Source organism: Sphaeramia orbicularis, chromosome 8 (assembly GCF_902148855.1).
Source record: "Sphaeramia orbicularis chromosome 8, fSphaOr1.1, whole genome shotgun sequence".
In the NCBI taxonomy this organism is placed as follows: Eukaryota; Metazoa; Chordata; class Actinopteri; order Kurtiformes; family Apogonidae; genus Sphaeramia; species Sphaeramia orbicularis.
In genome coordinates, this window is record NC_043964.1 from 2,781,098 (window position 1) to 2,837,260 (window position 56,163).

At 37.0% G+C, this 56,163-nt stretch overlaps 2 protein-coding genes and 1 long non-coding RNA gene across 3 annotated transcripts in view; 1 reads left to right on the plus strand and 2 right to left on the minus strand.

Annotated features, from left to right (window-relative positions):
• The first annotated feature begins 5,056 nt into the window (after nucleotides 1-5,056).
• ntf4 (neurotrophin 4) lies at nucleotides 5,057-22,131 on the plus strand. The gene is made up of 2 exons (XM_030141967.1): nucleotides 5,057-5,536; nucleotides 20,530-22,131. Exon 2 carries the CDS (start codon nucleotides 20,549-20,551, stop codon nucleotides 21,977-21,979), a length of 1,431 nt encoding a protein of 476 aa, XP_029997827.1. The 5' UTR covers nucleotides 5,057-5,536; nucleotides 20,530-20,548; the 3' UTR covers nucleotides 21,980-22,131.
• On the minus strand, nucleotides 11,764-29,100 carry LOC115424606 (uncharacterized). Its single transcript, XR_003936107.1, has 3 exons — nucleotides 28,949-29,100; nucleotides 25,491-25,497; nucleotides 11,764-11,798 (listed from the first exon to the last, which is right to left on the minus strand). It is a non-coding gene; the product is annotated as an uncharacterized LOC115424606 (long non-coding RNA).
• Nucleotides 29,101-31,118: 2,018 nt separating this feature from the next.
• Nucleotides 31,119-56,163, minus strand: part of LOC115424106 (liprin-alpha-3-like) — a 26,287-nt gene continuing 1,242 nt past the window's right edge. Inside the window, exons 2-13 of the mRNA XM_030141209.1 lie at nucleotides 55,976-56,130; nucleotides 55,715-55,814; nucleotides 54,387-54,468; nucleotides 53,601-53,801; nucleotides 45,368-45,433; nucleotides 44,828-44,851; nucleotides 43,058-43,233; nucleotides 41,780-41,877; nucleotides 40,229-40,411; nucleotides 35,682-35,743; nucleotides 35,423-35,585; nucleotides 31,119-31,180 (exon numbers count right to left, since the gene is read on the minus strand). Of these exons, the coding sequence (XP_029997069.1) occupies nucleotides 31,119-31,180; nucleotides 35,423-35,585; nucleotides 35,682-35,743; nucleotides 40,229-40,411; nucleotides 41,780-41,877; nucleotides 43,058-43,233; nucleotides 44,828-44,851; nucleotides 45,368-45,433; nucleotides 53,601-53,801; nucleotides 54,387-54,468; nucleotides 55,715-55,814; nucleotides 55,976-56,130 (1,372 nt within the window). The remainder of the gene's footprint in view (nucleotides 31,181-35,422; nucleotides 35,586-35,681; nucleotides 35,744-40,228; nucleotides 40,412-41,779; nucleotides 41,878-43,057; nucleotides 43,234-44,827; nucleotides 44,852-45,367; nucleotides 45,434-53,600; nucleotides 53,802-54,386; nucleotides 54,469-55,714; nucleotides 55,815-55,975; nucleotides 56,131-56,163) is intronic.

Consider the following 56,163-nt stretch of genomic DNA (forward strand, 5'->3'; position numbering starts at 1 on the left):
TAATATAATTTTTTCGGCCCGTGGGCGGGCTGATCGGGCTAAGGGGGTTTTTAACCCTTTATCAGGCAAATGACTATTTTTGGTCATTTCTGCACACATTAGAAGTAGGGATGGGAATCGATAAGAATTTAATGATTCCAATTCCATTATCGAGTTTGCTTATCGATCTGATTCCTTATCGATTCTCTTATCGACTCTCATTGGGTGAGGGAATAAAAGAGTACAAACAGGTGTGTTTGCATTAACTGTCTTTTATTTTTCCATCTGCACAGAAAATAGAACATATACAGTCTGAACAAATAATAAGAACAGATGACACAGGGCCCAGTTTGAAGCGTGTACAGTGAAAGTGAAATTAAAGACGTTTTACTAATTCCTCTATTGCTGCATTTCTACTACGTGGAACCGGTTCGACTCGGCTCGTCTCCCGTTGTTGTGCTCCTCATTTCCTTTCCCCTCCTTCAGAAACTTGTATTTGAGGGGGTACGACGTTTGTTGCCCGCACCAGAACCAGAACTGGGTCCAGATGACGGCCTGGTGTTCACTCTGCCGCTAGATTCACAAGTGCCTCTAAGAAGAGAATCAAATGAATCACATGTGGACGAATGCTGGAGCAGATTGGAGGGATTCCACCTTTAGAAGAAATGGAAGCATTACATGTGTTCCAGTGGACTTTTTTGTTTTTTTGTTTCTGCCTCCACACCATGTTCTGACCAAAACAATGCAGCATACGCAAGACGTCAAAAGCAAATATGCCGTTAATTCAACATTATGGTCTTTGCAATTTAAACGGCATCACATTGTTTTTCAATTTACAGTTTTATTTTCTAAAAACAATAGAAATTCATCATTTCTACATACATACATGGTTTTGTTCACATACTCTTCCTGTAAAAACTACAGCTATATTTGATTTAATCGTTAACACAAAAATCTTCTCAAATAAACAACTTTGCATCGTATTGTCACTTACAGTTTTTTTATGTTGCGATTTGACAACTTTTTGGTGTTAATTCTACAGTCATTTTTTACAGTGTATGTATTCTTTTCGCAATAGAATACGAACATTTAAGCAGGATCTTAAACTGTAATGTCTGCAAAACTTTATTTATTTATTTATTTATTTGTTTGTTTGTTTGTGTTTTTTCTGTTCTGGTACAGCTACATGTTAAAACTTTATCTATCCAAATGTTGCACTAGAACTTTTTCCAGGAAACAATCTTTAAAAAAAACAAACGAAACAAAAAATATCGCCTTGTTAATAGTAACGTGATATACTGGGAAATATCATATCGTGATCCTAGTATTGCAATTTGTATCGTATCGCCAAATTGTTGCCAATACACAGCCCTATGTAAAATATTATGTTAGAATATGATTACACAGTGATGACTAAAGTCTGTAGTGTGATCGACATCATATCATCAGATTCTTGCCAACATGAGCCCTTTTCTTCTGAGTAATTTCTGAAGAACTACAGACTCAAATAACAGCCTGTCCATCTTTGGAGCATCAAAAACAGATAACATGACAACAAACACCGGATCAACCTAACATCAGGAATTCACCTGTTGTGAAATCTTCTCTCTTCTCACCATCTAAACCTCTGCTAAACAATGTCACGCCTTTCATAACATTGTACCAAAAAAATGAATTTCCCCTCAGAGGTCCCTCTGATAGATTCTGTTCCCACTGCTGACCATTAAGCGGTTATTTTGAGCAGCTGTCTGCCACTGAAGTTTTACAGTAGAGGTATGCTGTGGCCTGTCTGCGATGTGTGAGCCCCTCTTCCAGGAGTGCATAGATATGGGTGATACGTGCATGTTCCCCTGCACAGACCCTGCTTCCAGGCGCCATATCCTAACTGACAATCACCATATACTGCACTAACATTACTGCTATTAATGACCAATTTTCCTCTTGTTTTGTTTTCACTATTCAGTACACTGGGTTACAAAAAAATGTTTTTTTGCAAGTTGTCTAGGTTTTTTCAACTGAATTAGGACCATTTTGCAGCGCTAAATCCAAAAATGACATCTGTTTTTCTCAATCAGGTCAGGTTTTTTTTGCTAATTTGATTTGGAAAAATTTGATCTTTTCACAAAATATAATAATTAATACCAAAATAAGATTGGTAAGCACACTTTATGAAACTTGTGACTTGATTCCTGTTAGGTACAATGGTGTATTCACCGCAGATGTAGCAGAATACGTCAGGCTTATTTTTGCAAGATCTTCTAGTTGAAGCCATTTCATTCACCTGTAATATTAAAAAAACCATTAATCTTAAATTGGCTAAAGTAAAATCTTCAGAACTCGTTTATTGCAAGAAATATGAAAGAATTTTGTATCATATGATGTGAAAATGCCCATAAATGTAAGCAAAAATGTTCAAAAGCCAATATGTAGCATAGTTCAGAAAGTTGACCTGATTGAGCAAAATGAATGTGATTTTTGGATTCAGCACCAAAATGATCCTAAATCAGCTCAAAAAACTTAAACAATACATTTGTTGTTGACCAGTGTTATCGGTTGTGCTGCACTGTAAAAACAAACCTTTAGAATCTACTCAATAAAAGTGAGGTGACAATTTGCACTCCTTGTGGTTGAGTAGATTTGACCCCATATTCGGAGTAAAATGTGACTAAATTTAACAGAAATGAGATCAAATCCACCGAACATGTCCCAACAGATTACACAACAAATTACTCCTAAAAAGTGAGTAATAATAACTGTCAGTTGTTCATAGGAATATGTTCATCTACTTCATTTAGGGCAGGGAGGATCAATCTAAATACTGATAGTATCCATTAGTGATGTGACGTTCACGAACGAATCAAATCTTTTGAACAGCTCTTTGAAATGAACGATGGGAACCGAGTCTTTGTAAAGAGCCGTTCATTTTTTTAATTTTTTTTTTTTAAGGAGGGAGTGTCCGATTGCCTTTCAATTTACCAACATACTGTTCTTGTTCTGAGAATGTCACTACAGTTCAGGTATTTACGTAATTGCAGTGATTAATCACTGTTGTGTTTTGTGCAATTTTTTCTGTATGTTTACACACATTTATTGTTCTTGTTTTCAGGAGAATAAAATTTTATTTCATCAGAAAATGTTTTATTTTCTTCTTCATTCTTCAACCCTTCTTCTTCAAGCCTTTTTCACAGTATGTTTTTGTTATTTCTTTTTTTATACCATATTTAAATGTCATTTTAGTTCATTTTAATGATGAAATACCCAGTTTTTTCAATCCCATTTGCACTGCATCAGGTTTTATTCGTCCAGTATAATCTTCTGCAGCTGTCTGCCAGGGAAGTTTTACAGTAGAGGTATGCTCTGGCCTGTCGTCGATGTGTGAGCCCCTCTTCCAGGAGTGCATAGATATGGGTGATATGTGCGTGTTCCCCTGCACAGACCCTGCTTCCAGGCTCCATATCCTAACTTTGACAATCACCATATACTGCACTAACATTACTGCTATTAATGGCCAATTTTCCTCTTGTTTTGTAATGTATTACCATTCATCACTATTCATTATTTGTTATGCTGTTTTCCTTATTTCTCTTTTTTTAATACCATATTTAACCTCCTCAGACCCAGCTATGGTTTTTGTATCCACATTTGAGGACAAGAGTTTCACAACTTTATACAAAAAAAAAAAAAAAAAAAGAAAGAAAAGAAAACTGTCCACCACAAAGGACATTCCAGGAGAGTCTGGTTTTGACCAACTCTATATGTAAAGTGTCACGAGATAACTTTTGTTATGATTTGGCACTATATAAATAAAATTTGATTGATTGATTCCATAAAAATGTTAAAAACTGCATCTGAAAAAACTGTTGCATCATGTTTCCAATATAGGCACTTATTTAATAAAAAACAAACCAAAAAAAAGGCTTGTACTTTGCTGACATTTCCTGGGTCTTAGGAGGTTAAGTCTCATCTTAGTTCCTTTTAATGATGAAATCTCCAGTTTTTTCCAATCCCATTTGCATTGCATCCGGTTTTATTCATCCAGTCTAATCTTCCTGTTGGATTGGTCCACTTCTGTACATATATGCTATTTTAAGTCTATTTAAAAGCTCAACCTTGTTCATGTATTTTAAGTACTTCCGGCGTATTTATACTTGGAAATGTTAATGGATCTTACATTTGTTGCTGTAGTTAATGTGCAGACACAGACCCAACTATATTCATAAGGTATGAAAGAAGATACCTAGACGAAGCAATGAAGTCATCACATTGAGATGCAAATCAAGTTGTCAAAGTGCCCTTGAGCAAGGCACTTAGCTGCCAAACGGCCGAAAAAAAAAAAAAAAAAAAAAAAAAAAAAACAAGCCAAGGGGAAGCAATCTGAAGGCAGACTCGGATTTCGCATTAAAACGGAAGGTTTGATTGTGCCAAAAAGGATTCTGTTGCACTCGTGCACTTGCAGACGCGCAGGACCCTGACGCATTCCACCACCCAGTCTTACAACAGCTTGTTTGCAATAATTTGCCAAACCATAATAAACTCACATTACTTGGATTCTCACCAACTACACCTCATTGCTGGTAAATTATCAAACATTTTTTTCTCGTGAAGACCGGGGCGGGGATGGAAGGAAGGGGAGGAAAATGTCAAACATCTCTGTCACGCACATCAAACTCAGGACGTGTGAAGTAGTTGGCAAGGAAATGTACATTTATGATCATTCTGCGCATTAAATCTAGAATCAGAGTTTTATATGGGAGTCATGTGTTTGTTTTTCCTCATACTAGTTGCATCCGCTGTGACAGATGGAACACGTTGTGGGCTGTGTGTCTTTTCATACACTAACCTCTGAAGGAAAATAGCTCGTCCTGTCTTTGCGCTTCCCAAGAGAAACCAAGTTGGATGCGTCAAGTTGACATTATATCAGAACAAATGGGGCCGGAAGTGACTGAATGTATTTTTGAAATTAAAGCACCTGAATAGAAATCCGCGATAAGGTATTTTATTTTGAAAATTCCGCTGCCGGGGTTTCGGTCTTTACGTGCGTAAACTTGACACTTTGTGCGACTTTACGCATTTCAGGCGGAGTTGAGGTCTTAAAACGCCTGGCCAATTTCTTCACCTCTCCACTTCTTCGTTCACAGTTTTGAACTGAGATGACTTTTCCCTGACCCCGCGGAAGGAATATTAACAAATGGAATACCTACAGTCGGTGGCAGCTTTGCTTTGAACACAGTTTTCTTTCCATGCGTCTTTTTTTTTTTTTTCCTGAGTGGAGCGCACCCAGGACAGGACAGCAGAGGAGCGGAGACTTTTCTGGTTTTGACTACTTGAGTTTTTTTTTTTTTTTTCCTCGTCGGATTTCGGGGCGCACATGCGATGTCACGGACTATTAAGAGAAGAAAGAAACGTGTGTGAATAGTGTTTTTTTTTCTCTTTTGGTCTGTGAACGAAAGTGTCTTTAGAGTTTGTTTTCTTCCACCAGTTGAGCAACTGGCGACAGGACTCTATAATCAATGTGGTGTCAGCTGGAAGGACGCGGGGTCCGGATCTCACCTAAACGGTATGGCCTTCAATCATACAAGTAGGCCTTCAAGGCTTTGTGTCAAATGGTTTTAGGTACACTTTCTAAAAATAGATATTTATATTTATATATATGTTCATTAAGTGTGTAATTCATTGTTGCTGGAGTTACATAATGGAGCAAATGTCTGTTAGATTAAATTAAGACATTTGCAAACATTATCTTTTATTTAATTCTTTATTCCAGTTTAAATCTACTTTTATTTATGAATTAATTTATAAGCCTATGTCATTTATTTCAACCGTTTTCACCCAGGCGTCTCATACAGTAACTCTATTTACGTCATATAATTTTGGGGATTAATTTGAAGCCCATAAAACATCTGTCATCTGTTATTACAAGGTCGCAAATCACTTTACGCACGCTATTTTACCTAATATTTTCTTTGGCAGCCCTGGAGTTGTTGCCAATTTCATGTGTTATTTGACTTGGCAGTGAGTCAGAGTGAAATGGAAGCGACTAAGACACAAGTGGAACCCGCAGGTAGATCACACAGGTCCAAGTTTACCTGCAGCTCAAGTCTCCATCTGATGTCCAGACTCTGTAGGAGGCTGTGGAAAAAGGGCATTTAGGCCAAACCTTCCACCAGTGCACCGTATCCTGCACATGGCCTGGGAGGCAGAGGTGGAAGGGCACTACTGTCACTCAGTGCTTCAGTTTGACATCATGGTTCTTGTCTGTTTCTATATTGTGCAGCTTCAGGGGAAACTGTTTTATTTGTTTTTTTACTCCATTACATTTGTCTGACAGATTTCATTTCCTTCTCAGATTCCACCTTCTTCCTGTCTGGTGACAATCATATGTCTCCAGAAATGCTGCTTTTCTTGATTTTTTGTCGTAATCAAAGAACAAGTGTTTCTTTTTTGGGGTTGACCTTAAAATTCATGTATTATTACCTTCGCAGAGGAGGTTCTGTTTTGGCCAGGGTTTGTTTGTTGGTTGGTTAGTTAGCAACAGAACTGAAAAAGTTATGGATGGATTTTGATGAAATTTTCAGGAAATGTCCAAAATGGGACGAGTAGGCTAACACAGGATTAGATTTTGGGAATGATCCGGATCACTGTCTGGATCCAGGAATTTTTAAAAGGATTCCTTATCATTGGGAGATAGGGATATTTTCAACATGTATATGTGGAACTGCACAATGAATGGTCAGAGTGCTTGGTAAAAAAAAAACAAAAAAACAAAACATAATAAGTTCCCAACAGGTTCTACAAGATATTGAAGATTGATCTGGATCAAAAAATCAAAAAATTCTGGATACCATGATCTAGAATGGGAAAAAATAGTGGAGTTTTGGAATTTTCAATCTAATAAGGGAACATATTATAGTATTGAAAAGCAACGAACACCAAATCTAACCATGACAGTGAAATCTGAAGTGTGCCAACAGATTTGTTTTCAACAACTATGGAGGTAGATCCAGGAGAAGACCGCCATTTCCGAAAAAGTGATTTTTGCCTCTGCCAAGGAGGTGATGTTTTCATCAGGGTTGGTTTGTTTGTTGGTTTGTTAGCAAGATAACTGAAAAAGTTATGGAAGGATTATGATGAAATTTTCAGGAAATGTTAATACTGGCACAAGGAACAAATGATTGAATTATAGCAAGGATGTAAGTGTGCAAGGAACCTATGTCAATACAATCTGTCAGTTTGGGATTTACTCTTAATTTGGCAAATTTAGACATTATTGATTCATCAGAACATTGTCATTTACAGGTTAACAGAACAGCCATTGTTCGGCCTATGGCTCTCACTCATGGTGCAGCTCTACAAAAATACAAAAGTAAACACAAAAGGCCAATAAACATTGCCATAAACACATTAAGTCAAAACTAATATTAACACCACAACCCCGCTGAACCCCTGCACATAAAAATTACACATTTTCAACTACATGCCCACTACCCACAATGCAATGTGGCAAACATGCGACAGTATTAAAAACCCTGTTAGATTAACTGTAAAATGCATTGTCCCAAATCAGACTTTTTAGTTAAAATTCTTCACATATTAGAAACATTTGACAAACATATCGTCAGCCTCACAGCATAATTACCCAAGTGACATTTTTGGCCAAATTGTGATATCAGTGTGACTTTACTCTAACACTGCTGCTTCATTTTGCATCATTGTCTATGACCTGAAAAAATATGACGTAAGCAATTATGCTATGAGGCTAACGATATAATGATCTCATAGACTCTGATGCATTGTTTTAAGTTTAACTAGCCTCCACTATTTAAAATAGATCAATTAGCGACATACACGTGCATGCAGCAGTATACAGTCACAGAAGAAAATATTAGACCATCAAAAGTCATCAGAAACAATGGTTATGTGATCAAGTCCTAACTCCTGTGTGTATTATGTGACTAAAACAGACAGAAAAGAAAACATGGAATGAATAAAAGCACTGTTTTTGTCAGTACAGTGACAGAGATATTGATGGAAGAACTGAAGTGATTTTGGTTTTTATCAAGAAAACCATGTTAAATGGATAAATATCAACTCTGAAATTCAACTACTATGAGCTATTTTTGTTATCATTATATTTGTCCAAACAAATGTACCTTTAGTTGGACCAGGCATTAAAATGAACAAGAAATTGAAGAAAACAAGGGCTTTTAAACCCAAAATATCATATATGACAGTAAAACACTGACAGGGACCATTTTATTGCACTGAAACTACTTTGACTTTTCACGCTTTATGTCAGGGCTGTCAAAGTCATTTTAGTTCAGTTCCACATTCAGCTAAATTAGATCTGAAGTGGGCCGAACCAGTAAAATAATAACATAATAATATATAAATAATGACAACTCCAAACTTTTCTCTATGTTTAAGAGCGAAAAAAGTAAATTTACATTATGAAAAGGTTTCCATCTACAAACTATCCTTTCAAACAATGTGAATAACATGAACAAACTGATAAAATAAGTGTAGTTTTAACAATATTCTGCCTCAGTTTATCATTTCCACATGTACATTAGAACTTACAGATCACAGTGGATCTACAAACACACAAAACATTTAATAACAGACAGAATCTTGTTAAAATTGTACTTACTTCTCTTAAGACATTTCAGGTTGTTTGTATTTGTTCAGGTTATTCACATTTTTTTTTTGCGAAATTATACTTTGTTTTAGTGTAAATACATGAAAATATTTACATTTACAAAGAGAAAAATTTGGATCTGTCATTATTTATATGTTATGATAGTATTTTACCAATTTGACCCACTTGAGATTGAATTGGTCTGAATGTGGAACCTGAACTAAAAGGATTGTTCATATTTTCAGTGTAATTTTTGCATTTCATAAATTCATCCCAAGGGCCGGACCGGACCCTTTGACGGGCAGGATTTGGCCCCCGGGCCGCATGTTTGACACCTGTGCTTTATGAGTTTTCTGCAGATAAAACATCTATTTTACATGAGTGGTGTAGTATTTATACTTTAAGATGTGAATACTTCTTCCACATCTGAAAGTAGGAAAGAAGGATGTCACTGCTATGGAGCCAAGGTTAGAGAGGAGGGGGCTGAGCGTGGACTGAAACAATCAGAGAGCTGGAATTAATGGGCTGTTTGCACAGTGGGACAGCCAGGCATTGTAAATAAGCACATGTGAGGCCGAGGCTTTTACTGTAGCCATACACTCAGTAAGAGAGAGAGAGAGAAGACAAACATCTACCTGCATGTGTGTCTGTGTCACATGGTCGTCATTGTTTTAAACGTCCACATTTGTACTTGTCGCCAGGGGTGTAAGAAAACATCGGTTCTGCAATATATCGCTATATTTCATTTCACAAACCTCTATCGATATTAAAAAGTACTGTATGGATATTTTTAGGTATTTATTCAAATGCAGATATTGTGGAGGTTCATTTTTGTTTTTTTTCTTTTTTTTTTTTTTTATTATTATGTAACACTCTTTTATTAAATAATGTTAGTTCCTTTGTTGGGATTGAACTCAAATCCTGTTCTGATGTTCATTCTGAACTAATAGAATCTGAACATTTGAACAGGATCTGAAACTATAATGTCTGTAAAACTGAATTTCAGTTTGAACACAGGAACGTTTTGTGATAGAACATTAGATCTAGGGATGTTCCGATACCGATACGAGTATCGGCATCGGCTCCGATACTCAGTGTGTGTACTCGTACTCGTAAAAGTAATCCGGTACAAATGCACTGATACCACTCACGGCCGTGTGCCATTCCCAGTTCAGTGCAGCAGGTACGAGGAGGAGGAATAATGTGTGTGAGTGTGAAGAGTGTGGAGATGGAACCAAAGAAATGACGGTGATAAAAGTAAGGCTGACTGACAGTACCGTTCAGACACAGACAGATACAGACGCAGCATTCTGTCCGTCCTCTGCGTACATTACATCTGTTTACCAGGTGCTCGCGGATGCGTAAACAGACAGAGAATACCAGCGGGAGTACGGAGCGGTGCGGACCGCCGCCAACAGAACTGAAAACCAAACTTGTGTCTCATTTGTCTTTTCTCTTCCTGCTGAAGCTAAACTTTTAAACCTTACCAGAGAAAACGCTGCAACATTAGTATCACAGTAGTGTTCCCTCTGTCGTCTACAGGTTTGTTATTACTGACTTTCTTCTTCTTCTTCTCATTAAACTTTCCTCTTCTTCGTGGTATTTGTCCAGTATGGTTAATTCAGAGCGGCGCCCCCTGGTGGATTAATTGGCAAACGCTCATTCCAACACATTAAATGTCAGTAGCAGCACTTTGTTCCAGTCAGACTAATGACAACGACAATAAAGCACATTTACAAAAGGAACTAACAACTGGAATGGGATTATTAAGGACTAGGATCAGTACTCGGTATCGGCAAGTACTCAAATGTAAGTACGAGGGCCGTTCAATAAGTTCATGGCCTCACCCAGAACAGAACAACACAGACTGATAATTTATGTTTTATTTTTCAACATAATCTCCATTTACAGCAATGCACTTGGTCCATTGATGTTCAAGCATCACTATCCCATCACGAAAGAATGTAACATCCTGTATTATAACAACCAGTATTTTTGGGTGAGGCCATGAACTTATTGAACAGCCCTCGTACTAGTACTCGTACTCGGTCAGGAAAAAAGTGGTATTGGTGCATCCCTAATTAGATCCTGTTGGGATCAAATACAAATGTGTTTAGTATTTGGGCAGATTTCTGCTGTAACTAAATTCCTCCAGGAAATAATCATTAAAAAAAAAGAAACAAACAAAAAACTGCCTTTTTAACAGTATCATGACATATCGTGATATATTGTATTGTGATCCTAGTATTGTGATTTATATCATATTGCCAAATTCTTGCCAGTACACAGCCCTACATGTTGCACTAACGAAACCTGTCATAAAAATTTGCTGAAAGACGCACGGCGAGGTTCAAACCAGACATGTTCGACCCCCATCCATCTTTGGACTACTTGACTTCAAAAAGTGAGGATTAAGCAGAGACGGGGCCTGGTCCTAATACTAACACAGAATGCATTATCTGTGTGTCAGATGGACGTGTCTGACATTAACCACACATGAGGGGGGGATTACTCAGTTAACAGGCTAATGGCACAGTAGCCGCTGCCAGGTGTGGAGCTGCTTTATGGCATCTGTTTCCTGGGGAGGGTCTCCCAGCTCCAGGCACTCTGTCCCGTCATTCCCCTGGTTCCGTCTTCACTCATGCTGTCTCATGTGGATTAGACCCCTGTGGTTCACACTGGCAGCGCTCAAAAGACAAGTCAGCCCAGTTCGCCAGGTGCCACATTTACACAAGAAGCAATTTCCTTTATTGTTTTTCCAAATGTTTGTGTATATTATACAGCTTCTGTTTAAGAGTTAACGCAGTGTTTTTCAGCCTTGGGGTCGGGACCCCACGTGGGGTCGCCTGGAATTCAAATGGGGTCGTTTGAAATTTCTACTAATTGATAAAAAATGAAAACTTACGACTAAAAAATATATGGTGAGTTGAGAGAGACAATTACAACACATAAAAAACAAACTATGGTTGTGAAAGTGCAGCACTGTGGTTCTGTTTCTGTGTCAGATGTTCACTGTGGTCAGTTTCAGATGCTGCAGCTCTTTCAGAATTCATAGTTTCAGTTCTTGTTTGTTCAGTATTAATTGTCAGCCTTGGAAATCACAGCTGGACTGACTGTACACTGGAAAAAATCTAAATCTTACCAAGTGTATTTTTCTCATTTCTAGTCCAAATATCTCATCACACTTAAAATAAGACAGAATCGCCTAAGGAATAACTTTTCAGTGAGATATAAGAACGGATTTTTAGACAATAGATCTGGAAAATCTTATTTCAAGAAATCTTACCAAGATCATTTTCACTTGTTCCACTGGCAGATTTTTTTTGTTGCTTGAATTAAGCAAAAAAAAAAAAAAAAAAAATCTTGAATCAAGCAAAAAAAAAAAGTTGAATTGAGCAAAAAAAGTCTTGAATTAAGCAAAAACTAAAAACAAAAAAATCTCAAATTCAAATTTCAAGATAATTTTCACTTGTTCTATTGGCACATTTATTTTTTTGCTTAATTCAAGCTAAAGTATCTTGTATGAAATCTTTTTACTTGTTTTTAGAGGGGCATTTTTTCCAGTGTACATACCCTGACCAAGGAAAATCTAATTCTCCCTTTGTGCAGTAATCTACACCTGGATTTACTGCCTCCGTCCATAAAAACATATATTAAATAGACTAAATGTCCTCTAAAATTAACATTTATTTACAACATAGTATAGAAAACTATTACATGATCAAAAACAAATTAGTCTTAGCAAAAAAATGTCTCCGTGTTTAATGTTGGGGGTCGCCAGAAATTTGTGATGTTAAAATGGAGTCACGAGCCAAAAAAGGTTGGAACGACAGAGTTAACTTTATGTATGGTAATTATTATGTTGATTATTAAAATTATAGTCATCTGTCAATATAAAACAAAACAAAAATGATCCGCAAATTTTTTATTATTTGTGTTAGTGATGTGGCGTGGCAAAAAAGGAAATTTACAGCTTCTCAGTTTATGATGCATTTCTCTGTCATATCTGATTAACCATGATGAGGCAGGTTAATCATAAAATATAAGGAGTAGCTGTCATTTGGTTTTGTGATTTTACAGCGTTAGTGGTGAGACTAGCCTAAGTAGTCACATATAACAGCATTACGCAATTACATTATTAAAAAAAACTGCTATTACAGCTGCAGCTTCATTATACTTATTCATCAAAATGTTGGTTATTATAAGAAGGTTAGAATGTGTGTTATCTTTGGCAAAAAGATTACATACAATGACTATAATTTACCCGTAGTACGGCCAGGATTTGTGATCCACATATCTGAAATTAGCTTTGGTGATTGTGCTTTAAAATCAGCATATTCACATTTTAATTAAAGTTTTACTGAAAAACTTTTAATATGTCTAACAGTATTATACAGTCTGCTTTGTGTTTGGTGTCTTTTTCAGCTTTCTTACCTTCTCTGAAACACGTATTAGAAAAGTAATCAATGTAATAAGCTATATTATTTTGGTGAAGTAATTAAAATCTTAGAGCGAGTAGTAAACATCTGGAAAGTTTATGGAAAATTCTGAACCATAGCACAAAGTTCCTAAAACAAAAGCAGGAAAACGTTGAAGTGCAATCCTCTAAAACCTTAATGTAATGAAATCCTAAGCAGAGATCCAGAGACAAGGAAGCTGTGCATGTTAAAGGAGTGCTTCAAAGCAAAGTGAAATAGATCTGTCCTGAACTGTCACTTAAAAATGTCTGCTGAGGTTGTTTGCCTGATCTCCTTCGGGAATGTTTCACAGTTTGGGAGCACAGTTGAAAAAATAACTGCATCTCCAGGTTGTGTTTTTGTGTTAGTGGACATGTAATAAGCCGACAGGGGAGGATCCCAGCCTGTGAGTGTGACTGAACATGAAACGACCGGAAGGTTTGGAACGTTGGGTCGATCGCTTTGGACAGACTCAGGGATCCGGTGTGATCACAGTTAACGTCAGAGTTTAGAGCAGGGCTGTCAGACCCATTTCACTTCAGTTCTACATTCAGCTAAATTTGATCTGAAGTGGACCGAACCGGTAAAATAAAAAATATAATAATATAGAAATAATGTCAACTCCAAACTTTTCTTTGTGTTTTAGAGAACAGGTGTCAAACATGCGGCCCGGGGGCCAAATCTGGCCCAACAAAGGGTCCAATCCAGCCCCTGGGATGAATTTGTGAAATGTAAAAATTACACTGAAGATATTAACCATCAAAGATGTTCAATCTAAAGTGGGTTGGACCAGTAAAATACTATCATAATAAACTATAAATAGTGGAAAAAAGCTATTTTTTCCTCTTTGTTTTAGTGTCAAAAAAGTTAATTTACACAAAAAAGTGTGCATTTACACACTAGCTTTTCACAAAAAATATGAACAACCTGAAATGTCTTAAGAGAAGTATGTAGTATTTTAACAATATTCTGTCTATTATTAAATGTTTTGTGTATTTGTAGATCCACTGTGATCTGTACGTAGTGATGCACATGTATAAATGATAAACTGAGGTGTAATATTGTTAAAATTACACTTATTTTTCCTTAAGAATTTTCAGGTTCATATTGGTTCATGTTACGTTCAAGTACGGTTCGTAGATGTAAACATTTTAGTTATGGAATTATACTTTTTTCACTCAACATAGAGAAAACTTTAGAGTTGATATTATTTCTAAGTTTTTATCCTATTATTTACATTATTTATTTGACTGATCTGCCCCACTTTATTTCATATGAGGCTGTATGTGGAACTGAACTAAAATGAGTTTAACACCCATGTTTTAGAGCGAAAAAAGTTCAATTACATTATGAAAAGGTTTACATCTACAAAACTATCTTTTCAGACAATGTGAATAACATGAACAAACTGAAAAAAATTAGTGTAATTTTAACAATATTCTGCCTCAGTTTGTCATTTACACATGTACATTATTATAACTTACAGATCACAGTACACAATACACAGTACAATACACAAAATATTTAGTAACAGGCAGAATATTGTTAAAATTGCACTTAATTCTCAAGTTTTTCACATTTTTTTGTGAAATTACACTTTGTTTTAGTGTAAACACATGAAAATATTTACATTTACAAAGAGAAAAATTTGGAGTTGTCATTATTTATGTTCTTATGATAGTATTTTACTGGTCTGACCCACTTGAGATTGAATTGTTCTGAATGTGGAACCTGAACTAAAAGGATTGTTAGTATCTTAGTGTAATTTTTGCATTTCACAAATTCATCCCATGGGCCGGACTGGACCCTTTGGCGGGCTGGATTTGGGCCCCGGGCCGCATGTTTGACACCCCTGGTTTAGACTGTTTAGGCTGCTTATTCATGGATTTTTGCTTGATGAGGTGGCTGTTTGTGTGTTCACGCAGGCTTTGCCCTGTTTTTTCAGCTGATTCTCTCCTCGATTTATTCCAAAGAATTCAAAGATATGGAGATTAGGCTTAAACTAAGTGTAGAATGTTGAGTGGAGTTGTATTTACAGAGTGAGGTTCTTGATTTATAAGATTTTTTTTGTGTTTGTCAGAGGGGATTCAGCGCGCCTGGGTCTGGTCCAAAGGGCGGAAAAGAACGTCGCGGTCCTTGTCTAGCCTCGCAGGGAACGCAAATGATGCGTGTCATTGTAGCAAATGGAGCGTGTTGATGAAGTGCTGCTGCTGCTACTGCTGTTTCACAAAGAAACCACTTAGAGTCTGCTCGCTTGCCTTCTGTGTGGTGTCTGAGTGCTCCAAGAAAGCCCTTAAGAAGCAGAAAACCCTCCTGCTGAAACACACACTCTTATGAGGTCTCAGAGGGTTTTGCTGGGTTTATAATCTATATTTCCATCACCACCTTTTACTCCCTCGTCTCATAGTAGGTTACAGATTACCTTCTTCTTCTTCCTGTACGAGGGCAGGGAACTGAACATCCATACTTTTATGACACTGATCAAATTTCCTATTGAAAAATTCCTGAAATTATTTCCCTCGATATCAAATTTCAAAGGTGTATCACCGACTAGTAGGGCTGTTAGAAAATATCGGTTCCGCAACATATCGTGATATTTCATGTCACGATACTATATCGATACTAAAAAGTACTGTATCAATATTTTTAGGTATTTATTCAAATGCAGATATTGTGGAGGTTCATTTTTGTTTTTCTTTATTGTTTATATTTTATTTATTCTTATTTAACACTCTTTTATTAAATAATGTTTTTCTTTTGTTGGGATTGCAAAAAAATACTGTTGTGATGTTAGTTCTGAACTAATAGAATATGAACATTTGAACAGGATCTGAAACTGGAATGTCTGTAAAAAAGAATTTAAGTTTTAATAGCGGAACATTTTGTGATAGAACATTAGATCCTGTTGGGGTCAAATAAAAATGTGTTTAGTATTTGTGCAGATTTCTGCTGTCATTCAATTCTTCCAGGAAATAATCTTTTAAAAAAGAAACAAACCAAAAATTGCCTTTTTAACAGTATCATGATATATATCGTATGGTGATCCTAGTATTGTTTTTTGTATCGTATCGCCAGACTCTTGTCAATACACAGCCCCACTGACCTGTATAAGTTTCAGTATTATTACATTAACAGACAGCCTCAGGGTAAATCGCTTTATGTAGTAAAACTGCTTTTAGTTCGTAAGTGTGTGAACAGGCAGATGTGCTGATGAAACTAATGTGTATTGTGCGTTACTTTTTGTTAAAATGCTAAATTGTGTCATAAATAGGGGTGTGCATCGGCAAGAATTTGGGGATACGATTCAAATCACAATAATATCAAGATATATCATGATACTGTTAAAATGGCACTTTTTTGTTTGTTTCTTTTTTAAAAATGATTATTTCCTGGAAGAATGGAATTACAGCAGAAATCTGCACAAATACTAAACACATTTTTATTTGATCACAACAGGATCTAATGTTATATCACAAAATGTTCCAACTGTGTTCAAACTTACAGTTTCAGATCCTGCTCAAATGTTCATATTCTATTAGTTCATTACTAACATCATAACATCATTTTAGTTCAATCCCAACTAAAGAACTCCCATCTGCCTCTCAGAGAGTAAAAAGTGCTTTTAGGGTGCTTCAAATAACCATTATTTAATAAAACAGTGTTAAATAACAATACAGAAAATATAAATAATAACGAAAAACAAAACACAAAAATGAACCTCCGCCATATCTGCATTTGAATAAATGCCTAAAAATATCAATGCAGTACTTTTTAATATCGATCCTGTATTGCGAAATGAAATATTGCGATATATTGCAGAACTGATATTTTCTAACAGCCCTAGTCATAACGAGTATTGAGGTCGAGGTACTGGTATTGAAAGTTTTTTCTCGAACACCCATCCTCACCCCAGACACCGCTCCCATAGCTGAACAGCCTTTTCTGCTGAGCTTTAATTAGCACTGGCTGGTCTCTCTACATTTACATCCGGGGTGTCAAACATGTGGCCCAGGGGCCAAACGCAGCCCGCCAAAGGTTCCAATCCGGTCCCTGGGATGAATTTGCAAAGTGTGAAGGCTGTGGAACTCATTTTAGTTCCGGTCGCACATACAGACCAACATGATCTACAGTCAAATAGTAACAGCAGAAGAACCGACAAAAGAGAATGACTGCAGATTTTTTTCTCGGTTTTATGTGGAAAAAATAATATTAGATTATGCTTATAAATAATGACAAACTTCACATTTTTGTCTTTGTTTTAGTGCAAAAAAATAACATTAAATTATAAAAATATTTAACAGTTAAATGTGAATCACCTGAACAAATATGAACAACCTGAAATGTCTAAAGAAAATTAAGCATAATTTTAACAATTTTCTTCCTGTTCCTATGTGTTTATTGTCTTTTTTAGTCCGACGCACATGTATAAATGATAAGCTGAGGCATAATATTGTTAAAATTGCACTGATTTTTCTTGAGAAAGTTCAGTTTTTGTCAGGTTATTCACATCTTCGTAGTTTGGATAGTTTATAAAAGTAAGTATTTTCATAATTTATGGGATTTTTTTTGCACTAAAACACAGACAAAAATTTGCAGTCGTCATTATTTATAGGTTATTCTGTTATTATTTGACTGGTTCCGGCCCACTGGAGATCAAATCAGGCTGAATGTGGAACCTGAAAGAACAGGAGTTTGAGAGCCCTGGTTGAAGGGGCGTGTTAACAGCCTGTTTACTGGATAATCTGCTTCAATCACACAGATCACCTCAGTTTCTTTTGGCAGGCCCTTTACACCAGTCAGTAGCATAAGCAAACAGGAAGCCCACAGCACTTTGAAGTGATTTATTGTCTGCAAGACAAGGAGGCACTGAACCCGGAGGAGGCTGCATGAGTGATGTGTCAACCAAACCTTGTTGCTCCTCGGTGGCTGCATTGTGTCCAGGGTGTGGTCGGGCTGAATACGTGTCCTGTCACTGAAAAGCTTTAGTTTTATCACTCATTCATGTGCCCACACACAGACACCGATGGCCAGCGATGATACATCCTCTCATTCGCCCTCACATGCCCGTACAAAGCACAAACAAACACACCACGAGCAAACAAACACAGTTATTTTCTGTCGCCCTGCGTGTTATTTTATGTCTCTACTGCCTGAGGAAAGCGTGAAGGAGCTTCGCCAGTAAAGCTGCATCTCTGACATTCTCATCATTCCTCTTATTTTAACTCTTTCCAAGTGGTGACCTCCTCCCTGCTTTTGAACTTAGAACTAAACTGTCTCTCACCTCCGCTGACTACCACCTGAATGCCACCCCTCTGCGCACACACACCGCATGACTGGGCGACTGGAATATTTGTCGACTTAGTCACAGGTGAAACACTTGAATGAATCATCTCTAATCCTCTCATCATTTGTGTTCATTGAAATTATGTCAGACTTGACAAACTAATTTACCTTAAAAGCGTTCTGCATGGTTGGAAATGTTTACCTTCGGCTCGCACGAGGGAGTGTTTTATTTGAGTTTTGTATCTTATCTATGTGTATTTGTTGTGCAACAGTTAAAATGACTGTAATGTGTCCTGTAAGGTCATAAATATCCTCAAATAGACAGGCAGGATGTTTTCATTTGTGCTACGTAAAACCTTTAATAAGTACTTTGTTATTATACGCTGCAATGTAGTTATTATGATTTGAGAAACTAATGAAATAAAAAAAAAACAAGGAATGCAAAAATATTTTTGTAATGAAATTTTTAAAACAGTATAGAATATACGCAAAGCTAACAAAATAAGAATTAAAGTAGTAATTTCATTTAGTCGTCATCTGTCTTTATTTATTTATTTATTGCATATGTTCCATTTCAGTCATTAAGCAATTTTACAAAAGTAGAAATCTTGTACGTTATGTGTCTGTGCTGGATGGATACAGTCATTAACCCTTTCATGCACAGTGGTCACTCCAGTGGACAGTTCTTCTCCAGCTGTTCTCGTGTATATTCATGGGTTTTGTTGGTTTCGTTCCATATCAGCCAACACAGTGGACGCTTACACATCATCCCAAACACTGACATTCAGACCATTACTGTAACTTTAATGTTCTAGACAAACCTGATCTGCACTAACATGTTTGAGGGTAAAAAAAAAAAGCAAATTGTTATTAGATGGTAAATAACATTTTTTTTTTTTTTTTTTTTTTTTAAGCTTTGTTTTGCATATTATCTCTGTGAAGTAATAACTAGTATTAGCATATGTTAAAATATGAGAAAACATCAGACTGGCAGCATTAAAATGTTTTTATTTAATAGTTTTCACAGTGTATCAGTAAATACATGTTTCTTTGCTTCTAAAATGAAACACATGGTGTCCAGCTGAGAGGACATTTTTGGAACTCCATGAAAAAAAGGTTGATTAATAAATAAATAAATAAAAGTAATGATACAATTCAATTGCATTTTTTTTCATGCCTAAAGAGGAATAAAAACTCTCAGGAAAGAAAATCTTGATTAAGCTTCTCATAATTCATGCATGAAAGGGTTAAGGTGGTGATTATGGCAGTAAAAGTCTAAACAAAGACTAAAACTGACTATCAAACTAACAACTAAAAAAAAAAAAAAAAGACCTGAGCATTTCCAAAAATAAATGTTGAACTGCTAATGGACTAGCAGCTAAACTACCAACTGAAAACAAAAGGTGACAAATGAAATAAAGGGCTACTGACAAACTGAGCTGCACTGCAATTTAAGAATACATGCTTGTGTTGGAAAATATCTACATTACCTTTAAGTAGAACTATGTCATGAAGGGGGAACAGTATTAAATCATACTCAAACACTACATTTACAATGGAGAACAAAATACTTTCAAACTAAACAGGATCAGATGAATACTTGTTCTTTTCAGTGATGCTTCTCTATCATTTATTTTAGCAGATAGTCCTGATGTTTCTACACTTTAAAGAGGACTGCAAAATTCTTGGATCATAGCAAACACAGAAACAGAACAAAAACAAGTCTGAGCCATAAAACACAAATGAAAAGACGTATATTCTTGGGTTGCAGATGTCTTTTTACTCTAGATCTTTTGGCTGTAAAGTTTGGGACTCGCATACATACCAGGTTGTCAGTGTCTCTGTTGAAGGTCAGCCATTCAGACAAGCACAATCTGCTGCTGTTCGTAGCTGAACTCCATCATCCCACATGAAGAAACAGACGGTGACCTTGCTGTACTTGGTACTATTTTTCCACAAGTTCTGCCAAGATTTTAAAACCATACCCCGGCAGTTAAAGCACCGTGGTCATAAAGCTGCGGGCCCCCTGTAAAACCTCTCATTTTACATTTAAACTGCGGTGGTTGGTTAAACTGTATAACCTACAATCGTCTAAAATAACATTCTCTCTCTCTCTCTCTCTCTCTTCCTGTGTCTGTCTGTCTCTCTCTTGTGTTGCCTCCTTTTATCCACCAGCTGATACGTCTTGGGAGTGATGCACTGGCTTCCCCTGGTTGCCATGGTGATTGCCTCGGCCCTGCCCTTCCCTCACAACCCCGTCTCCAGGATTGCTGCCGCGACAACAGAGCCTGGCTTCGACAGCCACAGAGACCACCATCATGACCCGGCTACTCGCGTCGCAGCTCCCACGGAGCCTCCAGCAGACTTCAACTTCCACGCAAACGCATCACAAACGGATTACAACATGGCTGTTAGTCTCAGCCAACACACCAACAAACAAAACCTCCAGAGCCAGAAGGATTACGTGACATCCTCTTCAGATGAAGAGACTTCCATTTTCAAAGTGGAGAATCAAGGAATCCACCAATCAAAAAGCAACTCAGGCAGCAAAGTCAAAAGCAGCGTCAGTTTGGATGTTCTCACAGAAGGAGGAACTCTCAGGACCCACGATGTTTCAGAGGATAATTCTCTACCAAAGGACTACAAAACTTCCAGCAGTAGGCCAGATTACACAGCGGAGGTTTCCAAGAAGGACTTTCAGGACTCCACAGAAACACCTTTGCAGGTTTCTGCTGTCAGTCCTGCTGCTATTCTAAAGGGTCAAACAGGACCAGAACCAACTGTTTCCTCGGAGCAGTTGGGAGATTCACCAACGGTCAGTACAGGGAGTCAAAGGACATCAGGGACGGAGCAGAGTCTGGCAGAGGAGAGCCTGACCCTGGAGGCAGGGATGGGTCTGGGGTTAGGACCGGACAGTATCCTGGAAGGTGATGAAATGTTTTTGGATGCACATCCAAGGGTCTTGTTCTCGCCCTCACCTTCACCTCCGGAACATCCACCAATCCTCCTCATGCTGGAGACCGGCATGATGGAGGACGGGGACGGAGAGGAGCAGCAGGAGGACATGGACACACTTATCGAGGGTCACGGGGACCGGGCGATTGACAGGAGCACAACTCCAAGCTCCTCCAGAGCCCCCAGTGATGTTCCCCATGCCGTTAAAAGGGACAAACGTTCACATTTGATGGACAGGAGGCGAGGGGAGAAGTCAGTGTGCGAGTCCGAAAGTGTTTGGGTCACAGACAAGAAGACGGCCATCGACTCCCACGGGCAGAAGGTGACCATCCTGCAGGAAATTCAGACGCAGACAGGGCCGCTCAAACAGTACTTCTATGAGACTCGCTGCCGTCAGGCCGAGCAGGCGAGCAGGCCCAAACCTGGAGGCAGAGCGGCGAGGCCCATGGGGACGGGCGTAGCTGGGGCTGGATGTTTAGGTGTGGATAAAAAACAATGGGTGAGCGAGTGCAAAGCCAAGCAGTCGTTTGTGCGAGCGCTCACCAAAGATGCAAACAACCGAACGGGATGGAGGTGGATCCGCATCGACTCGTCCTGCGTCTGTGTGCTGCTGTCCAGAGCCAATCAGGCACTGGGGAGGGAGGTCTTGATGGGAAGGGGGAGAGGCTGAGAGGGAGAAAAAAAGAGAGAGAGACACAGCAAGAAGTAGAAAATGACACAGAGGAGAGCAGCTGTGAGCGCTCAGCAGGGCTATTAGAGTTTACCCAAACCAAAACTAAGACGACTGAAAACATAATTAGGTCAAGTACAACCTGAACACAAGAACTACAAGAAACAATGGAACACTGCTTCAGTTCTGTCCTGCTTTGGATTTAGCACTGGGCTAATGCTGCGTTCCAGGCAACTCGTAACTGGTGTTTTCCATCCTTCTACTGGTGTAAATGCACTGGAATGTTCAGTCAAACCTGTGACTTCCACCTGAACTCGTACTAGATCCACGTTCTCCCAGTTCTGAGTTCTGACATCACGTAGCAATAGCGCCCCCCCCCCCCCATGGATGCGGTGTTTATGGAGATTGTTTATTAAAACAAGGTATTGCTGTGACATTATTTATCTGCAAATGTTCTGCAGAATCAGCAGCTGCTCTAATGTTAGCTAGTTTTCAGTCCAATCAGTGCAAGAATAAATTAAAACCAAATACGAATCCAAATATGCAAAGAACATCAAAGGTAGAACAGCTTCTCTTGCCTTATGCATCGTTTTTCCTCCTCTGTTTCCCTCAAATAAGCAAAGAGCAAACACCTTTGGCGATAGAAATGATTGTAAATGAACATAACGTATGGTCTGACGTGCTTGTTTGTTTACATCTAACTCCCACAATTCCTTGCGCTCAGGCAGTTTGGTGTGACTTGCCTGGAATGCTACAAAGTTGTGAGTCGTGGTTTGAAGTCGTGACTTATGTGTTCAAAAAACGGCCTGGAACGCAGCATAACTCGCCTTTTTAAATGTACAAAAAAATATGGATTTGCACAAATTTAATGCACACCCTTTTCAGTTCATATAAATTATGGCTAGTTATGCATTTATAAAACTAAGTAAATATTGAAATCAAAAAAATTTAAGGGAAATTAAACAATCAAAGTTTTGCAAATTTAACGCACACCCTTTTCAGTTCGTATAAATTATAGCTAGCTATGCTTTCATAAAACTACCTGAACATTGAAATAAAAAAAAAAAAAATTAAGGGAAATTAAAACAATGAACGTTTCGCAACTATATCTCTGACTGTTACTTTTTGGTGTCATTTCCTGAAACGAAAAAACGGTGGAAGTTATTTGTGTTTTCATCCAGTCTTTTCCTCCTTTGCCTCCCTCCACCACAACTCCCAATGACTTTTGAAAAAACAAGAAGACCTCAACACTAGATCTTAGGGAATATTGTCTTATATAGAGATGTTACTGTTTTTGTATGATTTATCTTTACATAATCTAAGTTATTTTGATTAGTATGTAAGCATGTGTATGTCTTTGATATTAATATATTCCTTTATACAGTATATGTGTATAATATGACACCAGTATACCTTTATGTATGAAGCTATGTATATCTGTGTGTATTTATAGAAGAAGCCCTCATGGAGTGGTAGGTCTCTCCAGTGTCTGATGATAATTCCAGCCTCCGGTCCGCTCGGCTTGTAAGAGGAAGGAGCGCCACCTACTGAGGCTCTTATTTACTGCTCCCTACTCTTCCCATATGGAATATCAGGAGTGTTGTAATGGTCAGATATGATAGGGAAATGTGATTTATACACCAGCTACATGGGCACGTTTGAACAGGATTTCACTCCGGCTGCTGACTTGGATGGATCTCCATCTGTGGAACTTGTTAAATGTGGTTCATGAATGTAAAACTGTGGGGTTTGTAAAATATGTGGCACCGAAACGAGCTAATTTTACCATCTGCTGGTTTGTTCTGTTTGTCTGTAATAAAGGATCTTTATACTCAGCAAATTCTTTCCTGATCAACACGGACTTGCAGAACATGTACTGGGATTTAATAGCAAAGGAAAGTTACCTTGAATGTACAGGTGTAATTAGCTGGTTAGAAGCGGATTACTTTATATCTAAACCACCTAAAGTATACCTCGTAAAACGTAGATGGCTTCAACTATAAATTACATGTATTCAGTTGGTGTTAATAAGAAATCAGTAATCAAATAGAGAGAGAGAGAAAATACTGTGGTACAAGTAAATATTAAATTCACTTACTCAGATTAACCCTTTCATGCATACTGGTCACTAAAGTGGACAGCTATTCTGCAGCTGTTCTCTTGTATATTCATGGATTTTATTGTTTAAGTTCCATATCAGCCAATACAGTGGACGCCTATGCATCATCCCATAATACACTGCGATTCATACCATTACTGTAACTTTGCTGTTCTTGATAAACCTGATCTACAGTAACATGTTTGAGTTGTTGTTGATATTAGACTGTAATTAACAGTTTTTTCTTAAACAACAAGGTTTTTTTTTGTTTGCATCTTATCTCCATAAAGTGAGTAATAACTAATATTAGAGTATGTTAAAATGTAACAAAACATCAGATTAGCAGCATTAAAAAAATGTATCTCATACAGGGGTTGGACAAAATAATGGAAACACCTTCACCTCAAGATGATAATGCCCCAATCCATACAGCTAGAATTGTTAAAGAATGGCATGAGGAACATTCTAATGAAGTTGAGCATCTCGTATGGCCGGCACAGTCCCCAGACCTCAACATTATTGAGCATTTATGGTCAGTTTTAGAGATTCAAGTAAGACGTCGATTTCCACCGCCATCGTCTCTAAAAGAGTTGGAGGGTATTCTAACTGAAGAATGGCTGAAAATTCCTTTGGAAACAATTCACAAGTTGTATGAATCAATACCTCGGTGAATTGAGGCTGTAATTGCCGCAAAAGGCGGACCTACACCATATGAAATTATATTTTGTTGATTTTTTAAGGTGTTTCCATTATTTTGTCCAACCCCTGTAGTTTCACACAGTATATCAGTGAGTACATGTTTCTTCACTCCAAAAATGAAATGCATGGAGTCCAGCTGAGTGGACATTTTTACACCCCCATGAAAAAAAGGTTCATTAAAAAAAAAAAATCAATCACAGAGTTTTGTTTTTCATGCCTAAAGAGGAATAAAAACACTCAGGAAAAAAAACCTTGATTAAGGTTCGTATAATTCATGCATGAAAGGGTTAAAGTACATTACACTGTATATGATGTTTTTGGATTCATTTTGCTGCATTAATCAATGTCTATGCAGCATTTTATCTCTGTATATGTTAAAAACTGAGCTCATTTAACTATGTTATATACTGATAACCTCCTCAGACCCAGCTATGGGTTTTCTGTCCACATTTATGGACAAGAGTTTCACAACTTTATACAAAAACAGAAAGAAAAGAAAAAACTGTCCACTACAAAGGACATTCCATAAAATTTTTAAAAACTGCAAAAACTGAAAAAACTGTTGCATCATGATGTTTCCAATATAGGCACTGATTTAGTAAAAAACAAAAAAAGCTGGTACTTTGCTGACATTTCCTGGGTCTGAGGAAGTTCATAGTAAAGGAAAGTTATCATGAATGTACAGGTGTAATTAGCTGGTTAGAAGCAGATTACTTTATATCTAAACCACCTACACTGAAGTATACCTCGTAAAACGTACATGGCTTCAATTATAAATTACATGTATTTAATTGGTGTTAATAAGAAATCAGTAGTCAAATAGAGAGAGAGAAAATACTGTGGTACAAGTAAAAATTAAATTCACTTACTCAAATTAAAGTACATTATACCGTATATGATGTTTTTGGATTAATTTTGCTGCATTAATCAATGTCTGTGTAGCATTTTATCACTGTATATGTTAAAAACTGAGCTCATTTGAACTATTTTATATACTGGTAACACTGGTCAACAACAAATTTATTGTTGAAGTTTTTTGGGCTGATTTAGGATCATTTTGGTGCTGAATCCAAAAATCACATTAATTTTGCTCAATCAGGTCAACTTTCTGAACTATGCTACATATTGGCTTTTGAACATTTTTGCTTACATTTATGGGCATTTTCACATCATATGATACAAAATTCTTTCATATTTCTTGCAATAAACGAGTTCCTAAGATTTTACTCTTGCCAATTTATGATTGTTTTTTTTAATATTACAGGTGAATGAAATGGCTTCGACTAGAAGATCTTGCAAAAATAAGCCTGACGTATTCTGCTACATCTGTGGTGAATACACCATTGTACCTAACAGGAATCAAGTCACAAGTTTCATAAAGTGTGCTTACCAATCATATTTTGGTATTAATTATTATATTTTGTGAAAAGATCAAATTTTTCCAAATCAAATTAGCAAAAAAACCTGACCTGATTGAGAAAAACAGATGTCATTTTTGGATTTAGCGGTGCAAAATGGTCCTAATTCAGTTGAAAAAGCCTAGACAACTTGCAAAAAACATTTTTTTTGTAACCCAGTGTACTGGTTAAATCTACACCAATACTTCAAGATCATTACAATTAGAGGCACTGTTGTCTTATGAGTCAATACATAAAAACAGGCCTGTTTTCATCTGATCCAAAAGGGTTTTTAAGGAGTGTCTTCAAGTAGGAGAATTGACTCGACCCATAAGGAAAGTCTTAATCCTTTAGTATATCACATCGACATATTTGGAGAGCTGCGGTGTTCATAGGACAAGACAGGGAACTAGTAACCAGACAAAAAAGTACAATATTTGGCTCTGGAGTGTAATAGAAGACAAGCATAAAGTTGCATCAAATAGAAACACAGACCTTAAAAGTACCTTGAGGTTGAAGTTCAGTCCAAAACTTGAATAAATGTACATTCCAATGAAGGAAAAGAAAACATTTGATGATCAGCAGATCCATTTGGACCGCTTTATTTTTTCTTTTTTCTTTTACATCACCATTATCTTCATCATCATCATCATCATCATTATTGTTTATTTTCCAGATGATATTTTCAATTTGTATTACTATCACTTGAATCATGGAAATCTGTTAAATCATTGCACAATTTGTTCTCAAAATGTACACATACAGTAGCGTATTTGAATGACCATTTTCAATGTTTCATATTTACTTTTAAAACTAGTTCAAATGAAGTCAAGAAGGAACAGAACATGTACATACATTTATCCAATACATACCTAAAGAAAATAAATAGTTATCGTAAAAAATGAAAAATACAACTGAAAAAAATACACACATTTTACAAATTGATCCCCAGGCTCCCACCCCTGTAGGTTTATCATACAGATATATATTTTTTTTTTATCGACACCTCATATCATCTTCACCACCAAAAAAAATGTTTTAGGTCATTGTCGTTTGTTTGACATGCATCGTAAACACAGAGGCTAAAGGTTTCGTTTCCTGGGCTTCCTTGGGCTCGGCCTCTCTTCCTGCCTCTCTCTGATCTCACCCCCCCCCCCCCCCCCCCCCGAGAGAGTTCCTGGTTTCTGTTATGGCTTGTGTGCAGTAAAATGACCAGGTTCTGTCCATCCTTTCTTATTTTTTCACCTCCTTTCTTTTTTCTTTGAGTCGCTGTTTTGTCTCTCTGCCACCTCTCCCATCATCAGGATTACACAAGACCCTGAGCTGATGATTACAAGTCATTAACTGCACGACAACGTTGTGGAGGGACATTTTCATTGGCGTCCGGTCTTAGCGTCTGTCAAACTGAGGCGCTATTTTCTAACAAGACGTGGTTTACACAGGCGGTGTCAACTGTGACGCACCTTTAATAATGCCAGATCGTTTATTATTGCTTCAATAAGTAAAGATTTATTACCATATCGATTGTAAAATAGTGAGAAATCTATCCGCTGGTGTAAACCCCTTTCCAGATTTATCACGTTCTTAATTAATTAGGAAATATCTGCACCAAAATGCATTTATTAACAACTTACGACCATTTCAAACTCCAATAAGGATGGATGAGTTAAGTGGAAGAACCTTCAACATTTATACTAACTGGAGTTTATTTAATTTTTTAATTGTTTTTTTCACTATAAATGCATAAAATATGCTGATAAAATGTTAATAACTGCTGTTTTTCCAGATGAAAGTGTATTTGTTTGAACAGTCTATTAGTTTAACTTCCAAAGGAATTAAAGAGCTAGATATAAAGGTAACGGTTACACCAGCTAGGAAATATCTGCACCAAAATGCATTTATTAACAACTTACGACCATTTCAAACTCCAATAAGGATGGACGAGTTAAGTGGAGGAACCTTCAACATTTATACTAACTGGAGTTTATTTTTTAATTTTTTACTTTTTTTTTGCTATAAATGCAAAAAATATGCTGATAAAATGTTAATAACTGCTTTTTTTTCCCAGACAAAAGTATTTGTTTGAACAGTCTATTAGTTTAACTTCCAAAGCAGGGGTGTCAAACTCATTTTAGTTCAGTTCCACATTCAGCCAAATATGATATAAATTGGGCCGGACCAGTAAAATAATATAAATAATAGAATAAGAACTGATAAATAATGTCAACTCCAAAGTTTTTTTCTCTGTTTTTGAGTGAACCAAGTCAAATTCCGTAATGAAAATGTTTACATCTACGAACCGTACTTGAACACAACATGAACAAATCTGATCGACCTGAAAATTCTTAAGAAAAATAAGTGCAATTTTAAACAATATTAGACCTTAGTTTATCATTTTATACATGTGCATCACCACTTAGAGATCACAGTGGATCTATAAATACACAAAACATTTAGTAACAGGCAGAATATTGGTACAATTCCACATACTTCTCTTAAGACATGTCAGGTTATTCACATTTTTTTTGTAAAAGGCTAGTCTATAAATGTAAACATTTTTGTGTAATATCAATTTTTTACACTAAAACAAAGAGAAAAATCTGCCTTTTTCATTATTTATAGGTTATTATGATAGTATTTTACTGGTCTGACTCACTTTAGATTCAATTGACCCAATATGATTTTCACATCCTTGACTGTTAATATCTTTAGTGTCATTTTTGCCTTTACCAATATTGTAAAACATCTCCATTTACTAGAACAGACGACCTCAACAATACGACTTCAGAAAGAACTGGGTGAAAAAGTTTGGGAAAAATGGCACATTTACATAACCTGTGAGACAAATTTGTAAACCATTATGTGTAAAAATGTTGTTTGTCTAAGCCAGGGCCACATTCAGCCCAATTTGATCTGCAGTGGGCCGGACCAGTAAAATAACAGTGAAAAAAGTAAAATTATATTATGATCAGGTTTCCAACTACAAAGTTTTCTTAAAAATCTGAATAACATGAACAACTTGAATTGTCTTAAGAAAAACAAGTGCAATTTTAACAATATTCTGCCTCCGTTTATCAGTTTACCATTTACACATGTGCGTTACTATCACACAAAACATTCAGTAACAGGCAGAATATTGGTCAAATTGCATTTACTTCTCTTAAGACATTTCCTTTTGTTCATATTTGTTCAGATTATTCACATTTTTTATAAAAGTATAATTTGGTCAAGTAAACATTTTCATGTAATTTTACTTTTTTACACCAAAAACAAAGGAAAAAATTTGCCTTTTTCATTATTTATAGGTTATTATGATAGTATTTTACTGGTCTGACCCACTTTAGATTCAGTTGACCCAATATGATTTTCACATCCTTGATTGTTAATATCTTTAGTGTCATTTTTGCATTCATAAATTCATCCCAGGGGCCGGACCGAACCCTTTGGCGGACCGGTTTTGGCCCCCGGGCCGCATGTTTGACACCTGAGTTCCAAAGGAATTAAAGCGCTAGATATAAAGGTAACGGTTACACCAGCTAAACAGACACAAAGGTTATCTGTCGAGTTTTAGGAGCGTCTTTGTTAACGTTAATAAAAGCCATTTGTTGTAACTTACGGCCTTTTGTTAAACACGCCTTGTTAGAAAATGGCGCCCAGTGCTAACTTTATGGATTTCCTATCAAAGACATCATGAAATCATTGAACACAATGCCTCGATGGGGTCGTCCCGCCCTGTCCCATCCACCTTTGTGTCTTTGATCTCTATAATGGGGATCCTTCAAAAGAGATTACGGAGCCTATCAGCTTTCAAGGTGCCAACGGACAAAAAGCCAAGTCCCTCTGATGTGGTCGGGGCTAAATGGTTGCCTGAATTCAGACATGTTTTACTACACCGCTCCAACCAATTGGGGACACTTAGACACCCCCGACAGGACCATAGAGGCCGACAATAGAGCCACAATGGTCGTCACTGGACACCGACCGACCGACTCGTCAGCAGAAGGAGAGCACCGGTGTCATTGAGAGTTACAACCATCTCCATCCCATCTAGCCTCGGTTACATGTGCCCCTTAATGGTTTTACATCCTGTCATCCCCCCCCCCCCCCCTGTTTAACAATAAAAACACCTGTTGTCGAGCACAACTTGTAAGGCGACATGATACTTTGTTTTTTATACGACAAGAGAATAAATGGCAGCAAGTGGTTTAATCTGAAGGTAGGAAAATGAGCCCTGATATTGCCAACTCTGCTGAATGTGCGCAGACACCAACAGGAATGAAGAGAGGAGGGGGGGGGGGGCGGGGGGATCTGCACGGGACGACACCGGTGCTGTCCTTGTCTTTCTTCTTTTTCGTCTTTTTTCGTAACCCACGACACAGTCACACTGAGATAGAAAGACAGAATGACAGGAAGAGAGAAACAGAGAGAGAAAACAGCTGATCTCATTCAACTCTCCAAAGTCTAGTCGGAAAATACATTCATACATTCTTCACTCATTTTCCCATTCTTCCTTTCGCGCTCTGCTTCTGTTATTGCAGAATGGTCAGACCGATAGATTTATTTTGAAGTTAATGGTTATATTCATGGCTTTTTTTTCTCCGTGGATGAGCTGAGAGGGTCCTCTAGTCCCAATCCAGTCAGCGCCCTGAAGGGAGAAACAGTATTATTCCCATGTCACTGCTCTTCCACGGCCTTAATTCAACTCTGCCTAAATCCCCACCAACCAAAACCCACCACTTAAAGACTTAGGGGAACTACTCAAATCCCAGGCTACAACTAATCCACTACAACAAACACATAAAACACGACACGGGGGAATCTGCTCGGCACATGTGCAAGCGATCTCAGAAGGGTAAAGAAAAACAGTTTTGTCTTAACGCACAGATTGAACCCACATGGATGAAACACTAGCAGACAGGGGTTAATTAACGGACAGTTCCTCACCTCAGCCCCTCAACAGGAGTACGTCCTCCACTGAGGCAGATTCACCCCGGGCACCAGAGTTGGCTGTGTCAGACACAAGGAAACAGACACAGACCAGGTCATTATCGGATTCTGCAAACAACACTGACCTTCCACAAGCACTCTATTAAGAAGTGGGAATTTGGGATATAGTCTTCCTCTGTGCTTTGAAGCGGTCTGTTCCTTGTTATTGCCAGTGCCTTTACTGAAAGGAAACAGAAAATTCCACTGCAAACTAATGGCAGAGTAGCATGAAAACAACCAGCTGCTACGTGCATGGTCTGTGACTGTGGTTTTGCATTTGCAGTGTGTTATATAACATTTACTGTATGCTGGATGAAAACAAATGTCTCTGTTCAAGGCTCATTTCCAAGAAGTTAAGATTGCAAACACACGCCTCATTTATCATGACATCTGCATAAGGGTTGCACCTGGATCCTGCAGCGCGACCTCAGTAGACCTTTTGCCCTTATTCCGTCGTGCTCTAGTCCAGGGGTGTCCAACCTGGTCCTGCAGAGGCCACTATCCTGCATGTTTTAGATGGTTCCCTCTTCCAGCACACCTGACGGTCATTATCAGGCTTCTGCAGAGTTTGATGATAGGCTTAGCATTTGAATCAGGTGTGTTGGAAAGCAAAGTTGTAATAGTTTAGGATTTTTCATCCTAGTTTAGTTTTATTTAGTTTTGGACTTTTTTTTCTCTAATTCACTTAGTTTTTAATTTGTTTTTTAGAGCAGGTTTGCTAGTTTTATTAGTTTTAATTTTTTTTCTAAAGTATTAATTTTAGTTTTGTCGTATCTTTCATCTTCTTAGCTGTCATATTCACACAAATCCCACACAGGACTCTGCTGCTTTCTCCCACTTTAGTCTCCATGTTTCCAGTTAGAGTGGGGACCAGAGGACGTACTGTATGGTGCCTCCAGCTAAAATGGCTCGAGCGAAATAAATCGCTTTCGTATCAATCTGACATTGACAAAGACGAAAATGAAGGGAATTTATCCATCATTTTTATTACGTTTTCGTTAGTTTTGTAAGCACATAATACAGTGTTCAGTTCGTTATCATTTTTTTCTTTTAAGTCTAGTTTTTATTTTATTTCAGTTAACGAAAATGTTTTTACAATCCTAGTTTTCGTCATTTTGTTAGTTTTCGTTAACAATAATAATCTTGGTTGGAAGAGGGATACATCTAAAACATGCAGGACAGTGGTTCTCCAGGACCAGGGTTGGACACCCCTGCTCTAGTCATTGTTGCAAGGGTTACTTTTCATTAATTAATAATTAATTAATTTAATTCGGGATAGTGCATGTTAATGAACATCTACAACAACTGCAGCTGTAAATAAAATTTCATGACTTAAGACTGGTTTTAAATGCATTCATTCATTTCATTCATCACACTGGGTTACAAAAAATGTTTTAGAAGTTATACTGTTATAGAAGTTCAGGTTAAATTACATTATAGAATAGCTGTCCACTGTAGTGACCACTGTGCATGAAAGGGTTAAATTGTGATTTGAAGGAAGCGTATGACTGTGAGTCTCTTATGTTGAGTGGTAAACTGTTCCAATATTCAGTCTAGGTAATATAAATATATCCAATACAGGGTGTCCACAAAGTCTCCTTACAATTTAAAACATTTCTTATGAAAGTATTTGATGAGTTATGTTAATCAGATTACTTCAGTGTACTCAGTGGTTATCAAAGTTTTTAATCACATTGTGGATCATGTGCAGTTGAATCGTTGGTCCATTTTTCTTCAACTAGAGATCATTACTGCAAACGTTGGACTGAATGTGTTGTCACCACAACTGAATGAGCTTCAACCAACCATTATTTTCCAGGTAGATGGTGCGCCACCACATTGCGCTGGAAAAAATTAAATCTTACCAAGTGTCTTTTCCTCATTTCTTGTCAAAATGTCTCCTCACACTTAAAATAAGACATAATCACCTAAAGAGTAACTTTCAGTGAGATATATGAACTGATTTTGAGACAATGGATCTAGAAAATCTTATTTCAAGAAATCTTACCAGATAATTTTCACTTGTTCCTTTGGCAGATTTTTTTTTTTGCTGAATTCAAGATTTTTTTTGCTTATTTCAAGCAAAAAAATCTGCCAATGGATACATAGTGATTAATGTGTAATATAAACAGCTATTAATCACACAAAGTGAGCATAGTTTGGATTAGTTAAATATTGTCAAAACTGGGGAAAGTGTGAATAAAAGTGAAGCTGGGAATGCAGATGAACACGTCAATGATCGAAGTTCTAGTTCTGTGTATGTGGAAACACAGAGTTTATAAAAGGAATAAGGAACTGACCTTTAACTTTCCAGAGAATCCAAACTAGAGAGAGACCACTGCAAAGATGAAATTTAAACATGAAGGAATTCAGATGATTTTCTTCCTCTCTGCATTTCCTGCCCTTTATCTAATCCTCCTCAAATGAAATGACACCAGAAAAGGCTTAAGTTTTTACCGCAGTTTTAACGTCATGAAATGGTGTGAAAAAGCTGGAACACAAAAGCAATATGTAACTTTAGCTCATTAAACGTGATGGTAACTCTGAATGTGTATGTGCTAGATTACAGGTAGATCGTACTGCATGAATTTAACCTACTATGGAGCAGATACATGTGTGTTTTTGTTTTTTTTTCATTAGGGGTTTATGGGGAATAAATATAGCGATTTAGAGATCCCTTTGAGTAATCTATTGACTTCAAGAATGTTAGCTGCTTAAATTCTAACTGTAATTATCCACAGTTACCCATGTTTTATATTCTTTTTTGTTTTTAATCTCTTTTGATTGGTATTTTCCATGGTTCACATATTATTCACATAGCAATTGACCATTCTCATCCATTCTTTCTTTTTTTCTCTGCTAAAAGCCTGACTAAGGACTGGAAATAGAAACTAGCAATAGCTATAATCGATATCTAATATGTGAATCACCAGTTACTATAGCTTGTTTGTAACAAGCAGACAGTTATACTATGTAATTTGCATTGTCACTTATCAAATAAACATTACAAATAATAAATAAATAAATCTATTTCTATTGTATTTAACAGGAATGCTTATTATTATTATTATTATTATTATTATTATATGATTATTATTATTAATTGGTTTATTTCGAACATTTACAGAATATATGCAAAATTCAAATTCCAAAATCATTCATTACACTCGAAAAGTATGGAAGAAGAAAAACTGATTTAATCCCAACCCCCATCTTATCATCAAATAACTTAATAAATAAACATATTTAATTGTTTAAATACTCACTACTGTCCTTAGACTTTAAGCTAGAACAATGACAAAATCAGCCGATACCAAATTGAAAAAAAACTCCTTCGACAGTGTTTACGTTAGGATGTAACGATATGAAAATGTCATATCACGGTTATTGTGACCAAAATTATCACGGTTATTCATTATATCGCGGTATTGTTGAAATTGGTGCTCAAAATTTTCAGAAAGTACTCATAACACACTGAAAGAATTTAACCAAGTTGTATTTTAAAAAATAAATAAAAAAATTAAGATAATTGGTACAATGTCCCTTCTGTGTCAGAAACCTTCCAATATTAACCCTTAGTGTCTGAGTCTATTTTGTCTGTTTTTCAGTCCTTTTGATTTTGCCTTTATATACTATAGAAACACAAATGTTTACTATACCCATGTTTGGATCTGTTTTTTTCAGCACAACTTCATCTATATCATCTGTCTATTATTTTTTCACTTTAACCTACTATAAAAACACAAAAGGACAGAAAACACACAAAAAAATATAAATCCGATTTGAAAAATGTACATAATTTATTGTATAAATACACACAGATGCTAACGAACCTTTTCAAAGACTTTAAAAGTGAATATTGGTTCCAAATATAGGTATAGAAAATTAAAATTGCAATAATTAAAACTACTCAAAATATTTGACATAAAAGCATGTTTTTACATAGGGTTTTTTCCCCTGAAGTGCAGTAATCAAACACAGTTATCATGAGAATTAGAATTTAAACGGTAATGCTAACTGTCGGCAATTTTATCGCCGTTTATCATAATACCGGTAATCGTTACATCCCTAATTTACATTATATAACCAAATGTGTGTGAAATATAGAAACAAAATATGTCATTCTAAATATGTAATGCAGTTATTTTCCAACACTGTGAGTGATCCTCGGTAAAGTATCTGGCTTTCCCACGTCGTCGTCGCTAAACTGGAACATCCCTTTGAACATGAGAGCAAAGTGTCAGAGGTCAGGGTCGTACTCACCATCACTCTGAACCTTTCTCAGGGTAACGGAGGGCGTGGAGATGGCTGAGGCACGGAAGTTAGCAGGCAGGGTCTCGGCGGAGTCAGAGGTCACGCCCCGTAGGTCCTTCTCCCTAAACATCTTCCTCCAGGAGGGTGAGCGGGTGAACGTCTTAGTTCCATCCTGGCAGACACGCAGACGGAGTAGAGTGTGAAGGTAAAAAGATCAACACAGTCAAACCTCTATTTTTGTTTTCCTCAAACTGATCGGCATGCTGACCTCATCAGGCCGTCTCTCGGTTCCCATGGAGATGAGGGAGTTGTACTCTTGCTCCAGGCTGCCTGGCCTGGAGGAGAGAAGAGATGCAGAGCTCACAGATGAGTTTGGACTGAACATGGCCCATTTTTCAGGATGAGGCTGCAACGCTGGCGTCGATAGCTCTGATTAAACAAACGTACATCAGACCTGGGACAATGCCATGACCCCCAGCCTGCTTCAGTGCAATAATCACAACCCATGCAATCTGGTCTTTTAATTTACCTTGAAATGTCCCTTTTTTACTGTACATATCCTTATGTGTTGTTTTATCGTATAGTAGTTAGCTTTGCACATTTCAGCAGTATTTGTACACTGTAAAAAAAAAAAAATCCTTGTTGTTTTATGGAAAAAAACTGGCAGCTGTGGTTTCCAGAACAATACTGTAAAAAAACACATCCAACTGTAAACATATTAAGGAGTAACATGTAGATTTAAGATGTTAAACCGTAGATTTAACTGGTAAATGTTCTGCACTTCTTTAGCTCATTATCTCCTCCTTCATGGTGTCCACAGCTCTTTCCAATCCACCATGTCCAACTGGGACCGTTTAGGGTTCAGTGTCTTCCATGGACACTTGGACATATGGACAGTCAGAGCCAGGATTGGAACCATCAACCCTTTGGTTATTGGACGAGCCGCTCTACCAACTCTACCAACACATTCATTTACTAATTTAAAATGGTACATTGGTAAATGTTTACTTTTTTTTTTGTACTCTTCTCTCTATATATATATACATATATCTATATATATATATATATATATATATATATATATATATATATATATATATATATATATATATATATATATCATAACAGGCCAAAAGTTTGGACACACCTTCTCATTCTTTGCATTTTCTTTATTTTCATGACTATTTACATTGTAGATTCTCACTGAAGGCATCAAAACTATGAATGAACACATGTGGAATTATGTACTTAACAAAAAAGTGTGAAATAACTGAAAACATCTCTTATATTCCAGTTTCTTCAAAGTAGCCACCCTTAGCTCTGATGACTGTTTTGCACACTCTTGGTCTTTCTCAGGAAAATGAAGTTTCTCAGCTCTACGTTGTCTTCAGATATGACACTTTTGGACGTTCAGCGGCTCTGTAGTGAATGTGGAAACACTGGTATCTTCAGCAACAACAAAACCCATGCAGTTTGACAAATGACAGTGTTTGAAGACAATTGTTGAGGATGTATTTTCCTGAGAAAGACCAGTTTTCTTCAGTTTTATTTATAAAAACCATTGAATTTATTAATAACCTGTATATATCCTTATATGTTGTACATATTTCTTATCTGTAGTTAGTTAGTTTTTGCATATTTTAGCAGTATTTGTATATTTAATGTTTTATCTTTATGGTTTTGTATATTACAAATATTTTCAGCATTTTATGTGATATTTTGATACAATCTTTTGCACTTTTCTATTCTATTCTATTCTATTCTATTCTATTCTATTCTATTCTATTCTATTCTATTCTATTCTATAAAACCCATGCAGACAGTGGTTTAAGACACTTAAGACACTTGTTAATGATGCATTTTCCTGAAAAAGCCTAATTTTCCTCAGTTTTATTCATAAAAACCTTTGAATTTATGCTGAGCTTTTATGAAGATGTACATTATAAATCAAATATAGAAAAACACCTTACTGTCAATGAAAAACGTAAAATACAAGGGTTAGTGTTAAATGAAACGTGTTGCTTTTAATGCTTTTCTTCACTTATAATACCTAAAATATTTCTAGAATTTTTTTAAATAAATACAACTTGACTGGTGTATTAACAAATGACACTGTGTTGACCATTTAATAGTGGCTCTATTTTAAATGTTTCTTGTTAAAATCATTAAAGCTTATGATGATACTTACAGAATGAATAAAACACTGAAATGTTATTAAAGCCACTTATTGAAATGTGAATTAGCCTCCTAACTGTGTAACTTTGGGATTTATGTACACAATAGTGAGGCTCAAAGAGTTTTACAAGTTAGTTTTATCTAGTTTTTAGGCTTTTAAGTAGTTATTAATGAATATAGTGAATATTTTCTCTTCTGTTTTTGTGGATGCTTAATCAGCTTCCACTAGTATCATATATGAATTTTGACAGTTTCAGTCAGTTTTTTATACCTAACGTTTAAAAAACAAAAAAAACAAAAAACAGGTTATGTAATACTTTGGTTCTGGAAGGAAAATAGTTCAATAACAAGGTGATCTGGAGTAGCTTCAGTCTAAAATTAGCCTTTAAAACCTGCTCATTAGTCCATTAGTAATGCATGTTTTTATATGGAGCGAGTAACATCGACTTAAAGCTCTGCTCTGTGGTCTAACCAAAAAATATTCTAATCAGTTAAAGCTGATTCGGAACTTTGTGGTGTGAGTATTTACAAAGATCAGAGGACGAGAACACATAACATGTATTTTACAGTCCTCACACCGGCACCAGTCCGCTCCAAAGTTCAGGACTAAAACCTTTGGGGAGACAGTCTTTACATTTTCCTTTGAGTCTCTGGAATGGTCTATCCGAGAGCAGCTGGAGGTGTGAAAATCTTTAAATGTAAACCTAAGTCCTCCCTCTTCAGTCTGGTATTTGAGTTAGAATGATTTATATACAGGACAATTTTAGCTTATTCTACTGCAGCGGTTCCAACCTTTTTTGTCTCCCGACCCATTTTAACATCACAAATTTCTGGCGACCCCAGACATTCAAAACAGATACATTTTTTTGCTAAAATTAATTTGTTTTTGATCATGTAATAGTTTGCTATACTATGTTGTAAATAAACGTTAATTTTAGAGGACATTTAGTCTATATAATGTCTATTATTATGTGGACAGAGGCAGTAAATCCAGGTGTAGATTACTGCACAAAGGGAGAATGTGATTTTCCTTGGTCAGGATCTGTCCAGTCAGTCCAGCTGTGATTTACAAGGAGGACAATTAATACTGAACAAACAAGAACTGAAACTATGAATTATGAAAGAGCTGCAGCATCTGAAACTGACCACAATGAACATTTAACAGATAGACAGAACCACAGTGCTGCAGTTTCAGCTTCAGTTTGTCATGTCTGTTATGGATTGGGATTGTCTCTGTCAACTCACCATATATATATTTTTTTTTTTTTACATTTTTATCAATTACTAGACATTTCAGGTGACCCCATTTGATGATGTCCAGTTAGACTAAGGGTGACATTTTGAATTTCAGAGTATTTCAATGAGTGCCCTATAAAGAGTTAAGAGTCTGGTTTAGACCAGCTTTGAGTGTAAAGTGTCTTGAGATAACTTTTGTTAGGATGTGATGATATTTAAATGAAATTTGACTGATTGATAAAAACACAAAAACAGCTAAAACAGTGAACAACTGGCTGTAGGAGTGTCTTTCCAAGTGGAGCTACCTGCAGGGTGCTTACTCTATCCAAATAAAAATTCCAGACTTTTACAAAACTGTTATTTTTTCCCCTAAGACCTTGATTTTCTGTACTTTTATACTTGTGTTCCTACTTTTTTGGTTGAGATTGTGCCTGTTGTGTGTAGTAGAAAAGTTCATTTTAATAAATGCATGGATGAATGAATGCATAATTGGCAGTAAATTATGTTTAACTGACAGAAATGTTTTCAAAACATATGAAAACTGCAAAAGTGCATGGATATCACACAAACAAGTTTCCCTAGAATCATTCCAATACCGACCGGTTAGAACAGTGGTTTTGGCTCGTGACCCATTTTAACATCACAAATTTCTGGCGACCCCAAACATTCAAAACCAAAGACTTTTTTTTTGCTAAAATTAACTTGTTTTTGATCATGTAATAGTTTGCTATACTATGTTGCAATTAGACATTAATTTTAGCGGACTTTTAGTCCATATAATGTCTATTATTGTGGACAGAGGCAGTCCAGGTGTAGATTACTGCACAAAGTGAGAATGTGATTTTCCTTGGTCAGGATCTATCCAGTCAGTCCAGCTGTGATTTACAAGGAGGACAATTAATACTGAACAAACAAGAACTGAAACTATGAATTATGAAAGAGCTGCAGCATCTGAAACTGACCACAGTGAACATTTGACAGATAAACAGAGCCACAGTGCTGCAGTTTCACACTCACAGTTTGTCATGTCTGTTATGGATTGGGATTGTCTCTGTCAACATATGTTTTATTAGTAAGTTTTCTTTCTTTCTTTTTTTTTTATCAATTACTAGAAATTTCAGGCGACCCCATTTGAATTCCAGGCGACCCCACGTGGGGTCCCGACCCCAAGGTTGAAAAACACTGGGTTAGAAGAATCGTATCAAGTTTTTTATCTACTCTCCTCATGTATTTCTTATCTTACAAGATTATGTGCTTTGACCATACTTTAACATTTGACTATGAGAGACACTTTTTTCCATACTTTATTAAAACTTTCTCACAAAATTTCAGACTTTTCAAGGTCTGGAAAACAGCATTTCAAAATCCCATACTTTTGAAGATTTTCAAGACGTGCACCAGCACCCAGTACCTGTGTGTTCTGATTGGGAATCTGCAGGAGCAGGGCCAGGTCAGTGTAGTCGAAGGTGTCGTCTAAAGCCAGCAGAGCCCCATGGACGCCGCTCTCACGGAGGTTGTCAGCGTACTCCTTCAGGCCAATAGTTTGCACCCAGCACATTACACGCTCATTCGACCACACCATCACATCTGGGAAAAAGAAGGAGAAGGTGAAGGGTGAGGGGGGGGTGGGGGGGGCATCCATCTGCAGGATCTCTGCAGCAACTTAGTATTCTGGTCATTTCTTTAAATTCAAGCTTGATGAACACACAGACCTGTTCAGCATTATTAATATCCTTCGGAAAGAGTTATGTTAAGTTTCATGCGTAATCAGTGAAATTCCTTGTAAACTGATTTATTGTCTCACATGGACCGCACAGGTCAGCCCATCATCAAACAAGCACAAAACTCACACATTTCCTCACTTAGGAAATTCTTGCGCAGGGAGAACAGCCAAGATGAACTGGGACTGTAAATGTAGAACATATGTATCCCACAGCTCAGTGGAGGGAGAACTAACGGCTGAACATGTTGACATTTATGTAATCATTAACCAGCGTAATTACACAAGAAAGTTGTGGCTTATAATCTGTTCTCTGTAAGAAAGGGGGGAGAGAAGCGAGGGTGGTCTAAATCATCCTCGGGCGATGTGGGAGACATCGAAACCCAGAGGAAATCTTTGTTTGGTTTAAGAGAATCATGTTTAAGAGGGTTTTTATTTGTCTGAACCAGAGTCAGTTTCAGTTTATTTTAATTCCTGAAGCCAAACTTTGATGGTATAGTGGTGTGCCTCAAAAGGGAGAAATGTTCTAAGTAAGTTATAATAAAGCTAAAATAGACAAATAATAAAACACAGTCAAGACTAGGGCTGTTAGAAAAGACTGGTTCTGCAATATATCGCGATATTTCATTTCCCAATACTGTATCGATATTAAGAAGTACTATATCGATATTTTTAGGTATTTATTCAAATGCAGATATTATGGAGGTTTATTTTAGTTTTTTTGTTTTTCTTTATTGTTTATATCTTATTTATTATAATTTAACACTGTTTTGTTAAATAATGGTTATTTGAAGCATCCTAAAAGCACTTTTTACTGTCTGAGAGGCAGATGGGAGTTCCTTTGTTGGGATTGAACTAAAATAATGTTCTGATGTTAGTTCTGAACAAATAGAATATGAACATTTGAACAGGATCTTAAACTGTAATTTCTGTAAAAAAAACAGAATTTCAGTTTGAACACAGGAACATTTTGTGATATAGCATTAGATCCTGTTGGGATCAAATAAAAATGTATTTAGTATTTGTGCAGATTTCTGCTGTAATTCAATTCTTCAAAGAAATAATCATTAAAAAAAGAAACCAAACCAATGAAAAAAAAACTGCCTTTTTCACAGTATCATGATATATCGTGATATATCGTAACGTGATCCTAGTATTGTGATTTGTATCGTATCCCCAGATTCTTGCCGATCCACAGCCCTACATGTAGATAATGTTAAAGAAAGAGTGCTCACCTTTGTTCTGGTGGACGCTCTCCTCTCTCCTCCGTTCCAGCTCTTTGCGATCGTAATTCAGACGCTTCAGGCACATGATGCCGTAATGCAAGCTGACCCTGGGAGAGGTCAAAGAGCCGGAGGGTGAGCGATTGACGTAGGTTAACTGAGGGCGTGTTTTAACTCTCACCTGTACTCACAGAGCATTAACATAATCTACCACAAACCCACCACTCTGACCCTTCCAGTCTTTTAAAAGAGAACTTAAAAAGGGCCTGGAGACACACACCTGAGCGGCCGACATTTCCTTTAACACCTCTGAATTTCCCATGTCACACACACACACACACACACACACACACACACACACACACACACACACACACACACACACAGACCTAGAGCAGGGCTGTCAAACTCATTTTGGTTCAGTTCCATATTTAGTCCCAATTTAATCTCAAGTGGGCCAGAACCAGTAAAATAATGACTTAATAACCTATAAATAATGACAAATCCAAGTTTTTCTTCTTGTTTTAGTGCAAAAAAAACAAAAAAACAATTAAATTATGAAAATATTTACATTCTACAAAAAGATGTGAATAAGCTGAAAAAACAGAAATTTTATTTGAAAAATTAGTGCAATTTTAACAATATTCTGCCTCGACTTATTACTTCTACATGTACATTTACACACAGTGTTCCATAACATTTGGGAACAGGCAGAATATTGTTCAAATTTTGGAGTTTGGAACTAAAATTTAAACAGTTTCTACAATATTCCATCTGTTATTATTTACACAACTCCAGATCCCAGTGGATCCATAAATGCACCAAACATTTGGAACAGGCAGAATATTGTTCAAACTGCACATTTCAGGTTGTTCATCTTTGCTTTTATTAATGTATTTATTGGCATTTTATTGTGAAAGAATAGTTTTGTAAATGTAAATATTTTCACAGTGTAATGTGATTTTTTTCGCTTCAATTTTTTCCACATAATTTTTCACAAAGAAAACTTGTCGTCATTATTTATGGGTTATTGTATTTATTTTGACTGTAGATCACATTGGTCTGTATGTGGAACCTGAACCAAAAGGATTTGGACAACCTGGACTGTTCAGGTTCATTTATGCACTTTCATCCTACAGGGCCAGAATGGAACCTTTGGGGGGCCAGATTTGGCCCCGGGACGCATGTTTGACACCTGTGGCCTTGAGTCAATGGAAGGAAACGAGGAAGCAAAGTGACATGAGAGGATATTTGGTTGCAAAAGACACAAGAGTGGGCATGCAGCTCTACCTGTGGAAGCTGTCCACCATCTTCAGCTGTCCTCGGAGCTCCTTCTTGGTCAGGTGGTCCAACATGCGGGCATCCACCAGGGACTCCATGAAATAACTGCGATACTGTGGCAGACCCAGGCTGGGCAGCCAGTCGTTACCCACCCACTCATGATTCATATCGCCGTAGGCCAGTATCTGAAGGGGACGACCACAGATGATCAACACTGATTCATGCTCAGCTTCATATCTGGTACAAGTCAGCAGCTCATGACTCATTCTGGTTTACCACTAGAGATCCACTTATTGACAAATTCACAACATGGTGGCATTCTACATACTGGTAATATCAAAAGGGTGACAGCTAATAAGCTAGGCTTCTTCTCACTCCTTTTTGAACATGACTCTTTTCTCTTTTGTGTGTATTATCATTTTTTTCTTCCTTGAATTTTCATTTCTACATTATGTTGTGCAAAGAAGTCAGTTAGTAGCAATCAGGAAGCTTGTGCCATTTCCAAAAAAATATATATATTGTACATAGATACATACTGTCATACATACATGTTACTTTATAACATTTTAAAATTTCTACTCTATTTTCTTATCTTATTTTTAATTTGTAATTTTATATGCTCTCTGTTCTTATCTCTGTAGTACTGGTGTTTTGTTAATATTGTTGCACTGACTGGAGTAGCACTCCTAATTTCATTATACACAGAGTGACGATAAAGGTTTTTATTCTATTCTATTCTATTCTATTCTATTCTATTCTATCTATTCTATTCTATTCTATTCTATCTTTAAACCTAAAAGTCCAGAATGTTTCTAACTTTTTAACCGTAATCTATTCATTGACGTAATTCAGGTAAAATGAGGTTTCTCAGCTTTACATTGTCTTCAGATATGACACTTTTGAACATTTTTGGAATTAAACCCATGCAATTTGACAAATGACAGTGGCTGAAGACAACTGTTAATGATATATTTTCCCGAAAAAGTCAAATTTTCTTCAGTTTTATTTATAAAAACCTTTGAATGTATTTATTACCTGTATATATCCTTATATGTTGTACATATTTCTCATCTGTAGTATAGTTAGTTTTTGCATATTTCAGCATTATTTGGATATTTAATAATTTATCTTTGTAGTTTTGTATATTGCCAATATTTTTCAGCATTTTATGTGATATTTTATAGTCTTTTTTCACTTCTCTATTCTATTGTGTTGTACTGCATTCTATTCTATTCTATTCTATTCTATTCTATTCTATTCTATTCTATTCTATTCTATTCTATTCTATTCTATTCTTTAAACCTAAAACTCCAGAATGTTTATAACTTTTTAACCTCTAATCCTATCAGTTCATTGATGTAATTCCGGTAAATTGAATGTTTCTCAGCTTTACATTGTCTTCAGATATGACGCTTTTGGAATTAAACCCATGCAATTTGACAAATGACAGTGGCTGCAGACAACTGTTAATGATATATTTTCCCGAAAAAGTCACATTTTCTTCAGTTTTATTGATAAAACCTTTGAATGTATTTATTACCTGTATATATCCTTATATGTTGTACATATTTCTCATCTGTAGTATAGTTAGTTTTTGCATATTTCAGCATTATTTGGATATTTAATAATTTATCTTTGTAGTTTTGTATATTGCCAATATTTTTCAGCATTTTATATGATATTTTTATAGTCTTTTTTCACTTCTCTATTGTATTGTATTGTATTGTATTGTATTCTATTCTATATCGGACTTTTTCAAAAGGTGCAGATGATCCTTACCTGATCCCAGCTGAACTCTTTCAGCTCCTGAGATGCCCAGAGAAGAGAAGAGGCAGATAGAGAGAAAGAAAGAGAGACAGCGCCAGAGAGAGTGATGGTGAAGGTGAGGGAAAGGGCAGCGGGGTCAAGAGCAAGGTGGATGGATAGATGGATGGATGGATAGATGATGGAGGAGAAGCAGAGGAAGGAGAGAAGCAGCAGCAGCAACAGGAAAAGGACAAAGGGAGGAACAGTGTGTTAGTGAACGGGTAATTAGTCGGAAGCAGTTCACACTGAAACCAGAGGGAGAGAAGAAGATGCTCAACACTATGGCCTGGGCCCACAACGACAGAGAGACATTTAAAGACACACAGAGAGAGAGAACGGAGAGGTAAATCAAAATTAGAGAGAAAAAGAGAGAGTAAAAAAAGAGGGGGAGGAGAGACGTGTCAACATGATTCAGACCAGACGAGACGCTGAACATAATTCAAAACTGGATAAAATAATCATGAAAGACATAAAAGAGGGACAGAGACAGGACACGACGGCGGAGGCACTAACCGGAGGCTTGGTGGCTGCGTTCAGGGACTCCATCTCTGCGTGGGTCATCCACACGTTACTGGTCGACTGTGATCGTGTGAACAAGAGAAAAGTGAAGCCATGAGAAAATAAACACCACATATTGCATCGCCTGCAAATTAACCAACTGTGACTTTCAAAGTAATAAAGAAACAACAAGGAGGGTAAAAATATAAGAGGGATCTTTTTTTTTTGTGTTTTGTTTTTTTTAGCTATGATTTCCCCTCAAAGCCAGTAATTCCAATTAGAATTATTTTAAGCCTATTTTGAATATATGATTTATTTTTAGTTTGTACAGTAATCACCGCACACAGTACAACAACCACAATAAAAAAAAAAAAAAAAAAGAGTAGGCCAGAAGCAAAAGCTTATTTTTTGCCTATCTTTCTCACCTGACACACCGCTTACATTAAATTAAATGTGTACATCATCAAGGATTCGTATTATAACAAAAGAATCAAAAACAACCAAAACACATCTACCATCTCCATTTAATTTTCCTGAATGATCTTATACTGAAGGCATGTTTTAAACATTGTCAGAGACGTGAACCACTTAAATTCATCAAGTCCATTCCATAGTTTCACACCCACAACCCAAACCCACGTGGACTTCACATTTGCCTTCACTTTCATACATTCAAAAATATAAAGACCTCTTAAATTACAGTGACGCTCTCTTAATTGAAAGAACTCTTGAATGGTATTTGCCATCAGCCACTAAGACAGGACAGCACTAATCACTAGGAGAGTCCTTTTGTCCTAGTGACACACTTTTGACCATCATTGTTGTTCAAAATCAGATTTGATGCGGGTAGAAATCATGTTTACTGACACTTTTATGTGTGAAAGTTTTACTCACTATATTTTAATCATTCCTTGAATCACCCACAAGCAGTGGTGTAGTTCAGGGTATATGGGTATACGGAGTACACCTACATATTTTTCCGTCAGCATTGCGTAGACCCGCTTCTAAATCCCCCTGATGCGCACCATTCAGTCGTATTTGAGCCAAATTGCTCATTTTTGCCCCTAGAATGGTGAAGTCATGACCCGCCCTACTCTGCCTCTGATTGGCTAGTACTCGGTGCCGTCACTGATTCGATGGTTTAACTTTAGGCATGAGGACTGATGAGCCAATCAGAGGCACAGTAGGGCGGGTCATGCTGAAGAAAATATTGCTAATTTAGCGCTGGCGATCTCTGGAACCTGACTGGACACTTCAGGTGCCAGTGCCACCCCAGTTGATTGACAGGTCACTGCACGTCTCGTTGAAAAATGCGTGATTATTGGAAATGCAAACGAGAAAGGCAGAATAAATGACTTTCAAGTGAGTGACACATTGAGAGTATACCCACTTTTCCAGGGACCACTACACAACTGAGTACAAGTAACACTAATTATGCTATGAATTCACTGACAGGCAAATAGATGAAAGAATATTACACTGAATAAATGACAGAATTCTCTGGATCTAAGCAACATGGGGAATATTTAATATAACACTGGTCAACAACAAATTTTGTTTCGGTTTTTTGAGCTGATTTAGGATAATTTTGGTGTGCTGAATCCAAAAATCACATAAATTTTGCTGAATCAGGTCAACTTTCTGCACTATGCTACATATTGGCTTTTTAACATTTTTGCTTACATTTATGGACATTTTCACATCATATGATACCAAATTCTTTCATATTTCTTGCAATAAATGAGTTCTGAAGATTTGACTTTTGCCAATTTATGATTAATGTTTTTTTTATACAGGTGAATGAAATGGCCTGTAATATTAATGAAATGGCGGGCGACACGGTGGTGCAGTGGTTAGCACTCGTGCCTCACAGCAAGAAGGTCCTGGGTTTGATTCCAACACCAGTCGATGGGGGGTGGGACCTTTCTGTGTGGAGTTTGCATGTTCTCCCCGTGTCTGCGTGGGTTCTCTCCGGGTACTCCGGCTTCCTCCCACAATCCAAAAACATGCACTAATAGGTTAATCGGTTAATCTAAATTGCCCATAGGTGTGAATGTGAGAGTGATTGTTTGTCGCTATATGTTCAGCCTGTGATGAACTGGCGACTTGTCCAGGGTGTACCCCGCCTTCGCCCCTATGTAGCTGGGATAGGCTCCAAGCGACCCCCGTGACCCTAGTGAGGATAAAGTGGGTTCAGAAAATGAATGAATGAATGAAATGGCTTCGACTAGAAGATCTTGCAAAAATAAGCCTGACGTATTCTGCTCCATCTGCGGTGAATACACCATTGTACTTAACAGGAATCAAGTCACAAGTTTCATAAAGTGTGCTTACCAATCTTATTTTGGTATTAAACTTGGTGACCAAGATAAAGTTTGGGCGCAGATTGTGAGAAGATCAAATTTTTCAAAATCAAATGAGCAAAAAAACCTGACCTCATTGAGGAAAAACAGATGTCATTTTTGGATTTAGCGGTGCAAAATGGTCCTAATTCAGTTGAAAAAACCTAGACAACTTGCAAAAACATTTTTTGTAACCCAGTGTGATCTATATTTCACAATTTAATTAAACATATTAACCCTTTCATGCATAGTGGTCTCTCCAGTGGACAGTTATTCTACAGCTGTTCTTCTTGGATATTCACAGGTATTGTTGTTTTAGTTGCATAATCAGCCAACACAGTGGGTGCTTATTTATTTACTATTTTATTTATATGTTTATTTGGTAGGGACAGCACACATTGATTAACATTTCTTTAAATGTGCCAGTATTAGCAAAAAAGCTATTTTTCAACTGTTGTCCCTGGGTAAGATGTAAAGTTCATTCATAAAATTAGAAACATTTACGAAATTAAGGCATTACCCACACATTACCTAGCATTAGTTCACATACACAGTATACACAGGTCACCTTTCAGTAATAGTAGGTGACCCAAAAAATTTTTGAAGTGCGTATTGGCAGACATGAGCAAGGGCAGCACTGTGAGACAGTGACCTTGAGCAAGTAAACACACCCCCATTTTAGTAACCATTGGCGGCTGTGCCAGAATTGTTCAGTAACCGTGTGATCTCAAGATTCGGTAACGTTCCCTGGCCCCCTAGATCGCCAGATTTGTCCGTTTGTGATTTTTTCTTGTGGGGCTATCTCAAGAGTAAAGTGTACACGACTCGACCAAGAACTCTGGATGAGTTAAAACAGAGAATTCAGGATGAAATTCCCAGTATCCCAGCTGAGATGTTGCAGCGGTCAATGAGGAATCTCAACAGCAGATTTCAAGAATGCATTCATACAGGAGGACGCCATCTACAGGAAGGAATTTTTAAAAAATGAAAATTCCATCATTGTTTCTTAAATGGCATGTTTTAAGGTTTCAATTACTATGAATAAAATATTTTTCTTCCATCACTCTTGGTTTTATTGGATTGTTAAAAAGTTCCCATTTTTTTGTGTCACCCTGTACAAACACCTGGAGAGACACTGGCGCCATCCCATACACTGCAATTCATACCACTACTGTAACTTTGCTGCTTGCTCTTTATAAACCTGATCTACAGTAACATGTTTGAGTGTAAATACATTGTTAATTGTTAGACTGTAATTAGCAGGGGTGTTTTGTTTTTTTTCATATAATGTCCATGAAGTGAGTAATAACTAGCATTAGAATATGTTAAAATGTGAGAAAACATCAGATTAGCTGCATTAAAAATGTTTTTATTTCATCGTTTTTGTATCACTTTCTAATATTTGGTTTTAAATACATGTTTCTTTGCTTCACAAATAAAATGCATGGTATACCTGAGTGGAAATTTTTGTAAATCCATGAAAAAAAAAAAAAAAAAAAACTTGATCGGATTGTTTTTTCATGCCAAGGAGGAATAAAAACATCCAAGAAAAAATCTTGACTAAAGTTCTCATAATTCATGCATGAAAGGGTTAAATATACTCTTGGTGTATTCAGTTTTAAATATTAAGCATTGAATGAATGCTGCAAACTGACAAATGTGCAAGTTGTGTGACTGTTCCTTTAACAACAGCCTCATGGATAAGATCACTGTTGTAAAATAAATAGGACACTAATAAAAAGAATAGGGAGAGCACAGGCAGAGTAAAACTTAGCCTTAGTTCATTTTTCAAGACTCAAAATCGACAGTCGTAAAAAGATGGCTTTTGGTCATTCGTCACTTTATCTTTCTTGGTATGGGAGAAAAGAAAAGCAGACGCAGAAATGAGCCGCATGTGCGTGCAATAGTTTAACTGCATTTTACAACATCTGGTTTATCTTTGCTTTGTGAGAAGGCAAAAAAATGAGATTTTGGGAATTTGGGAAGTTACATGTGCTGGCAAAGAGGCCTGAGTTTTATCAGCATCCATACACTTTATTACCATTTTCCTTTGGATAATGTGCACATACTATACATTTATTTTGCCATTTATCCGATGCAGTTTTTTCCCCATTTCCTGCATCCGTGTGAAATCTGTCAAATTAAACCCTTAGTTTTTCACATTCTGTCATTGTTTCCATCTTAATACTGATTCAATACCATCTGTGTTTTATCCTGGTATGATATCACATATCCTTAATTACATTTATTTTGTGTCCTGTTACTTGTTTCCTTAAAAATCCCCGATGGAGGTCATTAATGTTTCAACTAATCTTTAAATCACTAACATCTGGTCAAGTACTTAATACTGGTAATAGAAAAGCAGTGTTGTGTGTCCTCAGCAAAACAAATGGTCTAAAAGTCTCTAAACTGACAAGGAATGAAGTGTTTTTATATCTTCACTTTAAAGGAGTGATATTTAGTGTTTTTAAATAGAATTATGCATTTTAAAACACTTCCCTGGGGTCTACATAAACTGTAAATGTTCTGCTTGGGTCTGAATTTGTCATTAATTCAACTCCACAGGTCCATCTTCAACCCTATTTCTGACACGAGAAAGGTCGTTTTGAGTGCCGACCCTTTAACCCAGGGGTGTCAAACATGCGGCCCGGGGGCCAAATGCGGCCCGCCAAAGGGTCCGATCCGGCCCGTGGGATGAATCAGCAAAAATTACACTTAAGATATTAACAATCAAGGATGTCATAGTTGTTTTTGTTCAGGTTCCACATACGGACCAATGTGATCTCAAATAAAATAATAGCATAATAACCGATAAATAACCCTGGTCAACAACAAATTTATTGTTGAAGTTTTTTGAGCTGATTTAGGATCATTTTGGTGCTGAATCCAAAAATCACATTCATTTTGCTCAATCAGGTCAACTTTCTGAACTATGCTACATATTGGCTTTTTAACATTTTTACTTACATTTATGGGCATTTTCACATCATATGATACAAAATTCTTTCATATTTCTTGCAATAAACGAGTTCTGAAGATTTTACTTTTACCAATTTATGATTAATGTTTTTTTTAATATTACAGGTGAATGAAATGGCTTCGACTAGAAGATCTTGCAAAAATAAGCCTGACGTATTCTGCTACATCTGCGCTGAATACACCATTGTACCTAACAGGAATCAAGTCACAAGTTTCATAAAGTGTGCTTACCAATCTTATTTTGGTATTAATTATTATATTTTGTGAGAAGATCAAATTTTTCAAAATCAAGTTAGCAAAAAAACCTGACCTATTGAGAAAAACAGATGTCATTTTTGGATTTAGCGGTGCAAAATGGTCCTAATTCAGTTGAAAAAACCTAGACAACTTGCAAAAATTTTTTTGTAACCCAGTGTAATGACTCCAAATTTTCTTAGTTTAATGTGAAAAATAATATTATATTACATCTATAAATAAGTAAGGATCTCCAAATTTTTCTCTTTGTTTTAGTGTAAAAACTTACAGTAAATGATGAAAACATTAACATTTACAACCTATCCTTTAACAGTAAAATGCGAAGGTGAAATTTTAATATTAATTATTCTTCCTGTTATTAAATATTTTGTGCCTTTATAGATCCAATCTGTAATATGCATGTATAAATGGTAATTTGAGATGTAATATAGTTAAAATTGCACTTATTTTCTCAAGAAATTTCAGTTTTTTTTCAGGTAGTTCACATCATTTTTGTTTGGATAGTTTGCAAATGTACATATTTTTATAATTTAATTTTGATTGCACTAAAACAAAGAGAAAAATTTGGAGTCGTCATTATTTACAGGTTATTATGCTATTATTTTAGTGGTCCGGCCCACCTGAGATCAATTTGGGCTGAATGTGGCCCCTAAACTAAAATGAGTTTGACACCCCTGGTTTAATCCTTACGTGTTCTCTTATATATTTATGGATTTCGTTGTTTTAGTTCCCTATCAGCCAACACAGTGGACACTTATGCATCATCCCATAATTCATGCCATTACTGTAAATTTTCTGTTCCAGATAAACCTGATCTACAGTAACATGTTTGCCTGTAAAAAAAAAAAAAATGAAATTCTTAATTGTTATAAAACTGTAATTAACAGTTTTGTTTTTTTCAAAATGTTTTTTTTTTTTTTTTTTGCATAGTACCTCCATGCAGGTATTGTTAAAATGTGAGAAAACATCCAATTAGCAGCATTAAAAATGTTTTCATCTCATAGTTTTCATACAGTATATCAGTAAATACATGTTTGTTTGCTTCTAAAATTAAACATATGACTTTGTAACTATGAAAAATAGGTTCATAGAACAAACTCAATCACATTGTTGTTTTTTCATGCCTACAGAGGAATAAAAACAGGAAAAAAAAAAAAATCTTGATTAAGGTTCTCATAATTCATGCATGAAAGGGTTAAATGCACATGTGCCACTTCAGGCCCCGCCCCCTCCAGGTTGTTGCCCGTGTTTTCTGTCCCGTTCAGCCACTTGTGTTTGTTAATACAACCAACAACTGAACATTTTAGGTAATCGGCTCGAAATTTGGACATATTTTCAGTTTTTACTACAACCGTTGCTGCTGATAAACAATTATGGCGTACTTGGAGAAATATTCGTTGGAAGTCTTGACCTTATATGTGCAAATGTCATGATGTAACTAGTTATAAAACGTAACAAATTAAGAAGGAATTAAAACGGGTTATAGAAATCCACTTGATTGTTGCCGAAATGAATATAAACATAGCTTTGCTGCAACACCTGGAGGGTCCAAAATCAAAGTTTTTGAACTATTAGGGTCCAAATACACAAATAAATGAACCAAAGACGAAGAAAAGTGGGTTTAGACAAATATGAGCCCTTTAACATTATATAAGAAGGGGCTTTAAATAGTTAGTGGAAAAAACGGTTTAAGTTATGATGATTATTTTTCAACATATGCTCTATCTAGGTCAGGCCTGTCAAACTCATTTTGGTTCAGTTCCATATTTAGTCCAATTGGATCTCAAACGGGCCAGACCAGTAAAATAATGACTTGATAACCTATAAATAATGACAAATCCAAGTTTTTCTTTTTGTTTTAGTACAAAAAACCCCCCAATTAAATTATGAAAATATTTACATTTTACAAAAAAGATATGAATAATCTGAAAAAACAGAAATTTCATTTGAAAAATTAGTGCAATTTTAACAATATTCTGCCTCGACTTATTATTTCTACATGTACATTACACACAGTGTTCCATAAACATTTGGGAACAGGCAGAAATTGTTAAAATTTTGGAGTTTGGAACTAAAATTTGAACAATTTCTACAATATTCCATCTGTTATTATTATTATGAACACAACTCCAAATCCCAGTGGATCCATAAATGCACCAAACATTTAGGAACAGGCAGAATATTGTTCAAACTGCACATTTCAGGTTGTTCATCTGTGTTTTAATTGACGTATTTATTTGCAATTTATTGTGAAAGAATAGTTTTGTAAACGTAAATATTTTCACAGTGTAATGTTATTTTTTTCACTTTCACTAATTTTTCACAAAGAAAATTTGTCGTCATTATTTATGGTTTATTGTGTTGTTCTTTTGACTGTAGATCACACTGGTCTGTATGTGGAACCTGAACCAAAAGGATTTGGACAACCTGGACTGTTCAGGTTCATTTATGCACTTCGATCCCGCGGGCCGGAATGGAACCTTTGGCGGGCCAGATTTGGCCCCTGGGCCGCATGTTTGACACCGATCTAGGTCAATACACTTCACACTGGGTTTAGAAAAATGACCCCTTTAAAGCTAAAAGGACATTTTAACTGTATGCTCATATTTGCAGTTCTAACGCCTCCTTTTGTGAATCTTAAATGTGTGTGTGGCTGATGTGGGGGGTCTCACAGAGCGGGTGCTGGCGGGGGCAGAGGGGCTGGTGAGGGACACCATCTCCTGAATGGCCAGCCGCAGTTTGAGGCGATGCAGCGGGTTACTGATGCCGATCTCCCTCTGGATCTCCGTGTCAGACAGGTTGGCCATAATCGCACCACTCTTCACGTTGGCCCGACAAGCTGCCACGTACCACGCCGGCATTCCCACCCACAGCTGAGAGGAAGCAGAGCACACAAGGAATAAGAGGAGTGAAACCTCATGTTTTATGGCTCAGTTACATCCTACCCAGATAGCAGTTACCTTTGGGCCGGACCCGCATTAAAGCCTTTACATCCGTTTATAGCTTACATCCGTTTTCTGACTTTGGACCAAATCTGCATCTGATCTGTCTTTCAGCTCTCTCTAGCAGTTCCAGAGTTGTGCTGGCTTACGGATTCGGCCCAAAACAGTCTCCCATCTCACAACCAAGACTGGTTTTCAAAGTTGTAATGCTGATCTGGACCAGAATCGTAATATGAATCTGGACCAGAGTCGTAATACAAATCTGGGCCAACATGATACTTGTGTATATTCTAGATGTGATTGAACAGAGCTGGGCCAGAGCTGGACCGTTTCTGTAGAAGATCTGTTTCGCGGAGCAGTACCTGTTTTGGCCCGATGTGCGTTTGGACGCCGGGACGGATCTGCCAAACGGTTTCGGGCCGAGTCGGGGTGCGATTCTGTTCCAGATCCCTCCCAGTATCTCTTTGCTATCTGGGTATGTTTTACTGTCTAAAACGTTTCGAAACCTGACAGTACCTCCAACCAAGACACAACAGTAGGTCCATCCCAAGATGCAAAGGGAAGTCCTTGGCGACATGCTTCTTCCAGTAGCTCATGCCTGGTAAGAGGAGGAAGAGTTACAGGGGTTTAATTAGTGTCATATGATCAAATGGTAACATGTTACATCGGTGCGATTTGTTGGCGGGGGGGTGGCAGGGGTCAAAACCCCCCCCGGTTTTTACATCCCTACTTCATACTTAAGGTTTTGAGGTTTCTGCTGTTAAAAGGACATTTTTCCTTCCACTGTCACCAGTCACTAGTGTTTGCTCCTGGAGGATTCTGTTGGGTTTCTGTAAACTGGCTTAGAGTCTGGTTTGGACCAGCTCTATATGTAAAGTGTCATGTTAGGATTTTTGTTATTTGGTGCTATATAAATAAATTTGATTTAATTCAGTAGCTTTTCATCCAAGCAGCAGAGTAGCCACATCTGTCCTTATCTATCCAAACTAAAACTAAACTAGAAGCATCTGGAGAGCGCAGACCTCCGCCAAGGCCGATCAGTGGGCCCCCCCATGGGCCCGCCCACCCCCACCGCTGATCACCACCAAATTTAATCATTTGTTCTTTGTGCCAGTATCAACATTTCCTGAAATTTTCATCCAAATCTGTCCATAACTTTTTGACTTATCTTGCACACAGACAGACAAACAGACAGACAAACAAACCAACGCTGACAAAAACAGAACCTCCTTGGCAGAGGTAGTAAAGTAAAGTAAAAGTAAAGTAAAATAAACTTTATTGTCCCCTGAGGGAAATTCATCTTGGGCACAGTGCCACATATCATTACTTCACAAGACAAGATAAAAAACATCATCACATGGACACATTACAACAACGACAGTTAGTCTGTCACATCAAACGGACATGGACTGTATTTGAGAACCACAACACAGAACATATAAAGACGCCTAAAGTGCAAGGGAAAAAAAAAAAGGGCTAAAGTGCTGTGTGTTTGTTGCACGTTGCTTATTACACTAGTCTATTACACTAGTTTTTAACACGGTTCGGCTAGTGTAAATAAACCTTCCTTACTTACAAAACCAGCTCAGGACCACACCTTTAAACTCACTTTTCTTCTTCACTTTGAATAGAAACATGCCCTGAAATGGTGTTAGGACTGAAGGGGCACACTGGTAACAAGATTTGGCAGCTCCTTCTATAGCTATGGTCTGTTTTATTTATGTTACTTGTAATGGTGCGACTTTGGTGTTTAAAGGGGTTAATAAACAGTCATGTGAATGATACCAAAGTAATCGGATCCAAAATCCAAACAGGAGTAAGTCTGAAATCATTCCTGGACTCACTTCTTCTTGCTGCGGCGGTCTTTATCTGCAGGACCCAGAGTCCCGGTCTTGTTCATCCCCATGGGGTCTCCAGAGGCCAGATCTTCAGAGGGTGTAGAAGCTGAGAGAGACACGGGGAGGTTAAAGGTCACATATATGACATATTGATGAGGTTGTATCTTGAACTTCTCATCCTTGGCAGCTCAGACACATTTAAATGAAAATACTGACTGTGTGGATATACAGTCAGCATTTGTCGCTCAATTTTCCCAATCTGCTCACCGAGGGATGCGGATCCGTCCCGTCCAGGCTGGCCCATCCTTCCTTTCTCCTTCTTCCCAAAAAGGCGGCCAATGGAAGACTTGATGCTTTTCTTCTTACTGGCCTTGTGCAGTGAATCTTGGCTGCTGTTGGAGCTGCTGCCATCTGCTGAAAGACTGGAGGGGACGAGGGAATCACTCAGCCTATGC

Excerpts from the sequence above, each read along its gene's own strand:
- ntf4 (XM_030141967.1), top strand. The coding sequence starts at position 20,549 with ATGCACTGGCTTCCCCTGGTTGCCATGGTGATTGCCTCGGCCCTGCCC.